The sequence below is a fragment of the Lycium barbarum genome, chromosome 3 (assembly GCF_019175385.1).
Source record: "Lycium barbarum isolate Lr01 chromosome 3, ASM1917538v2, whole genome shotgun sequence".
Classification (NCBI taxonomy): Eukaryota; Viridiplantae; Streptophyta; class Magnoliopsida; order Solanales; family Solanaceae; genus Lycium; species Lycium barbarum.
In genome coordinates this window covers 17411927-17480875 of record NC_083339.1, presented here as the reverse complement: position 1 = coordinate 17480875, position 68949 = coordinate 17411927, and the positions used below count along the sequence as shown (strand labels likewise).

Sequence of the window (68949 nt, the reverse complement as noted above, 5' to 3'; positions counted from 1 at the left end):
CTTATGGCATATTGATTACTCACACAATGGAAGTAAATAATACCAGTTTTGATGAATATCCTCCTCTGCATCTCAAGTAGTGTTATACTTCTAGAGCCTTTGTCAGAATAGGATACATTCATATTGATGACTCTTGGGTTCTAAAAAATGAGTCTGATGGTTCTTTGGCCCTTAACCCATCCAAGTTTAAGCCCTCTACCCCCTCCAATTCTCCTGCAATCGATCACTGCCAAACTTTTTGCTAAGTTGACTACATTGGATGAGAAACTGGACTCAGTTAAGATGTCCTGATTGCCACTCAATTTCAGAAGGAGAAGGTTCGAGAGGTCATCAAAGAGGCTGGTGCTGATAATGCTCGCATCCGCATTAAACTGAACCAGGTCATTAAGGAGCCGAAATTCAAAATAGCACCTAGGAATTCTCCAATACTGTCTCTATCAAATTTGAAAGAATTTTCTGCCTCGGTGACTGCGAAGTTTGATACTATGAAAGATACCATAAAAAAGACTCTAACTTACTTTCTTAGATAAAATTAGTGTTTTGTTGGATGTCTAGTTAAACATTGTTTTGTGCCTGGACCTAAGTCCAGTTGACAACTTTTGTTGTTCTATTATTTGGTTATTGGATATTTATCCAGAAAACATATTTATCTCGTTTTACTAGTGCTATTTTCTAGCCGTTGTCTTTCTCTTTTGCTGATGTCAAAAGGGGAGCACAAGGTAACTTTGTCAACTACTCATGGGGAGTTTTCAACTTCAAGTCGACTTGATTAAATTTTAATGAAACTTCAAGATTCAAATTGATGACAGTCAACTAATGTCACACCCCTACCAGGAATATGACGGGCTCCGACCCGTAGGCCGGGAACCACCTGACTTATCCGTTACTTTGAATATTATAACCCATAACTCAAGAACACCTGCACGCACAAAAGGCCTAAAATTGGAATATCTGCTCATTCAGCACCTATGTACGTATGTGGACCGAGAAGGTCGCCACAACATAACGTGTATCATAAAGACGGCAAGGCTAACATTAAAGTACCAAGAGCTCACAATAAGGTCGACAAGGCCACCAATATATTATACCACAACATGAACCGGTGGAGATACAAAACGTCTACGAGCCTCTACATGGAATACAAATGATCATAAGGACAATACCAAATAGACTGCAGCTCCGAAGAAAGTGGAGTGCTCCTGAGAATCCGCTGATAGTAGACCTACGAGTCTGATCCGTCTCCCTACCTACCTGCGGGCATGAGCGCAACGTCCACAAGAAGGGACGTCAGTACGAATAATGTACTGAGTATGTAAGGCATGAATAACAACATAATATAGACATGAAAAGTAATATGGAATAAAAGGGATAACCTGTACATCTGGATGCCTCATAAGGCGGTAGCCATACATGCTTAGCCTTAAAAAAATATCTTTATACATATACATAGTACCATGCCCGGCCATTAAGGCTCGGTGTCATATATCTCATGCCCGGCCATTAAGGCTCGGTGTTATCATCTTTAGCCCGTGTCCGGGGCAATATCATAACATGCCCACTGCAGTGGTGTGCACATCTACGTGTCATGCCCGACCGACTATAGCGCGGCGCGGTGTGAGAAAATACATATATATATATATATATATATATATATATATATATATATATATATATATATATATATATATATATATAAAGCATGCATAAGAGCCCAATCAAAAGCCACAACTATATCAGAGTGACGTAAGGTCGGTAGCCTCCGATTATATTATGGATCAATCATCATCGTTTATCCCACCTTGAAGGAACAAGGGTCATAAGGTGAGATTACCAACAATGAAGGAAATTAAGAAATTGCAAAGTAAGCTCAATCACCTCATAATAAAATAAAACCCATGTACTTGAAAATCTCTATGAATAAAATCATCTCATAATATCATGAAATCCGTATGCCTTGGAGCTTGGATAAATAAATCCCTCATAAACATCATCATGGTTATCATAAAAAAAATTATTCATCTTTACCATCATAGAAACTTTAAGAGTCATGAATCTCTAACATTCTTGGAAATGAGAATTTTCATGGAATTCATGCATGGTTTGGTAGGAAAAGAATCATGCCTTTAGAAGCTTAATAACATCATAAGGATCACGAAATTCGTGGACTTCTAGCATTTGTAAAACCAATGATATTATGGGTATGGCACAAAGGTTTATAACGAAAGGATCATGCCTTTAGAAAAAAAAGGGGCTAGCCCTAACATACCTGGAATATAATTTCTAGACTTCCAACTTACTTCTTGTCTTGCAATTTACTTAAGATTATTCGTAGCCTCGTAATCTACATATACGACCATTCATACTATTGTTAGGATCATCGTCATATGCTCATCTTGAGCCCTTAATTACAATCCATTTAGAATCTGCCGAAATTCGGGCAGCATCTCCCATGTTTATATGCCTAGCCCGAAATCACAACTCAATAATCAACAACAACAACAACAATACCAACATCACAACAACAAAGACATCCTCAATATTCCACAAGATATATATATATATATATATATATATATATATATTTTCATCCAAAATTCTCTCCAAACCTCAATCCATAAGGCAACAATATCAACACAACAAACTATAACTTATTCTTGTAAATATTCCTTAATCAAAGTTGATAAAGAGGGAGATTCAATGATTCATACCTTATATTTACTAAAGTAGCAAGATCTTCAATATCTACTTGTTCCCAAGCTAATTCCAACACAAAACAAAATTATAATCGTGACTACGCGTTGTCCGGACCTCGATTAGTATTCCGTAGCTTGAATTTTACTCAAAATTCTCACTTCTATGTGGCATAAGAGCCCTCTTCTTTGCTGAATTTTCTGGAATTTTGTGGAGAGTTTTGATGAAGTAAAATGGGGTTTTAACCCCTTTTTATAGTGGCTAAGTCGGCAGTACTGTAGCAATACTGTAGCGGTACTGTAGCAGCCCTGTTTCTGCTTTGTCAGCTCAGTTTGTAACGTCCATAATTCTCTACTCCGATGTCCTATCGACGAGAGGTTTTTTGCATTAGAAACTAGACTTGACGAACTTCATTTTTGGATTTTGAAACACCTTAAAACTCCTAATATACTAGGAGATATGCCCCTCCAAATTTGACTAAAAATCTGCCCAACATTTGTCAAATTTTCGTCAAACTTATTTTCTTCAATTTGCTTGATTTCGAAATCTTCCGAAACTCTCCATACATGATATTTATCATTTATGATACTTGATAATGGCCATGTCCTTGTGTTTCAAAATAGTCTTTCCCGATTACGACTTACGAGATCGTAATTCATCCTTTACTTCATTGTTACATACTTCGCATGGCTTGTACCTTCCGAAACATCGTGGGACGTCTGCGATACTCCATTTCTGCGGTGATGTACGTGGCATGCTCATGCTCTGAAAGTGCGGGGTGTAACAACTAAAACTCAGGGAAGTTGACTACACTTGTGACTCTTAAATTGTCATCATAAAAAGGAAAAGATTCTTACAGTTAAGATTTTAACGATGATCAATTTAATTGTTCAGGAAAACCTTTATGAAAAGCTACAAAGGAGAAAGAAAGTAGAATCAAAACATTAAAGACGGAAGCCACATATGGAAAGCCGACTCTTTATTTATGAAATAAGTCAAGCTCAAATCAAAGAAGATTTGCCAGCAAAGGACTTACATAAATCAAGAAGGGTTTTAGCAACAAAGATGGAAAGAAATAAAGAAAAACGGACAATTTATAAAGTCAAGAAAGCAATTAAGGAAGAAGATCTCAATGCTTACTACGGGGCAAGATTTACATAGAATTGAAGGTTGTCAAAGAAAACAAGTTTCAAGGAGTTAATTATTGCTCAATCAAGCCCCAGAAGGAAAAGAGCAATTAAAGATCGTTTCAACACTAGAAGATCTCTACAACACCTTCAATATAAGCTGAATCTTATTCCTCAAAATAGGACCAATCAAATCCCTTTTTCTAAGTTCACTCTTGGGTTTCCATCTCTGTCAAAGAACCTAACAGATAGTTTTCAAAGATGATTTATAGGCTCACTTTGAAGGACATCAACATACTTTCGTCTCAACCATCTCAAGTTTTTTTTTCTCTACTTTTAACAAGCATTGTAATTTTAATGGTTAACTGTGAACTCAAAAAATAGAGGAGAGAAAACAATATGGTGAGACATTGTATCAAAAGTTACAAGAAAAAGAGACTGAGTGTAGACGTAGGAGTTACACTTCATCACAATAGTACCTGACCACTAACAAGAGCTTACAGAAAATATCCTTGCAACCAAAGGGGACTGGACTAATATCCACATTGGATCTCAACCAGTATAAAAATATCGCCTGTCACTTTATTTTCCGCACTTTAATTTCTGCATTTTATTAAGTGTTCCTTACTGTTCTTATCAACAGTGGAGTCGACTAAAATATCAAAAAAGTTACAATCCTCATTCCCTTCCTCCTCTTACACTTTCAAGTGCGGATTGAGTGAAAAAACAAAAAAGAACTTCTAACTAATTTTACAAATTCGAGCATCCCCTCCTCTTACACTTTCAAGTACAGAACGAGTGAAAAACTAAAAAAAAATAATTAAAAAATCAACTAATTTTGCAAATTCAAGCGTCTATCCTATAAGTTTATCCATTACATCAAAATATGTGAGGGACAGCAAGTGCAATATCTATATTACAAGGGCTAATGACTAGTCTAAGTCGTTACATTTAATTATTTTGATCAACATATTAAGAGACTTGCAAGTTTTTTCCTTTTATTTATTCTTGTTAATACCATAGCTGTAATAAATAATCAAGGAATTTCATTAATTTCCTTTAGAAAAATTGCCAAAGATAACTTTCTAGTTTTAGCTTTAGGGGCTGACGTTTTCTAATTTTAAATAATTGACTTGTTTAGGTGTGCAAAATTTGTCATGGATGATGCCAGTGTTTTTAGTGGCTCACAGCATTCATACCCAATACTCGTGACGACTTACAAAATATATCCTCCTAATAAAATAAAATAAGATGAAATAAAAAGAATAATCAACCCAATAAAAGTAGAAAATTTGGAGAAGTAGTGTTTCTTATGGTTTTAATTTTTTGCTGCTTTGGTACCCCGACAAATTTGTATTCACACCATACAAAATTGATGATAAGAGAAAGCACTCCCTACCAGAATTTTATATATTCGTAGGACTCAAATTCGACTACTCAAGATCTCTGATCAATTAAGAAAAATAAAACCTATTTATTCCACCACAATTCTAGACGATCATACTAAACTATAGAGTACAGTAGATAGCTGATAGGAAGAACCATAGATGTAGATGTACAAAATAAACTTGACTGTTATAAATATTATTTATTATTGTGGATGTCTATCTTTAGGAGAAATGTTAGGGTTAGTGACTTTGAGATCAAATCAGTTTTCCCCTATAAATATAGAGGTGCTCCTTCATTGTAAATCAATCCCTAACAAGAGAAATAAAGAATTCCCCTCTCTTCTCTCTTTTCTCTGCAATACTCTTCTTTTACTTTATTGTTTTTATAACATTGACTATATAGTTACCCTTTTTTCAGATATAAAACACATTAAATAGCCTGAATAAGTTCGTTACTAACCATATTACTTACTCTACTTTAAAAAGAACTGAAAAGGGCCAAAACTCCCCTGCAAGTATTCGAAATAGAGCACATATATCCTCTGTTTGGTTTTGGTACCAAAAGAGCCCTTGCCGTCTAATAAAGGGACCACAAATGCCCTCGCTTTTAATGGATTTCCCGAAAGCTACCTACGCAGTTTGACTGGGTAAAGAGTGCTGACATGGTTGTCCACCTAGGCAGTCCAACGTGGCTAAAACCCCTCCCCTTTAAATCATGTTGTCGCTGGTCATGATTTTTAGATTGGAGATATGTTCTTAAGGAAATCGATCCGACCGTAGAGAAAGAAGATGCATCCAGTTCAGATGGGATGGATGATTTTTTGTCTGATTTGACAAACGCAATTCCTGGGATTGATAAATCTATGAGTTTTTTTGGAGATGCTAAAGTAATTATCCTTTATAACAAATCCCATGATTGTTAACTTTCTTGAAAAGAAATGCTTTATGTACTGCCAATATATTTGAAAGTGATAAAGATTTATTATTGGCTCCTCACAATTAAATGGTTCTTCACTTGCTCATCAGGAGAACAAGCTATTAAACCAGCCTTCATTGGTTGTTTATACACCCATGGATCAAGGTCTGTTTTTGTTATGTGGTCGATAAACACAGATCCTATATAAATCTTTCTATCTAGATGAAATTAACAAAAAATGTCTATTTTCGTATTTAGTCGTCCTAGTTACTAATTAAGAAAGTATATAGACCTAGTTGACGTGATGTGTGTATCCAAGAGACCCTTTTCCGTATAAAGGAGCTCATATCTTTACCGTACTAAAAACGCCATTAGAAAGCTTTTTCCTAAAATTAGGGTTCTAATTTGGAGAATAGAGTATGGGAGGGGGTTTAGCAATGTTGGACTGCCTTGGTGGACAGACATGTCAGAGCTTTCGTGGCAATCCGTTAACAGCGAGGGCACTTGTGGTCCCTTTATTAGCCGGCAAGCGCTCTTTTGGTACCAAAACCAAATGGAGCGTATATGTGCTCTATTTCAAATAGTTTCAGGGTAGTTTTGGCCCTTATCTGTAAAAAGAATGATAAAATAAAAACGACAATTAAGGCATCTAAGTTTTAATTTAAATTTGAATGTTAATTTTGTAACTGAATTGTGATAAAATTTACTTGTTTACAAAAAAAGTTATAAATTACTATTTTTTAAATTTAAAATCATATAAAATTTGTTATTTAAGAAAATGTTTTATTCTCTCAAAATACTAATTGTATTATTTTCTTGGGAAAGAAGGGAGTACTTCCTTTTAACTCTTCTGTTTTGGACCATTGACTGGAGCCTAAAACACGAGAAATCGAATCCAACGTCAAAATCTACACTTTTCAGTCTGATTTGTTGCCTTTGAATGGCTAAATAGGCCTTCCGGATAATGTGTATGTTTTAATAGCTGGCATTTTGAAATAGAAGTGAAATTCATGTGTAGAGAATTTGTTTTGATGTTGTGTCTGTGAACATAAGTGGACAGATTTTATGTATTAATAATGGTCAAACTGTAATATTACCGAATCACACCTCTAATGCCACAACTTAGATATAGGCATTTTGAGAATATGCCTTAACGACCAATAGGAACTGCAAGCATAGCTTGCTAAACCTAATACATGAAATCGGGGTCTTTGTTCTATACAAATCTTTCTATTGAAAAAGTCTTAATTTCGTGATTATTGTTGCATGCAAATCCTTTTTGGAAACGTCTTATTTATTCAAAAGTTTTTTATTTATTTTGGTTTGATGATCGAGAAATTGGGTTTAGACGATCTTTTGGGCTCAGGGTTGATGGTCGTCTCTATATCCTTTTTTTTTTGGTCGAGCAAACAACTTTTATGCATTTCAAACCGTGCTTACATCTACATCCATTCAAAGAAAAAAAAACATAATTCAGTAACTACTCTCGACCTGCCTATCTACTTGCTATTTACATTAACTTCCCTATTGATATAATCTCTCAATGCACCCTTTATCTCTACAGTGTTTTTTCCTATGTATGATGTCAAAAATTTTGTACTTGCTTTCCTGTTTGATGTGTTCTATGACTTTATGTGGCATGGGCACAACATTGTTCCGCAAGGCTTCATTTCTTGCTCGCCAAATGTGGTAGATAAGAGCAGCTATTACTCCCCGTATGAATCCCCTACTTACTTTCCCTGGTGTCTTTCTGGCCATTCTTCTCCGTATACCTTGCAAGTCCATGCACTGTAATCTTATTTGTACCCATCCAAGCAGTTCCTGGAGGCATTTCCTGGAAAATTCACATTCAAACAGCATATGCTCTACTGTCTCAGCCCCATTATCACATATCACACAAGAGTCATCTTGGCATATCCCATTTTAGCCAGTCTAGTTCTAGTTAGCAGTCTGCCCTTCATTGCCAGCCAACATATGAAGCTATTCTTTGGCGTGTTGCACTTATTCCATACTCCTCTCCACCACTGCCATTCTTCTTCATTCCCCCTCCTCCATTTGTAGCCACTTTGGATAGTATATTTCCCATTTGGTTGAAGCCATCCACTTTGCACATACCCTGGATAGAACAGGTCCTTCATGACACATATCTTTTTCCAGTACCAACTACTATCCTGGTCTCGTCTCTCTATCATTCTCTTCTTAAATATCAGAGTTAATTTAGCTCAAACTTGTGACCTAAGACATGAGTCCTTTCAACATCAGAGTTAATATTGGTCAAACTGTAGTATTACCGAATCAAATCTCTAATGTCACAACTTAGATATAGGTATTTTGAGAATCTGCAAACATGGCTGGCTAAACCAAATACACGAAACAAGGGTCTTTGTCGCATACACATCTTTCTATTGAAAAAGTCTCATTTATTCTAAGGGCTTGTTATTTATAACGAGGACCCCTCGGTTGGTATGTGAGCCTTCCTCAAGCATTCCTTTATGATCCAACCTTTGTTCTTCACTTTCCTTCCTCTTTTTCTAGCTTTCTAAGGTTTTTCTTATATATAAGCGTTGGTAGGAAGATTTCTACATCTAAAATAGTTAGAACTAAACAAGAATGAAAAATATCAACATTAACAATTTGAATTGTGAATCAACTCCCAACTTATTTCTACAAGCATCCTTCATAATCTTTAGTGAAAAGAAAAAAAGAATCAAAAAGCTGAAGATCAACAAAAAAGAACTAACCGTGAGATACAATGAAAATGAGATGAGCTTAAATGAAAAAAGTGCAGCTTCATATATAGATGATCCCAACTTGTATGAGATTGATGTGTTGTTATTGTTGTTGACTAATCTTGATAATAGGCTATCTGTAATAGCCTTTAGTCACGATTGCTATATGTTGCCAAGCTGAATTAGTATAGTCTTCAATATTTGCTTCTTCATTATCTTTCCCTACAATCCCCTCCCCAATTTCATTTCTTTTTCAATCTCTAAAATCTCATTCCATTATGGCCATTTCTCTTAAATCTCTTCATCAACAACTTAACAATTCTCTCATCACTTCCCACTGCATCTACAACACTATCCGCCACACTTTCCAGTAACAAAATCTTGCTTCCCCATTTCCTCATTAATCTTTCAGACTCATAAACTTCTAAATACACCTGCCAGAATGATGCTCTCAAATGGGTCATGTGTGTGTGTGTGTCATTTGTTTATCTTAAGCACGTGTCCAATTAAAAATATCTCTATTATCCAAAAATATCTCTTTATCCCTGTTTCCTCATCCTCCAATTCTTGATAAAATTTTCAAGAGAAAAAATGAATAAATTCTCTAGACTTATCTTTTTGGCCACTTCTTTTTTTTTTTTTTAAAAAAATTCATATTACACTAGCTTTATAGTTTTTACAAGAGATTTTAATAAGGAATTCTATGTAACCAGGGCCGGCTCAATCCACAATCTACCAAGGTAAGTGCTTTAGGGGTCCATTTTCAGTGTTTCTAAAACTAAAGTTAGGTGTTAATATTTATTTTTAAAAAATTGAATTAAGCTAGAAACTAGTTCATAGTAGTAGACTCTTATGCTCAGTATACTATTTCAAGAAACAACCCTCCCAAGTTCAAACCGTGTCCAATAATTTTGAGTTTAACTATCAAGTCTGTTGAAATAGGATCATCCTTCATCATTTTGAGATTAGACTAATATCCTTTTACTTTAGATATATATCTCACACACATATTTAATAACAATATATATGTGATTTAAAAATATTTTTACTAATTAACACGGTATGCATGTGCGGTACACGAGATGAACGTATGACACACGCAAATGCTAGCTTTATTGAATATACTTGAAATCTTTTATTAAGATTTGACCTTAAACCACCAATTTCATTGAGCCACCTGTACGTAACATATCCTAACAATGTAAACACTTCTGCTGATGGTTGTACAAGAAGCTTGATACTGGACGAGGAATCTGGTAATTAATTAAAATGCAAAATTTATATATCGTTGTATTAGTACTTCTAAGTTGTCTTAGACTCGTCAGTCTGTGATGCATTTGCTCCGAAAATAATGCTAGATAAATATTTTCTTTATGTTTTTCGTATTAATTTGTTCAGGTTCAACGATTGATTCAAAGGATATGTACTTATTTGGTTAATTTGACATGGAAATTAAGTTGATATCGTGAAATTCAGCAGGCACCATTATGACATTTTATGTATATGTAAAACTAAAATTCTTGTACTTTTTGTTTTATTTTTTTTACTTTATTTATATTTAATGTCTCAATGAATTGGATCATTAATGTAGTTAGCTTTCCATCAACCAAATCATGACGAGATCGACTTTGAATTTCTAGAGAATATGGCCGCGAAACCTACTACTCTTCAAACGAATGTTTATGTTGATAAATCTCACGACAGAGAAGAGAGAATCAACTAGTGATCTAACCAAGCAATCAAGGAAGATACAATCAGATCAATCAAGTCTGTTTCAACAAGGAAACGAGTATCAAGACCAACCATCTCAACGTCATGAAGATTAGCCATGTGGAACTTAAGGAAGGTCAATATACTGAAATAAAAGCTCTAACCTTATTCTTGGAAAATAGGATCCTTTATTCCTTTTTTGCAAGGATCAATACTCTTGGGTTGCCATCTCTGATGAAGAGCCTTCAACGTCATCAACAAGTATATAAAGGCTCTATTGGAGACGAAGTAAAATATACCTTCGTCTCATCTTCTCAAGTTCTCTGCTTTACTTTTCATAAAAATTGTATTTCTAAGTGATCTATAGTGTAAACAAAAAATAAAGGAGAGATATAGTATAGTTGGTTAGGCATTGTATCAAAAGAATAAGAGTGTTTGAGTGTAGACGTAGGAGCTCCATTCAAACAACTGTTGTACCAAACTTTCACTTAAAGAGTTGCAGAGATCACCCTTGCAACCCAAGGGGACTGGACGTAGGATTCACATTGGATCCGAACCAGTATAAATATCGTGTGTCAATTACTTTCTGCAATTTAGTTTCTGCACTTATTCTGTCTAACAGTCAACTACTGATCCTAGGCAGTCGACTAACAAATCGAAAAATTACAACCCCCTCCCACCCCCACCCTCCTTGCACTTTCAATTGATATCAGAGCAAGGCCTCACTGTCAATTGCTTAACAATACGTGAGGAAAGATCAAATAGCTGGATATCATATTCTTGGAGCAATCTTGCAAGATGGTCATTCCACTACTAGGCCACCTTATTTTAGTGGTGATCATTACACTCACTGGAAGGAAAGGTTCAAGATCTTTGTCATGTTAACTAATTTTCAAGCATGGCTGGTGATAAAAAAAAGGGACCAAAACCTATCCCCACTGATAAGGATGCTAAAACCAAAGTAGATGTGGAATCCTTTGATATTATGAAGGAACAACAAGAAGTTATTGCAACTAATGCTAGAGCCATTGCTCTACTCTACTGTGCAGTGAGTGGAGAAGAATATGACAAAATATCAACTTGTGAAACAACTAAGGAAATGTGGGACAAGCTGGAAGTAACTTATGAAGGAACTTCCACGGTGAGATAAAACAAGATTGATTCGCTACAACATGATTATGAAACTTTCATGATGAAGGATGATGAAAATATTGAGTCAATGTTTACCAGATTCAGCAAAATCATTTGTGAACTCTAATCTCTTGGAGTTCTATATTCAAATTCTCAGCAAGTCAGAAAAATTATTAGGAGTTTACCAAAAACTTGGAAAACCAAGGCTATTGTATTAGAGGATAGAAATCTGGAAGATGACTTATGATGAACTCAGAGGAAACTTAATGACCTTTGAGAAGACTCATATCAACAGGCATCAAAGAGAAGAGAAGAAAAGGTTGTAGCATTCAAAACTCAAGTTGCAGAAAAAGATGATGATTTTAAAGAAGAGGAAGTTGCAATGATACCTAGATCCATGGTTGAAGCAATGATGAGATCAAGAAATAACAGGAGAGGAAACTCAACTTTTAGAAAAGGAAGACTTCCACTGATCAACCAAGGAATGATGGGAAGTGCTTTGAATGTGGAAAATATGGACACATTGCATCTTAATGTCCCGAGACAAAAAGAAGACCATATAGAAATTATCAGAAGCAACGGGCATTCAGCAGCTGGAGTGAAGATGAAATCTCAGAAAATGAAGATGAAGGAGTAGAAAATGTTTGTTTCATGGCTTTCAGTGAAACAAATGAGGTAAGACCCTATCCCTGTTCTAAATTTGATGAAACTCAAGAACTTTTGGGACAAACCTTGAAAGATTTATATAGAACTTTTGATGAATATAGAAAATTACAAAAAGAAAAGAAAGACTGGGAAGTTCAAATGGAAGTTTGTAAAGTTGAACGAGATCTTCTTCAAGAAGAAGTTCTTGATTTGCAATCACAACTTAATAGTGTGCACAAATCTACCAGTCACAGTTTAGTCAGGTCAAACCAGTCGACTCATAGTCACAAGCCAACTGTGAAAAAGCCTATCAGTGATAAAATTAATTCTAGCAATACAAGTGGTAAGTTTAACTACCATGTTAAGATAGATTAGTCGACTAGCTATGTCAAGTCAACTGACAGGAAGTCTAGAAGAAACTACTCTTCCATGTATAGGTCGACTAACCATTTTGTCACTGAAGGACACTTTTCTCAAAAATGCTTTTGCTGTGGTCAAATTGGTCATAAACAATTTCAATGTAGATTTCATTATACAACCGCTCCTGGTTGGGTGTGGAGACCCAAAAATGATTATCAAAAGGCTAACCCTCAAGGACCTTCCTTGGGTACCTAAAAGAAAGTAATAACATTGTTTTACAGGAACACCACAAGGAGAAACCAAAGCGAAAATGGTATTTAGATAGTGCGTGTTCTAGTCACATGACAGACGACAAAAGCTTATTCAAATCAGTCGCAGATTTTGATGGAGGATTAGTAACCTTTGGAGACAACTCCACAGGAACTGGTATAAGAACTATTTCTTTCAATAATTCCTATGGTATTACTAATGTTTATTTGGTGAAGGGACTCAAATATAACCTCCTGAGCATCAGTCAACTATGTGACTCTGATCTTGAGGTAAGATTTAGAAAGACAGGTTGTGTTATAGAAGACTCTACTGGTAAGGAAATTCTTCCTGGAAGCAGAAAAAGAAATATGTATGTGCTAGACTCTGTTGGGCATATCTGCTTAGCTTCAATGGGAGAGGACCCTTGGATATGGCACAAGAAGATTGGTCATGCAAGTATGCGTCTAATTGAGAAACTCGCCATACATGATCTAGTCTTATGACTACCAAAATTGAATTACTCAAAGGACCATATTTGTAATGCATGTTGTTACGCCCTATTTTGAATGGGTCCAAGATAGTTTGCAACTTCCCAGTTGTTCTAACTGGTTTTAAAAGGGTTAGAGTTGCCACCTTATTTTTAAGGAAAAACAGGAAACCTATAGGTATTTGTGTGTCTACTCCATTTTTAGTCCACGAAACATATGAGATTCTAGATAAGGGTTTTATTTACCCCGAGGGGAAAGTATTAAGCATCCCGCAGAGCTTGTCCGATGACAGTCCTTAAACTTAGTTTAACTGAACACTAGAGGGGGATTATCTATCTGTTTATCATTATTATTACCTGTTTTAAAAATGTTGTGATTTCATTAAAAGCTACACTAGCTAATTATATGCTAAGTATATACGGCGTATAAAAATGTATTTATACCAAGTATCAAGTATTTATAAAGAATGTATATCGATAGGAATGTACAAAGGAGTGTAAAGAAAATATACCTCGTTTGATAGTAGTGTATTTGTTAGTAAAATGAGTATATATCTATTGACACAAAAGGTATATCAGTTGGTGTAAATAATGTATACAACAATATAGAAGATGTATAAAAAATATAAGAGTATGCAAAATAGGTCTATAAAGAATGTGTGTCTATGTATATTAAAACAATGTAGGTATATTAAACATATAAAGAACATATTTCAAGTATAAAAGAGTGTATATCAAACATAAAATGCCTAAAGAATTGTATAACTAGGTATATTAGTGCATAAAGAATGTAAAAATAATCTACGAATATTCATTGGTGTAAAGAGTTTATATAACAAAATTATTAAGAAAAGTGAAGTTGATTTGACTTGTTTCTACCGTTTAGTTAAAAAAAGTGTTCATTTAATGAATATCCTATCAAAAGAATACGGAACAAAAGGATAGTTTTGGTAAAAAATAAATATAAGGAATTATGTATAAAAAGAAATGAGTGAAAAAGATATAATGCCTTTAAAGAATGAAATATTTGTAAATGGACGGCCTAGTATTTACCTAGCATCAAAAAGGTGAATTTAACTTAACTAAAATATGTATTAGTGTATACGAAACAATATAAAATGTGTGTTGTATTAAAGTTTATAAAGAATATAAAATAAATGATGGACTATTATTTTTGCCTAAATGCCAAAAGTGTGAATTTAATTAACAAAGTATTTATATCGAGTCAATTTAATCAATTTATGAAAGTGTAGACCGCCTAAGTCTTGCCTAAAGCAAATAACGAAATTTAAATTAAACATATAAGCGACAAGTAATTAAATATCCCCGCCCAACATTAAAGTGAAGTTTTCACTACTCCGAGTTTATGTTTTGTACAATTTTAAATAACGCGCGAAAGTAAACACAAACAAGGATTCGATGAAGTCTTCGGGTTCCTTCCGAGTGTCGTCTTCGGGATGTGTCTCCGGGTACCTATCTAAACACTTAGTAAAAGTGTTAGTAAGAGAATAAATAACTATCGATTGAATTAAAGAAATAATGAATAAACTTAAAATAAAAATCCGTCTTTTGTACATGCGAGGCCTTGGAAATCGACGAAAATTTCTTCATCGACCAAAAGTGTAGTATTTGCAATAAATTGCAAGAAGAAAAAAAAATGTATTGGTTAAAATAATTTGAAAAAGTCAAAAAGTAAGTGACATGACATAAAGTCTTTAAAAGAGTTATTTGATAAAAAAAGAGGATGAAACTTGATTTGACCCTAGTATTAGTGTAGTGTATGTAATATAAAAATGTATATGTGAATGATGTAGGTAAAAAGAACATAAGAATAAAAATATAAATATAAGTAAATGTAAATATGATGTAGAGAAAAAAAATTAAATAGGCATGTAGTGTGATGGTACAAAAAAATGTAAAAGAAGATGCTTGAAAATTTATACATATATAAAAATAAATAAAATTATAGAGACAATATAACAAAAATATAAAGATATTGAATGAAAAATGTAAAGATAATGTAGAGACAATAAAGTGTATTCCCTTTAATGAAGAGTTTCTCCTTTTTTCACTTAGTGGTTAAGTAATGTAAGTATGTACATGTATGTGTATACAATGTATGGTATAAACATATGTAAAAGAATATGGAGATGTAAAATGATGCAAAGGAAAAAGTTGTGGGTTAAAGTGGAAGAAAGGTGTAAGGAAAATGTAAAGAAAAATGTAGATAAAATATATGATGAAAATGTAGAGACAATATAAACAAAATGTATGAATAAATGTAAAGACAATACATGAATAAATGTCGAGACAAATGCATGAGTAATGTAAAGACAAATGCATGAGTAAATGTAAAGACAATGTATGAATAAAGACAAATGTATGAATGAATGTAAACACAAATGCATGAATAAATATAAAGACAATGTATGTTATGTATATAAAAAATATAAAGACAATGTATAAAAAAAGAAGAGAGAAAAAAAATATAAAGAGAGAAAGAAGATGCTAGCCTTGCTAGTCTTCCTATGAAGAGAAAATATGAAGAGTGTAGACAGAAGAAAAAATATATGTGAGGTAGTGTGAAGTGGTGAAAAAATATGAAGACATATCTCATCTATTTATAATACAAAATGATCCCTTGTTTTGTCCAAAAATAAACGATTGCACCACATTGTCCCCTTAATGCTGCCACATTTGGTCTTTAGGTTATTGTCCAATGGACATTTCACCCATTTAACCAATGTTTAAAAATTTATTAATCAATGGATGAAGAGCCCAACTCATCACTTCAAATGTCAACATTTTAAAAAGTGACAAGACCTTGACTTAATTGAATTCTTGCTCTGCGTTTAAGAATTAATTGCTCCGATTTTCTCTACACTGACGGATTGTACTAAAATATAGTTAACTAATACATGTATAAGTAATCATGTATGTATAAAATATAAATATTAATGTACAAGATATCAAAATATACATGCTATAAAATTAAGAAACGATTATTAACTGCACAAAAAATGCTAGTATTACGCTGTACATGTGCAAAAATAATGTTTCTTGAAAATGACAATAAATTGATAAAATTCCTAAAATAAGGATAATTATCGGTAAATTGTCGAAAAATGCAAAAATGTGTAAAAATGTTGTTCCGTGCTCTTTAACGAATTAGGACCCCCAAAACGTTAATTTTAAGCACGGCGAGCTAAAATTAGATGTCAACACATGTCAAAAAGGTAAACAAACTAGAAATTCTTTCAATTCCAAGGATATTGTATCTACATCTAAACCTTTGCAGCTTTTACACATGGACCTTGTTGGTCCTACTAGAACTGCTAGTATTGAAGGTAAAAGGTACATTTTTGTTATCATTGCTGATTTCTCTCATTTTACAAGGGTTTTATTTATTGCTCATAAGGATTATACTCTAAAGAATTTCAAGTTTTTTTGTGAAAAAGTACAGCGTGAGAAAGGGTACTACATCACCTCTATAAGAAGTGATCATAGAGGACAATTCGAAAATAAAGCCTTTGAAGACTTTTGCAATGAGCAAGGATTTACTCATAAATTCTCCTCAACAAAATGGAGTTGCTGAACGAAAGAATAGAACCGTACAAGATATGGCAAGAACCATGATTGTAGAACACGACTTGCCCAGAAGCAGTAAGTACAACATGTCATGTTTTAAACAGGTGTTTAATTAGGCCCATTTTGAAAAAGACCCCCTATGAATTGTGGAAAGGAAAGAAACCTAACATTAGCTACTTCCATCCATTTGGATGTAAATGCCTTGTCCACAACAATGGTAAAGACAACCTTGGTAAGTTTGATCCTCGAAGCGATGAAGGTATTTTTCTTGGATACTCTAACAATTGTAGATCATATAGAGTTTTTAACAAGCGTACTTTATCAATTGAAGAGTCAATTCATATTATATTTGATTATACTAATCGCTTGGTTGAGAAAAGTAAACTTGCAGATGAAGAAGAAAATCATTCATCAATCACCAAAGTCCCAGCTCCTCAGATTCGACAACTCCTTCAACAGCTGATACCTCAAAGAATGAGTCGACTAATTTAACTGTGGGGCCAGTGCCAAACGAATGGAGAAGTGAACCTGATTATCCTAAGAAATTCGTAATTGGTGATTTCAATGAAGGAACGAAAACAAGGGCCTCCAGTAATAATAGTGCTAACCTGGCTCTTATTTCACAACTTGAGCCAAAGAAGGTTAATGAAGCTCTCAAAGATGATCATTGGATTAAGGCTATGAAAGAAGAACTGGATCAATTTGAGAAAAATAAAGTGTGGAATCTTGTTCCCAGACCTGAGAATGCCTCAGTCATTAGGACCAAATGGCTGTTTAGAAACAAACTAAATAAATCAGGAGAAGTGGTAAGAAATAAAACTCGACTAGTTGCTCAAGGATATTCTCAATAAGAAGGAATCGACTATGATGAAACCTTCGCGCCTGTTGCGTTAGAATCTGTTCGAATTTTACTTGCATATGCTGCTTTTAGGGGATTTAAATTATTTCAAATGGATGTTAAAATCGCTTTTCCAAATGGATTCATTGATGAAGAAGTTTTTGTAAAACAACCACCTGGTTTTGAGAACTCTAAATACCCCGATCATGTGTTTAAATTATCTAAGGCCTTATATGGTCTTAAACAAGCTCCTAGATCCTGGTACAATCGTTTAAGTTCTTTTTTAATTGAACATGAGTTTATCAGATGGAAAATTGATGCAACTCTCTTCATTAAAAGAAGTTCCTCTGGTAACCTAATTATTCAGATTTATTTAGATGATATTATATTTGGAAGTTCTAATCCATCTTTGTGCAAGAAATTCTCTGATCTTATGAAAAGCGAGTTTGAAATGATATGATGGGAGAACTAACATTTTTCTTGGGATTACAAATTCATCAATTCGACAAAGGAATTTTCATATGTCAAAGCAAGTACACAAAAGAACTCACCCACAAGTTTGGAATGAGTGATGCTAAAGTTATGGGAACACCAATGAGTCCTACTTTCTCAATTGACAAGGATGATGAAGGTAAGTCTATTGATGAGACCAAATATAGAGGAATTATTGGCTCTCTACTGTATCTTACAACAAGTCGACTGATATTATGTTTAGTGTGTTGATAAGTTGGTATTTTACCAACTTATCTCTTCTTTAATCTTATATTTTTGCTATGTTTGCTTGAGAAAATAGTGCATTTAATATCGTTTACATCTATTTTACAGGTTTTATGTGATTTAGAAGTGATCGGAAGAAACCAAGTGAAAATTAACTCAAAAAGAGGCCAAATGGGACAGTTTTGCAAAACTGTCCAAACTGGACAGTTTTGCAAAAACGGGCCAGATCTGCAAAAACGGGCAGAATTGCAAATCTGAAAAATGGGAAATAAAATAGAGGCTTAGGGCAGAAAACATTTATCTTTGGCTCAACACAAGTCCTTGGAGGCTAGGGTTTCACACCAACACATTGGAGGAGAAGATTGGAAGCACTTTAATGAGATATTCTTAATCCTTTCTTCAATTTCTTGTTTGGTATTGAATATTTATGTGTGTAGTATTTCATTTCAATACTTGAACCTTGTTTATGGAAGTATATATTGTTTAAGTTTGGATTGAATCTCTTGTTTTACTTATGTGTTGAATGATTTTATCCCTAATGAAGTGAGTTATTGTTTCTTTAATTAATCTCATGTTGAATGATTCTTAAGGGAGTAGCTAACCCTAAGACTTGCCCATTTATTTCGGTTTAAACTTGGAAGAGGCAAACTCGGGATTGGGAAAGATTAATTAACAAGAATTTGGGGCGTTAACCCTCATCTAATGGAAATCGACCTAGGAATAGGCGACACCACTTGTAGCCATATTCGGGTGTTCTTAATGCTCCTAATTGCTTTAGGGATATTCAATTAGGTAGTCTAGTTAGTCTTCGGAAGAAGCTAATTTAGAATCATTATCCGAGGCTAAGTAATATAAACTCACCATTATTTGTAAATCATGAAATACATTGGATCGTTACTTGAGCGTAGTTTCCCTTGTATCCATGCTTGTGGCCATTGATCATTTTACTTGCTTTCTAGGTTAGTTTACATTTTTGCATTAGTTATAATTTTCTCTCAAACAAAACCAAAATATTATTCATCGTTTGGCTTTAGCGTAGTTGGTGAAAATTCCTACTTTTCCTACTCACCTACATATTGTTCTCTGTGGGATTCGACCCCGACTCATAGTTGGGTAAATATATTTGCATACGACCGTGCCCATTCTAATTAGTAGGGTGGATTTGGACGTTATCATGTGTGCAGGTGTGCACGTTTTCAAGCTGCTCCTAAGGTATCTCATCTTAGTGTTGTTAAACGAATTATTAGATATTTGCTTGGCACTATCTCACATGGCTTATGATATCCCAAAACTAACTCTTTCAAATCAGAAGGTTTTTTCTGATGCTGATTTTGCAGGTGATAAGGATGATCGAAAAAGTACCAGTGGTACATGTCAACTTCTTGGCAAATCCTTAATTTCTTGGAATAGCAAGAAACAAGGATGTGTATCTCTCTCCACCACTGAAGCTGAATACATTGCTATTGGACAATGTTGTGCTCAGTTACTATGGATAGTTCATCAATTAAGTGATTATGATTTATTATTTAAACCTGTTACAATTTTTTGTGATAATTCTAGTGCTATTTGCTTATCTAAAAATACCATGCATCATTCTAGGGAAAGTCATGTAGACATTAAGCATAATTTTATTAGAGATCATATTCTTAGGGGAACCATTGAAATACAATTTGTGTGCACTGAAAATCAACTTGCTCATATTTTTACTAAATCCTTACTAGAGGAAAGATTTTGCATGCTTAGGGAATTTTTAGGAAATATCCTGTATCCTTTGTAGTCTTTCCATATCTTTTATGTGAACTATGTTTTATAAAGAATGTTGTGTATTAATTGAGTCAAATTGATCTGTTTTGTTCACTTGCCATAATTACTTTCCTACTTACATTTATTACCTTTCACATCCATCGTGTCATTTTTTTTCACGTCCTTTCATACTGACACATCTGCCACTTCGCATATCGATGCACCTCTCGTCTCCTTTTACACTCTACTTAAAGACCCTTCCCAATAAACCCCAAGTTATCTATTCATTTTCCCAACAAACCCTCTTCTTATCCGCCATGGCCAAAACCCAGAAAACCTCGCCCATCTTCACTCGCAAAAGCACTCGTACTAAGAACAAAGGCAAACTTTCTTCCGTTGTTAGGATCGATTCTGATGGTTCCATCGACTCCTCCCCTAACAACTCTGACAACTCATCCTCTTTTAAACTCTCTAGTAAACGTGGTGTTGATGGTGAGTGTGTAGAATCTTTCAAAAGGTTCAAATTTGACTATGAAAATGCTTTCATTGACCGACACAACTTTTGGACCATCCTAAATCAGGATTTCTTTCATTCTCTTAAAGGTAAATCATACGCCCATGGTAGAATTGTTGACTTTGAAGTTCTCGGCTCTCTCCATTGTCCCATTCAGCGATTTTTTGAGTTTCAAGGTTGGATAAATGTTTTTTCTTACTCGTCCCCTTGAGTCTATGAGCATCACATTCGCATGTTTAATGCCAATCTTAGAGCTACTGAGGATGACGAAGTTGAAACCCTTGTGTTTGGAACCCGTATTCTCTTTGACTGTAATAGATTTGACAAAATATTCAACATTAAAAGCTGTGGTTTTTCTACTCTTCCCAAAAATTCTTGGCCTTCTAATTTTGAGGTTTCTTATGAACAAGCCAAAAAGGTTCTCTCTCTTGAATGTTCTAGTCTCCTTCCTACCCAACTAGGCCCCAAAAATCTCTCTTTTGAAACTCGTGTGCTAGCCCACATTGTTGCCACTATCATAATACCCCGTGTAAGATCTCTCTCTACTCTGACTCAGCGTGACACTTTGTGTACCTATTGTTTGGTCAAAAAATGCAAGTTGCACCTATCCTCTCTAGTTATCAATCGCATACTTGAAATTGCTTCTGACCCTACCAATCTACCCTATGGCATGTTGATCACTAGGATTATGGAAGCTCACACTGTCAATCTTGATGACCATCCACCCCTTCTTGATAAGCAATGTTATGACTCTCGCGCTTTTTTCAGTATGGGCTATGTTTGTGTAGATGATGTGTGGGTTCTTAAGAAAGATGTGGATAAACACCCTGAAATTCTTTGCCCTGTATCTGATAAATTCAAAACCTCTACATCCTCTAATCCCCCCTTAGCTGACGCCCCTAACGATATCCTTGCCACACTAATTGCTATTGATGCCAAGCTTGAGTTTTTCAAAGACCTCCTTGTGTCCAACCAATTCCAAATAGAAAAAGTTCGCGACATCTTCAAGGAAGCTGGTGCGGATGTAGCTAGATTGCGTGCAAAGATTGATCAGAGGCTAAAAGAAGCAGGTAAGTTTGCTACCATGCTGCAGGCGAGTGTGAATATTCTTCCTACGAAGATGACTGACACATTGGACACTATGAAGGATGCCATGGTGAACACACTAGCCTATTTCCTTCATCCCTTTGCCCAACAACAGTAGCAGGGACAACAGGAGGAGGAGCAGCAAGGGCATGATACTGTCAGGAGTCTTAATTGCATATAATGTGTTGGGATGTTTTCTTAAAAACTGCTGGATATTTTTTACTTGAACACTTTGTTTTGTGGACCTAAGTCCACCTTGGATGTTTGTTTTGCTTAACTATGACCCAAATGCTATGTTATGTTTGTGTTATTATTTGTTTTCTTGTGTTTCTTTTTGATTGATGTCAAAAGGGGGAGAAGACATTCCAGATAGTCAACTAGTCAGGGGGAGTATTCTACTCTCTCAAAGTTGACTACTCAAAGGGAGCACCTCAGTCAACTCCCAAGCATCACAGTCAACTACTCAGGGGGAGCACTACATAAAGGGAAGTTGACTACATTTTTTTAGTATTGTTTGTCATTATCAAAAAGGAGGAGATTGTTAGTGTTAAGATTTTAATGATGACATGTTTATTATGCAGGCACAATACTCAAATGATGCTCGTGAACCCATTGGATGGCCCACAAAGCTGTCAAGCCTAGTCAGTTGAATAAAAGGAGAGTTACTGCAAGGAAAATAGGCTACTGCCTATTTATGGAAGCAGCTCAATCACAAAAATAAAGTACCATAGAAGATTCTCTCATGTATCAAAGGAAAGCAAATAAAGTAAGGAAGGAAGCCACCACCAAGCAATCAAGGAAGATACAATCAGATCAATCAAGTATGTTTCAACAAGGAAACGAGTATCAAGACCAACCATCTCAACTTCATAAAGATTGACCATTTGGAACTTAAGAAGGTCAATATACTGAAATAAAAGCTCTAACCTTATTATTTGAAAATAGGATCCCTTATTCCTTTTTTCCAAGGATCAATACTCTTGGGTTTCCATCTCTGATGAAGAGCCTTCAACGTCATCAAGTATATAAAGGCTCTATTGGAGACGAAGTAAAATAGACCTTCGTATAGTGTAAACAAAAATAAAGGAGAGATATAGTATAGTTGGTTAGGAATTGTATAAAAAGAATAAGAGTGTTTGAGTGTAGACGTATGAGCTCCACTCAAACAACCATTGTGCCAAACTTTCACTTAAAGAGCTGCAGAGATCACCCTTGCAACCCAAGGGGACTAGACGTAGGATTCACATTGGATCCGAACTAGTATAAATATCGTGTGTCAATTACTTTCTGCAATTTAGTTTCTGCACTTATTCTGTGTAACAGTCGACTACTGATCCTAGGCAGTTAACTAACAAATCGAAAAATTACAACTCACCCCCCCCCCCCCCCCCCCCCCCCTCTCGCACTTTCAACTATAGCTTATTTCGTTGTAATATCACATAATAACTTCTAATAATAGTGAAAATTAACCTTGCAATACGTAAAATAGAACATGTCGCAAAAGTGTTGCAATAGCTCTATGGCATTTAGAACTGTTGCAATAGATCTAGGGCAGCGGTTCGGTTTCGTTGCAATAACCTCTAATAAGCGTTGCAATAAACTGGCAGATAGCCGTTGCAATATAAGGGTCTATGTCAATGGGTCTACAACCGTTGCACTAGACCTATTGTAACGCCCGACATGCAACGGTCCCTTTGGTTTTCCTATACATGGCAACGGTTTTGTTAGCTTTGCCATAGGTCTGTTTTCTAGTAGTTGATCTGATCCGACCCAAGCCAATTCCACACTTATTCTATTTTATGGAAACTTCATCAAATTGTGTTTCCTATTTTTTTGTTGTAGTTTTGCGTCCTTATTAGCATTAACACCATCGTAATAGGACCATAACATTAACTTTATTTTTTTTATTAACATCACAAACAAACACAATATAAATTAGTTTCAGTCTTAAACTAGTTGAAATTGATTATATGAATGATCTGTGTACATTTCACTCTGTTCGAATTCATTTCATTCTAATATTAAATGATAAATATATTATAAGGTGACAAAACTATGATTTTTTAGCAGGTCATGGTTGATTGAATACCTATTAGACAAACCGAAATCATGTAAATAAAGGAGCTAAATATCCTCGTGGTAGCCAATGGATCTCGTTTTCAGCAGATATAGAATGGAGAAACTTGGGCAACAGATGGTGGAAAACAAAAATTGATTGGTCATAAGCACCCTTTGTGGCCACATTGGGAAATTACACAATTGATGCTTGTGGCTGGAAAGGAAATGCAAGATTTTGCAGCGCAGAAAGTGAAAATAATTGGTGGAATTAGGGGCAATTCAGTATTTTGATATGGACTCAAAGAAGGTAGTTTTTATGGGTCGGAAAATATCACTTGACATGTGATCATTATTGCATGGATAATCAACAGATTCAAAATAATATCCCCATAGAGTGCTCTCTTTCAAAGTATTAGTCAATGACGCTGGGAGGTCAGATGGATGTGCCTAGGGGTGTCAAATTTGACTCAAAAGGTGATGGCCCGTCCAAAATTTTATGTTTGGGCTCAAGATAATTTCATACTGGGCTGATTTTAGCCCAATTCAACATAGCCCATTTTAAAGTGATCTCCAACTTAACCCAATGTTAGCCCAATTCTAGCCCATTTTTAAAATTTACTTAAATTTGGATTTATTGCTTGAGGTTTACTTTTTTTTTATGTATACACTTTGCTTGTACCATGTATCTTATAAGTTTGCGGTATGTTTAATATGAAGGAAAATATTTTTCACGAAAAATGTGTTTTTCTTGAAAATATTTACCATGGAAAATGTTTTCCTCAAAAATATTTTTCATAAAAAATCCGCGAAAATAATTTTCAAGAAAAATATTTTTCGCAAAAACCATTCAAAAAACTGGATCAAGTTGGGCGGATCATGACCCAACCCATTTTTAGCCCATTTCAGCCCAAGTAACTTTTGGGTCAATGTTAGCCCAACTCATTTATTACCTCAGTCCATTTTAATTGGATCAATTTCAGCCCATCGCCCGTTTGTCACCCTAGATGTGCCAAACTAAATTGGAAGCAGATTATATTTTATAGGCTAATTTTGTTGTCTTCGGCAACAATGGATGATAGGAAAAGATTCTTTTCTTTGTCACTTTAGGTACCCATATGTTTGTTATTTGCATACAATATATTTAAATAAATAAAAAATTATGAAGGTGCTTGGATCAAAATATCTTTATCCGATGAAGCAAAGTGACAATTTTTTCTTTTGATAAGGTATTTATCTTTTCTGGGATCGGTGGATAGCACACCTTCTTCTCTTAATTTCGTGTATTGTACACTTTCTTTTTTCTTATTCTTCGTATAGTATGTGATTTCAAGAATGTTTTTGCTGGCTTCTCATGAAGGCAGCAATTTTAATGAGTTGACATAGATGAATTTCAATGGATGGGAAAGATCAGTTCTAGGTACGTCATGGATGACACTAACTTCAAGGTAGATTTTTGTTATTATTCTGATGCAAATAGCAAAACGACATGCTACTCAAATAAAAGCTCCAGTAAACTCTTAGATCTCTCAAATAATTTTATTGGAATTTGGAATGAACAAAGAAACAAGCTCTTGAAGAGAGGGACCATATAATTAAGGAGTCAACAGGTGAAAGATTTCAAGCGTAGAGTATCTGCCCAGTGGAATAGGTATTATAGAGATTCAACAAGCAACTTATAACATATCTTTCCGGCAGAATACATCGACAATTCCTTTGATTAATTAATAATAGTCTATTCCAATTGAACACTTGAACTCATGATAAAACATTCCTATTTAACACTTCTGACTCATATTTTGGAAAAGCTTATGCGAATGTTCAAACGCTTATAAGTTAATCATATAAAAAATATACCCACTCCTTTATTTATACACATCGACATCAATTGGAACCTGCCTTAGGTTTTATGGCTTATTAAAGCTAATGTCTATAATTAAAGGAGATAAAATATTTTAAGTAATTAACTCATTACGTGATGAGCACTTGAGACACACACAAAAGCTTTTAGAAAATTTTGAGTCGGAAGTCTCTATTAGAAACATTATCACGTGTTTAGGGCTTCAATCGAAAGAAGTTGTAGTTTGAGTGTCTAAATGAAATTGACTGACAAATTTGAAGGGTTGTCGATGTATTGACCCTCTCTTTTCAAAAGTACATACACATACCCTTTATAGATTGTATGCACCTTTTCCCAAAGAATAAGTGTATTCTTTAAAAAATGGAAAATGCCCTTTCACAAAATATTGTGTCTTGTCGAAAAGACCTACATAAATTTTGAGTCACTTTGTAGAAATTATACAATCTTAACTTGTTCCATTCATTCACCAAGAGAGAATATATATAGGATACAATCTTGAACCCTAGTGAAACAAGGAAACTAACTAATAAATGGTAATTATCTCCCTACAAATATGCTACCAAATAATATCAAATAATATAAAGATATTATACCGCAATACCCCCCCCCCCCCCCCCCCCTCAAGTTGGAGCATGGGAATCAAAAATGCCCAACTTGGAAAGCAAGAAGTCAAACTGAGTTTTGCCGAGAGCTTTGGTAAAAATGTCTGCCAATTGTGAAGATGTTGAAACGTGTGACGGAGAAATCAAACCTTCATTAATTGCATCACGAACAAAGTGACAATCTACCTCAATGTGCTTTGTTCGTTCATGGAAAATCGGATTTTTTGCGATGTGCAAAGCGGACTGACTATCACAAAACAATTTGATCGCCTTGGGATGTTGTATACCTAAACTCAACAACAGACCTCTCGGCCACTTCAACTCACAAGTGACCGCAGCCATGGACCTATATTCAGCCTCTGCAGAAGATCTAGAAACTGTGTGCTGCTTCTTTGTCTTCCAAGAGATGGGAGATTGACCTAGAAATACTAGCCAACCTGTCAACGACGACGAGTAAGCGGACAAGCCGCCCAATCAGAATCACACCATCCCTGCAAAGTCAACTCACTGTCGGCACGTAACAAAATACCCTGTCCTGGTGTGCCTTTCAAATAACGGACCACTCGTAAGGCCGCTTCCCAATGTTCAATCCGGGGTTCTTGCATGAATTGAGACAAAATATGAACAGAATATGCCAAGTCCGGTCGAGTGACCCCCAAATAAATCAAATGCCCGACTAATCTACAGTAGACCTCCGGATCCGACAACAAATCTCCATTTGCTAGGCCAAGTTTATGATTTTGCTCAATAGGGAACCCACTTTGCTTTGCACCTAACAATCCTGCTTCAGAGATAATATCAAGAGTATACTTGCATTGACACAAAAACAACCCTAATGAACTACGAGCTACTTCAATACCCAAAAAATATTTGAGAGACCCAAGGTCTTTCATTTTGAAACAATCACTCAAATAGGCTTTGAAAGTTGCAAGTGCAGCGGAATCATTCCCAGAAATAATAAGATCATCAACATAAACCAAGATATTAATCTGAATATTCCCTCTAGTAAATGTAAAAAGAGAATAATCAGAATAAGATTGAAGGAAACCGTACCCTTTCAAAGCAGTCACCAATTTTGCAAACCAACATCTAGGGGCCTATTTCAACCCATACAGCGATTTGCGCAAACGACATACCAACGTAGGATCTGGACTTTCAAACCCGGGAGGGAGCTTCATATACACCTCCTCATCAAGGTCACCATGTAAAAAGGCATTATGAACATCCATTTGGTGAAGTTCCCAATATTTGGATGCTGCAATGGCTAGGAAGGATCGAACAGTAGTCATCTTGGCGACCGGAGCAAAAGTTTCATTGTAGTCAATCCCCGCTTGTTGATGATTTCCCAACACAACCAAGCGCGATTTGAGCCGTTCCACATCTCCATTTGACAAAAACTTGGTCTTATACACTCACTGATTACCAAGTGTTTTCTTACCCGGAGGAAGATGTTCCAAAGTCCATGTACTATTGTCTTCCAATGCACGTATCTCTTCTTTCATTGAATGTCTCCAACCTTCGTGTTTCATGGCTTCTTTGAAGGTCTTAGGATCCTTACCCGAAATAATAGCTACAAGAAACTTACGATAATTTACAGAAAAATTGTCACAATTAATATAGTGTGCCAAAGGATAGGGAGTACCTGAGGATTGATTGTTAACAGGAGTTGTAGGGGACGGACTATTAGCAAAAACTGAGTGTGTCACATAATCACGAAGCACAACAGAGAGAAATTTCTCCCTAAAACCACTCCCCAAGCCACCTTCCACATTCGTGACTGGGGTATGGTGTTGCTGCCCCCCCCCCCCCCTCGCTGCTAGCGGGCGCTGGGTTCCCAGCGGGCTGTACAGTGGCTGTTGGCAGCCGCGCTGCCAGCTGGCGCTGGGTTCCCAGCGGGCTGGACAGTGGCCGCTGGCTGCAGCTCGACCTGGCTGCCAGCAGGCGCTGGTTGGGCAGTGGTTTGCGGCTGCTGCTCGGCAGCCTCCGAACTATTAACTTCGTCCCCTAATTCATCCCCGTACACCATAAAATCACGATCAATTTCAGCACCCTCATCAAAAAAACTAGACGAAATATTAACATCTTCCGGACAAGCAAAAGGAAACACATCCTCCACAAACTTTACATCACGAGAGACAAAAAATTCATTCGTATCAAGATCAAACAACCGCCACCCCTTCTTACCAAATGGATATCCCACAAACAAACACTTTCTGCTCCGACTAGCAAATTTGTCACCCTGAGTTTTTTGATTATGAGCAAAACACAAACACCCAAAAGTACGAATAGCATCAAAAGAAGGAGGTTTATTGAATAAAATTTCAAAAGGTGTTTTATTTTCCAATTTGGGTGTGGGGATACGATTTATGAGATGAGATGCAGCAAGAACACATTCACCCCAGGAAAAAATAGGCAAATTGGCCTGAAATCTGAGAGCCCTCACAACATTCAACACATGTTTATGCTTCCTCTCTACCCTCCCATTCTGTTGCGGAGTACCCACACAAGAGGTTTGAAACAAAATACCAGTGGCGGAAAAATAATCGATCAAACAATTAAATTCTGTACCATTATCACTTTGTACAACTTTAATTGTTTGAGTAAATTGTCGATCAACCATAGCAACAAAAGCCATAAACATCGGAAACACTTCTGTTTTATCAACCAACAAGTAAATCCAAACAGCTCGGGAAAAATCAACAACAATTGTTAAAAAATAACGAGCTCCACACGACGAAACATGGCGATATGGGCCCCACAAATCACAATGTATTTTCTCAAATATTCCAGATGCATTATTATCACTTAAAGGAAATTTGTCTCTAGGATGCTTAGCACGTAAACACACTTCACAATCCTTTGCTAAACTACTCTTATCACTACTGACATGAGGAAGCAACTTAACTACTCTCTCGGAAGGATGCCCCAATCGTCGATGCCACAATTCCAATGCGGACGTTGCCACGACAGTAGACACATGTTGCACCACGTCCGGTTTGCTAAAATAGTATAGTTCGTCCGGTTTGCTAAAATAGTATAGTCCGTCCCTCCTAACTCCCGTTCCAATCAGCTCCTTCAGTGGGTCATGAATAGCACACATATAAGAATTAAAAGAGACAATAGTTTGTAAATTATGAGTAAGTTGGGGGACGGAGAGTAAGTTGCAACGTAAATAAGGCACATAAAGGACATGATGTAAGGTGATTTTATCTGACAGTCGAACAGAACCTTCCAAAGAAGCAAGCACCTTTTCACCATTAGGCAAACCAATAGGACAATCAACAGTATGAACATCAAACAACCAAGATTTCTCACCGGTAACATGATGAGTAGCACCAGTGTCAATAATCCAAGAAAAAACATCAAACTTACCATTCAAGCGATTTTTGGGAATTGTAGCATTACCAAAAAATCCCGTAATAGCCTTCCATTGATCGGAAGTAAAGTGCTGACCGACGGCAGCGTTATCTGATGCGCTCTTGAAACGAGTAGGCGTGATATAGTCCCCGGGTCGGTCTTGAGGACCGAGAAAATAGGGAGAATTAAACTCAATTTTGGGTGGTGGTGGAGGAGGTACGGCGTCACCGGCCATGGAAATTTACGATGAAGAGAAAAACGTGTGGCCTGATACCATGTAGAAACTATACAATCTTGACTTGTTCCATTCATTCACCAAGAGAGAATATATATAGGATACAATCTTGAACCCTAGTGAAACAAGGAAACTAAGATCCTAGTGAAACAAGGAAACTAACTAATATATGGTAATTATCTCCCTACAAATATGCTACCAAATAATATCAAATAATATAAAGATATTATACCGCAATACACTTCTAGATAAATACCAACAAAAGTTGTAGCCCTGCATCAGCAAGGCTGTCGATTGAATGTGTATGGAATTGATCACCCGATGACGTAGGATCTTGTAAAATCAAGCCTATGGACACAATGCTTACACTCTCTAAATTCATATTATGTGACATTCCATCTGGATGGGATCGTATAATTAAAGTTGTGAGCACAAATGAAAGACCGGATCGAATAAAGTATAGATGTGAACAGAATTAGAGTTGACCCGTCCAATTTCCAAACTGCATTTTCAACAGACATAAAATGACAACGATTATTCTTGTACTAGCTGGCTGATATACATGTGTGGATCAAGTTGGGTAATTGAGCAAAATAGAAACATCGAACCCCTAAGAAAATCAATACTGTGAACCTTCTTAAAATGAAATATTGAAATCTTGTTCTGTTTTTGAAGTTCTTTTTATTTATCATCAGCTTCTTTCTAAAATATATGTGTTCATGTATATTTTCTCCCCAATCTTCATATTTAAACTAATACTATAAGCTTTGCTCGGAGGGTGACCGCCTTGAAGTAAAATTTTCATGTAGTGACGGATAGAATTCTTTGCAGAAAACTTAAATGCACTACTGGCATTGTAAGTGACAGAGTCCTTGTTGTCACAATCCACTGAAATTCAATCCTTTATCGCTCTAATTTGTAAAAAAATATAAGCTCCGCTTGGAGGAAAATCCTATTTTCTATCCAATTGTCGACACGGGGAACCAAAGGCATTTTTCCACAGTACAAGAACTGAGCTAGTGTATTTTTCTCCGTTTTTTGTTCTAATTCTGATAAAGATCGAATCTCATTTTTTCCACATGGTCTCTATCACATCCTCAAGGAATTCCATTCTCTTTAATTTCAGCCGTAAAATTAATCTTCCATGTTACACCATCTCCTCAACTTTACATCCCTCTCAAAATATTGCATTTCTTGAAACTTCTAAATCTTTACCCTATAAATACCTTATCCGATTCATAATACTTTCAACAAGAAACCCCATATATCATCACATTCAGTTTTCTCCCTTATAAACAGTTAAAAAAAATGTCCCTCGTGCCTGGATTTGGTGGTCGAAGGAACCATGCACAGCAAGTTTATGATCCTTATTCTCACCATGCACAGCAAGTGAAGGATCCTTATTCTCACCATTCACACCCGGTACATGATCCTTATTCTCACCATTCACACCCGGTACATGATCCTTATTCTCACAATACACACCAAGTGTATGATACTTATTCCCACCAAGCACACAAAGTGCACGACCCTTTTGCTCATGAAGTTTGGGATCCTTTCCATGAATTTTATCTCGAATCTCCTCGATCTCTCATAGCCCCAGCGCCATCTTTCCACCATGCTCCTGCAACGATGGCGCAAATCGAGTATAAAGAAACACCAGAGGCACATGTCTTTAGGGCTAACTTGCATGGCTACAAGAAAGAAGACGTGAAAGTACAGGTAATGGATACCTTTAGGTTCTTACAATTGAAACTATTATATTTTTGAAATATTGGATTTAAAAATTAGTTAAAATTTTAGTGATTTTTAATATATGTACGTGTTATGTTTCAATTTATATGGTATAGTTTGACTGCACACGAATTTTAAGAAACAAACATATACTTTTAAGAACTTGTCACTAAGGGTGTGTTTGGTACGAAAGAAAATATTTTTGACAAAAAAAGTTTTTTCTGAAAAATTAGTGGTGATCTTAACTTTTTCTTAAAGTGTATTAAGTGGGAACTGATCCCTATTCCTCCAACTAGACAACTCATCATTCAACCAAGTGTACTATTTAGCCTTTTTAGAACATGAGTGTTAGCATATAATATTAGATCAATTCTAAAAAATAATACGTAAAATACCTGGTTTGACGGGAGACCATGGGTTCAAGTGCACTATAAAATAGGCTATATATATATAGCCCCTATTAGTAAGTAAGCAGAAAATATTATATTGTATCAAAAACATTTATATATAATCTAGGCAACCACTATGGATCTTGGGTGGGGGTAAGGTTGGTGGGGTGGGGCTTTAGGGGTGCGGGTACGTAGGGGTGTGGGCTTGGTGAGGGTGAGGGTGAGGTAGGGTGTGTTAGAGGGTGGGAAAGAGATAATTCGTATAGAATGTCACTTGTGAAAACTTGTTTTTCCTACTTTTACTAAGAAAGTAATTTTCCTCATTTTAAGATACTATTTTTCCAAAATTTTGACCTACCAAATTAAGAAATGTGTCATTCTATTTCTAACACACTAATAAGAAAATAGTATCATTCTTTTTGGAACACAAATAAAAAAATAGTGTCATTCTTTTTGGAATAAGAAAGTGTAAATTTATGCTCCGCGTCAAAAACACTAAGTTCAGTTCAACCCATTAATTAGTTATATGCTACATTCGTCTCTCCTGTAGGTGGAGGATGACAAAATGCTGAAGATTACTGGGGAAAAGAGAATGAAGAAAGAAGATAATTGGCACCATTATGAACGAAGCAGTGGGAAATTCTTCACTTCTTTTTCACTACCTCTGAATTCTAGGGCTGATTATGTGAAGTCATCCATGGAGAATGGAGTCCTCACTATCACTGTTCCTAAGAAGGAAACTACCAAGAACCACCACCATATTAGAACTGTTTCAATTGATTAATTAATTAAATGTTTGAATTTGATGGTATGTCTTGTTTGGTACTCCACATATACTTGTGGAACGAGAAGTAAAATAAAGAGAGTAAAAAGTTTTAGTACTGCTTAATATGGAGAGAAAAGAAAGTGAGTTTGACATATGCTTGTGTAATATTAGTAGTAACTACTTTTTTAAATAAATGGTACAACTTCTATTTCTTTCATTGCTTCTTTTCTTTTGTTTTCTATATTTTTGAGCAAAAAGTATTGTTTTGGTCGTCATTAGTGTAGAAGACGTACTTAAGGAATTAAAATTTAAGTATGCTCTTTCTCATAATTTAATTTTTTGATGATGAGGTGATCGTGATCAGATAATTCAACATGATACCAACACATACAGAGCCTAAGAAAAAAATGTCAGTATTACACCAATTATATCAGATTATAGCCTCAAGATAGTTGGGCCTGATCAGTCCGAGATTAATTGGATGCTATAGGAATCGTAAACGCAAAGCTTGAAAGAAGCTCTATCATATCTAAAGAAAGGAATGATTGGTCATGTATTAGAAGTAGAAATCACTCTTCATAATTGCAAATAAGAATTTGATAATATATAGTCTTTGTGATGATTATGAATGCCAACTAATTATTTATGTGACTATGGTACATAAATTCTTACATTACTTTTATCTTACTACTCCACTCACTTTCAATTTGCCCCATCTATTTATAATTGAACAAACAAATTTCTCAATTATCAAAGCACGGTAGTGATCCCAATATAAAGAAAAACATTATCAGATGTCCAATTACTCTGTTAGTCCAAGTTCTCTACTTTCTTTTCTACTAATTGATCCAAATTCTTCAAAAGAAACATTTCAAAGCCCAAGCTACTGGAAATCATATGTGATGAGACTATTTCCAGGAAGTCCTGATTTTGAAGCTCAAATGGACTATTGCTTTTCTCTCTGCCTGATTTTTTTGCTTGCCTTTATGTCCGAGTTCTGTTCTTTGTACTCTCTTACCATGAAGAAATTAGAAGACAGAAGCTACCAAAGTGTTTTACTAGATGCTGGATTTCATGGTTTGAGGATGTTTATATCTTACTTGGTTATCATCTCTGTCATCACCACTGATTTCAGGTTTTTCTTGGTGGCTGTTTCTGGTCATGCTATGGGAAATTTTGTTTGTAAGATATACCAATATCATAATGATCATCCAATGAATAGCGAGTCATGTACTATCTGAGAAGTTGCTACTGTTATATATGTGATTAGTGCTTTCTTGAAAGCCTGGCAGTTTTCCAGCATACTAATTTATTATGTTCAGTGCAACTATTGGTATGAGTTTAAGAGATCATTTCCTCATTCAAAACCATACACATATTCTGTAACAAGTCTGATATACTAATAACTTGGAAGATCAATTAGTAATCTGCTAATTTCGATTAAAGTGCATGTAATGGGCCATACGCAGAATGAAAACTATTCAGTAGGGAACTTTTCTCTTTTAATGGTCTTACACCACATAATTTCAGATTAATCCGACTAGCGGGTTTCAATTATCAGATTACTATAAAAACAAATATGTGGACGAAAATTGCGGACCATACACATTCACGTACCATTGTTGACACTATATGTACTAGGCGATAAAGTAGAGACAGAATTATGCCCAGAAAACAAAAATTCTTGAAATTAAACAATTACGATATGATTAAAAGTCGGTTCTATATTATGAATAGAATGTGCATCTCCTTGTGCCAGCTTTTATTTTAGGGCAATAAAAACACAATGAAGTTAAATACTTAGTTCAATTGTTACAGCAGTTCCTATTTTATCAAATGTCATTTTTTTCCTCCTATCCCACCCCCCCCCCCCAACACACACACCCGCCCCTAAAAAAATCCCCCAACCCAAGGTTTTCTAGTATTTGTGCCTTATCACACCTTTCAAAGAAACTGAAAAGTAAAAAATGCAACTCCTTCATTCGAGTTTATGTAACACATTTTTCTATTTGTTCCATTCCAAAAAAAATAAAAAATAAAATATATATATATATGATACACTTCTCAATATTGAAATAATTAACCCTAATGAGAAGTTATTATATATAACACACAAATATTATGACTTGTTTAAAGTCACAAGGTCAAAAGTTTTTTAGTCACGTGAAGGCTATGACACACAAGTTTCAAAAGTTATCACTTTTTCTTAAATTGGTGTCAATTCAAGCTATGTCACATAAATTGTGAGGGGAATGGAAGACTTTTGTTTACGACAATGGTGCTGACACTTACTGTACATATACGCTCTCAACTCGTTTGAATGTTGGTGCAATATATAGGATCTTTTTACTGTATATCAGGCCACTTAAAAAAATTATTATAGGCAACTACTTATATTAAGTGACATTATAATTATCTCAAATGATAAGAAAAATAATTTGTTGCAATAAGTTAAATTATGCTGAATGTGTAAAAACCATTGACACTTTACATTGTATAAAAGTTAAATCCAACGGCACATCCTTAGTTTGGCAGTATTAATTGAAAGACAGACGAATTTGGAATGTTAATATGATGGTTTCGACCTTTAAGATTGTTAGCACTAAATTGTTGGGTCCATCCCATAATTTGAGGAAGGAAACATCTCCCTCATTTTAAGGAAGAAAACATTTCCCTTGTTTTGAGGAAGAAAACATATTCCTTATTTTAAGGAAGAAAACATCTTCCTTATATTTGGCAAATTGTCAAATGCTTGCTTGAGTCACAAATGACATCAATAGGTTCATTTCATCCCTATAAATAGGGAAGTCTTCTATCATTTGTAGCATCACCAAGAGCAAGAGAGAAAAACAGTAAGGAAAACACTTGAGTGAGATATAGGTATACAATTTAGGATTGGTTTTTTGTAATAGTTGAGTGTGAGAGTTGCTCCTCCTATTGTAATTCTGTTCCGGTTATGAATAGAAGACTTTTCCAATCCTAACAAGTGGTATCAAGAGCTTGGTTAATCTTCCAGGCCAATCTTTTAAAGTTTCGTAAAATTTTCAGTCAAAAATTTTTTGTCCCAAAATTGTGCTCTTAGTATACCATTAGAAAGATCTCGTTCCGAGGATTCCGAATATATATTTTTCGGAATTGTTCGACCACCGGAAGGCCTTCAAAATTCCAGTCAAAGTTTCTCTGTCCACCATCGTCGTCGCCGCTCCGCCACCTTCCGACCACCAGCTCGCCGGAGAAGACGACCGGAGAAACCCGATACGACCAACCCGTTTTGTCCAGACCAACCCGTTTCACCAGAACCAGATCTGATCAAAGTCCAATTGCCACATCATCCTTTTGTTGACTCTTTCAACCAGCCAGTGATTAAACCGGCCCGGTTCGATTTGAATTAGTGCAGCCCGGTTCACTCTGTTTTTGTCCGTTTTTCAGATTGGTCAGACCGGTTCCCTAAGTTTTCGACCATTCTGGATTCAACCGTGAGTCCCGTTTTTCCTGATTCTGCTTCCACAGTCCAGTACAAGCAGATTAGGTGCACTTTATCATGGAGAAATCATCATCGGATACCATGATTCCGCTAACATCCTCAAATTATAACATGTGAAAACCTCGTATGGAGGACTTGTTAAATTTGAAGGATTTAGCCGAGCCACTCGAAAATAAAGGTGTCAAACCCGACAAGAAGACAGATGAAGAATGGGCAAGGATGAATAGGAAAACGGTCGCACAAATTCGACAGTGGATTGACCATAGTGTATTCCATCATGTCGCGCAGGAAACGAGTGCTTACAAACTTTGGGAAAAGCTTGGGAGCATGTACCAAGCAAAAACGGATCGAAATAAAACATTGTTGATGAGGCGATTGGTAAATCACAAGCTACGTAGCGGTACCTCTGTCACAGAACACACAAGTCAGTTCCAAGATCTCGTGAACCAGCTAAGTGCAGCCGAATGGGTTCTCAAAGATGAGGAGCAAGCAATCTTGCTCCTAAGTTCTCTACCTAATAGTTGGGAGACTCTTGTCGTCACTCTCAGTAATTCCGCCCCCAATGGTAAGGTGACCATGCAGATGGTCACAGACGCCTTAATAAACGAGGAATCGCGAAGAAAAGAAGCCGGGGTAGATCAATCATATGCCCTTGTTTATGAAAATAGTGGACGCAACGGGGGTAGAAGCGGAGGTAGAGGAAGAGGCCGAGGCAAAGGTAGAGGTCGAGGTCAAAGTAGAGGAAGATCTCAAGTTCGAGGGAGATCACGAGAGCGGGGAAAGTCCGTCGATACCAACACTTGGTTCGAGGGCTATTGTAACTATTGTGGCAACTATGGCCACAAGAAGGTGGAGTGTCGAAAGCTTAAACGGGAGCAGCCTCAAACTAACCAGAGTTCGAGCAAGGAAGATGGTGAGACCATGGTCACCGTGTCACCAGACATTGCACTTGTTACATGCGGAAAGGAAGCATGCCTACACGTGGGCACAAATGATATTGAGTGGGTGATTGATACTGCTGCATCATTCCATGCCACTCCACACCGGGATTTGTTCAGTACTTATAAATCTGGAGACCACGGCGTTGTGAAGATGGGAAACACCAGTTTCTCGAGCATTGTTGGCATTGGTGATGTGCACATAAAAACCAGCAATGGAAGCTCACTTGTGTTAAAAGAGGTTCGTCATGTTCCGGATCTGAGATTGAATCTGATCTCAGGAGTAGCTCTGGATCGACAGGGGTATGGAAATCTGTTCAAGGATGGTACGTGGAAGCTGTCCAAAGGCTCTATGGTTATTGCTAGAGGACATATTTGTGGTACTCTTTACAAAACCAATGTAAAGTTGTATCGACCGAGTCTCAATGCAGTTGAAGAAGAGACATCGCCAAACTTGTGGCATAGACGATTGGGCCACATGAGTCTGAAGGGATTGACGACTCTTGCAAAGAAAGAATCCATCTCAATAGATAAAGACGTAACTTTGGATCCCTGTTATCACTGTTTATTCAGGAAACAACATAGAATTTCTTTCAGTTCCACCAGAAAGAATCGTTCCGAGTTGCTGAGCCTTGTCCACTCTGACGTGTGTGGACCCATTGAAGAAGAATCTCTTAGTGGTAGCAAATACTTCGTGACATTCATCGACGACGCATCACGAAAGGTTTGGGCTTATTGTCTTAAATCGAAGGATCAAGTATTCGATCGTTTCAAGACATTCCATGCTATGGTAGAAAGAGAGACTGGAAAGAAGCTGAAATGCCTCCGATCCGACAATGGAGGCGAGTACCCTTCCCGGGAGTTTTTGGCATATTGTGCTGAACATGGGATCAAACATGAGAAAACGGTGCCACGAACACCACAACATAACGGTGTAGCTGAAAGAATGAACCGCACTATTGTTGAGAAAGTCCGATGCATGCCCAGTATGGCTAAAATGCCAAAGCCATTCTGGGGCGAAGCTGTTCTGACATCTTGCTATCTTATAAACAGGTCACCTTCAGTCCCATTGAACTTTAAAGTTCCAGAAAAGATATGTTCTGGGAAATATATTTCATATTCTCACTTGAAAGTGTTCGGGTGCAAGGCATTTGTGCATGTATCTAAGGAGTTGAGGCAGAAGCTTGATCTCAAATCAACTCCGTGTATCTTTATCGGCTATGGAGATCAAGAGTTCGAATACAGGCTGTGGGATCCCGAAATGAAGAAAGTGATTCGAAGTAGAGATGTCGTGTTCCATGAAAACTAGTTTCATGAGTGTGCTTCAACAGTCAACAAGAAACGAAGTTATCATGCTCCAGATGATGTCCCTGAATCACCACACATTCCTCTCAACAACGAGGAACTTCATGATAATGTCCATGATGAACAAAAAAACATTGATCCGGCAGATGTTGACGATGATCAAAATGAAGAAATTCTTGAGCAGGGGGAGCCTTCACCCCAAGACGCAGCTGGAAATAATCAAGTTCGACGTTCTGAACGAGGGTTAATCCCTCAAAGGTCATACTCGCCAACAGAATGGATCCTTCTTACCAGCGAGGGGGAGCCAGAGAGATTTCAAGAAGCTCAATCTCATCGTGAAAAATCTAATTGGCGACAGGCCATGGAGGAAGAAATGAATTCTTTACAAAAGAATCAAACATATGAGTTGGTGAAACTTCCTCCGGGAAAGAAGGCCTTGAAGAACAAATGGGTTTTCAAGCTCAAGAAAGATGCTAGCGAAAATATCGTGAAGTACAAGGCAAGGCTCGTAGTCAAAGGTTTCCAACAGAAGGAAGGAATCGAATTTGATGAGATTTTTTCGCCGGTTGTGAAGATGATGTCTATCCGAGTGGTTCTCGGATTGGTGGCAAGTATGGATCTTGAACTTGAGCAGATGGACGTGAAAACAACTTTTCTGCATAGTGATTTGGAGGAAGAAATATATATGGAGCAGCCCGATGGTTTCCGAATCCCAAAGAAAGAGCATCTCGTTTGCAAGTTAAGGAAGAGTCTCTACGGTCTCAAACAAGCCCCAAGGCAATGGTACAAAAAGTTCAACTCATTCATGCTGAAACATCAATACAAAAGAACAACTGCAGATCATTATGTGTACTTGAAGAAGTTCCCCGATGGAAAATTTATCATCCTTCTGCTCTATGTGGATGATATGCCGATAGTAGGCCAGGATGCAACTATGATCAACAACTTGAAGAAAGATTTGTCTAAGTTCTTTGATATGAAAGACTTAGGCCCTGCACAACATATCTTGGGCATGAAAATCATTCGTGATCGAAAGGCAAAGAAGTTGTTCTTGTCACAAGAGGAATACGTTGAACGCGTGATCAAAAGGTTCAACATGAAAAATACCAAGCCTGTTGGTACTCCACTAGAAAATCACTTCAAGTTGAGCAAGGAAAGTTGTCCTTCTTCCGAAGAAGAAAAGAAGAAGATGAAAGCAGTGCTCTACTCTTCAGCAGTTGGAAGTTTGATGTATGCAATGGTGTGCACAAGGCCAGACATTACTCATGATGTCGGTGTTGTGAGCAGATACTTATCAAATCCAGGAAGAATACATTGGGAAGCTGTCAAGTGGATACTACGGTACCTGAAGGGTACATCCAGACTATGTTTGTGCTATGGGGGAGCTAAGCCGATTTTGGAAGGTTACACTGATGCTGACATGGCAGGAGATTATGATAGCAGGAAATCAACTTCGAGTTATATATTCACATTTGCAGGGGGAGCTGTGTCATGGCAATCCAAGTTACAAAAATGTGTAGCCCTATCAACCACAGAAGCCGAATACATTGCCGTAGTTGAAGCTGGGAAGGAGCTTATGTGGCTGAAACGTTTCCTTCAAGAACTGGGTTTCCGACAAGAAGAATACACAGTTCATTGTGATAGTCAAAGCGCTATAGATCTCAGCAAAAACTCGAGGTACCACTCACGCACAAAACATATTGACGTTAGATATCACTGGCTCAGAGAAGCAGTCGAGCAACATGAACTGAAGCTCTCCAAGATCAACACAAACGACAATCCTGCAGACATGCTGACCAAGGTGGTACCGAGAGACAAGTTCGAATTGTGCAAAGAACTTGTCGGCATACACTCAAACTAAAAGCCAGTGTATCCCCCTTCAGGTGTATGGGACTGGAGGGGGAGATTTGTTGGGTCCATCCCATAATTTGAGGAAGGAAACATCTCCCTCATTTTAAGGAAGAAAACAAGGAAGAAAACATTTCCCTTGTTTTGAGGAAGAAAACATATTCCTTGTTTTAAGGAAGAAAACATCTTCCTTATATTTGGCAAATTGTCAAGTGCTTGCTTGAGTCACAAATGACATCAATAGGTTCATTTCATCCCTATAAATAGGGAAGTCTTCTATCATTTGTAGCATCACCAAGAGCAAGAGAGAAAAACAGTAAGGAAAAAACACTTGAGTGAGATATAGGTATTCAGTTTAGGATTGGTTTTTTGTAATAGTTGAGTGTGAGAGTTGCTCCTCCTATTGTAATTCTGTTCCGGTTATGAATAAAAGACTTTTCCAATCCTAACATAAATTTGTCATATCATTAAAACTTTGAATTCAAAAATAATGTTTATCAAACTTCTATTGAGTTTTTACCACATATTATGTTGCGTGTCGAAAAAAAAAATGTTGCTTGTCGAAAGTATTTTGCTCGATTGAATCCATTATTAAAGGTCTAGTTAGATTTCCCCCTGCTTGAAGATATATAGAAAACTCTCCTAAGCCTCAACTCTGTTGCATTCAAACAATATGTTGTCTTTGCCCTTTGGCCTCAGGCAGGTGCACCTTTGGTACTTCAATTATAGCATGCATGGTATTAATGACTTCTTTTCTTTGATAGGACCAAAAAGAGTTACTAGTAGGAATTACTTTAAGTGGTCGCTGTTGTCTTTCTGTAACTCATTCAAACTATGCAAGATTCTTTTCCAAAATTAACATTTCAACAATGAAAGATAACGGACGTTGTTGTCTTTAGGCTGGCACCAGCAATAATATATTCTCCCTTGCCCATTCCAAATAAACAGACAACAAATTAAAGCAGTAAAATAGTAGTAGTCATTTTCATCCTTGTTTTTTCCCTCACTTTATATTGAGCTAACAATGACTCTGATCACAAATAAATTTGAACACACTCTCAACTCCAAATAATACAATTCATTGATCTTTGTGTCCCTCTCCCTCCATCATTCCAATTAATTCCTCAAAATGTCACACACACACGACCATGGAAACATGGACATGCCTCATGATATGCCAATGGTGATGAACATGGTGATGAAGATGAATTTCTATTGGGGTAAAGATGTGACAATCTTATTCAAAGGATGGCCAGACAATAACCTAGGCATGTACATATTGTCGTTGTTCTTTGTTTTCTTTACGGCTTTTGGTGTCGAGATTATGTCGATGGGTCCGATAATGATGAACAAGAGGCCCATTGCTGGTGGACTGATTCAAGATGGGATCTATTATAGTGTTCGAATGGTTCTTGTTTATTTTGTTATGCTTGCTGTAATGTCCTTCAACATTGGTATTTTCATTGTTGCTATTTTAGGCCATGGTTTGGGTTATATTTTCATAAAATTCCATGAACTTGCCTCGGCTGATTCTCCTACAGAGACCACGGGATCAAATGCTACTGATCCTAAAGTTAAATTTTAATCTTTGCATTTTTATTTTACCAAGCCGAAATATATTATCAGGCATGATACCTACTACCTAGCTAGGTGGTAATTTCTAATGTTTGCTTAACATTGACTTTTTCTTTTTCATGTGTGTAATTTTGTTCGATCGTATAAAATATTCGTATTTTTTGGCTTTCGGTTTGTGATCTTCATTTGTTAGTGCTGCAAATTTTTTTCGTTTACTTGCAGTAAAGAATGTCTTTCTGCTATAACATTCCAATGGAAATGAAAGTCAACACAGTTATGGGGAAAGCTTATTATATTTGGTGCTTCTATATGATTATATGATGCGGGCTAAATTTTATGTATGGTTACTTAAACTATCACTAAAGTCACTTAATTATATTTTCTAACACAAAAGTCACAAAATTATCACTTTTTTCGCCAAAATCACTTAACTATGCTTTCTAACACAAAAGTCACATAACAATCACTTTTTTCATCGAGTCACTTAACTATATATATTTCCTAACACAAAAGTCACAAAACTTTTAGCTTACTAACACAAAGATCGCACCTACAGAAAATTCAACTTCCGATGGGTAATATTTTAATATATTTTTTTATTTTTAATCTAAGAGATACAAACTCAATTAAAAAGACTCAACCCGATCCAAAACTCATGCAAATATTAAAATGTTAAAGAAACAAAACCAGTGATTCACCAAATATATGATCCTTCTCTCTACGGTTCTCAAGCCAAAACTGTGTGAATTTTTATCGGCCCTTGTTTTCAATATATATTGAAAAGTGTTAAATGTTGTAGGATAGTAGGAAATTGAATTATACGGAGCAATAGTTATTATTATTTGCATAGAAAAAAGTAACCTTGTGATCATTTTTTTTTCAAATTTATTCACCCTTTGGTATTTTAATATTTGCATATGAGTTTTGAATCGGTTCGATTCTTTTTAATTGAGTTTGTATCTATTAGATTAAAAATAAAAAAGAATATAAAAATTTTACCCATCAGAAGTGAATTTTTCAGTAGGTGCGACTTTTGTGTTAGAAAACATAGTTAAATGACTTTGGTGAAAAAAAAATGATAGTTATGTGACTTTTATGTTAGAAAATATTATTAAGTGACTTTAGTGAAAAAAGTGATAGTTATGTGACTTTTGTATTAGAAAACATAATTAAATTATGTGTCTTTTGTATTAGAAAACATAGTTAAATTACAGCTAGTAATGCAATCATATGTTAGGAAGAATACTTGTTAGGATAGGAGACACATGCATTCAATATTGAGCGTCCACCCTAAAAACGAAAAACAAATGCATTCTACTAATCTACTTATTGAACGTGGTTAAGTCTAATTAAAAAGATCACATCTGGAAGGTCAGATTGTACGGAACTTATTTGACAACAAAAGAAGAAATATCTATTGCTTCCATTTAGGGAATATTAAAACATCTCTATTTTCTCAATAAAGTTTTTACTCAAAAATATTCAGTGGCTATTTTTCATTGAATGTAAGTGAGAAAATCTAAATAGTAGTGTTTTCACACAAAAAAATTAAGAAGTTTTCCAGCATTTTAATGGGAACCTGTTTTCCATCATGCATTTTTTCAGTGAGTTGATTTAGTGGGAATGAGGTGGAAAAATCATGCTTTATAACACAAATTTTCCACTGAATATCGGTAGAAAAAACCTCTGTTTTCAATAGTGAGGGGTGTACAAAGAAGACCGATGAATTGCATTAAACCGAAAGATCTAGTCAAATCGGAAAAGAACCCCATTATTAGATTGGTTTAATTTGATTTGGTATTGAAGAAAAAACACGACTATAATTGATTTGGTATTATTAACTAATAAAAGTCAAATCGAGACCAAATCAATCCGGCATTATCGAAGTATATTATCAAATTAATTAATTTGTCGACACTGCGCGCGATCATATTAAGCCCTTTCGAGTTTACCTAGTAATGTTTTTTTCTAATAAGGAAAAAACAACACAAGTTAAGAAAGAAAAGTCAAATAAATTGTATAAGAATGTCATTGACCACACCAAATTATGATGATTTCAGATTAACGTTACTGACTATACTTCAGTATAATAACATCTCCGATACTATTTCGTCAGGGAATCAAAGGTTAACTTTCTTTTCCGTTTATATGTACCATAGTATAATTTATGTGCACTTCGTCATGAAACAATTCACTTCTTTTTCATTTATATGTATCACTAGGATTTTTGTCTGTGTTTCACAATCATGAAAAATATAGTAATAACTCATACTTATACAAGTGATTTACTCAAATCGTACAAGTTAAAAGTATTAAAACCCAATAAAATCTTGGTAAATCTCATCGGCGGGATAAGTGGTCCTTGGTCTCCTTATATAGCTTGGGCAATCCTCTTCCATTTAAGCTAGCTTTTGGGGTTGAGTTAGGCCGAAGATCCATTCTTCATCACTTGAGGTGCTGCTTTAATTTATATGGCAATTCATGCCGCTGTTGGCTTCATTGTCGTGGTTTTACTGCTTTACCCTCTTAAATAGTTTAAAAAATGAATCTTTTGTAGTTACGCAATAAAATGAATAGACTAAGATGTATACAATAAAAAATACTGAATATTAGGGGTGCAATATGCAAACACTAGTAGTTCCAGTACTACGACTAAATCTCTGAAATTTAAGAATTGATAAGGTTTGGTATACAACATAAACTCATAAAGCATCGGGATGGGAACTAAGGAGTTGAAACAAAAAAATTAAAATCGAGAAACTAGATAGTTACCTAGATTTTATTGATCATCCAACAGGTTCATTAACCTCTTATCCTAGAAGGATAAATCGTCCTACAAACAAATTAAATGAGGAAAAAAGAAAAAAAAAATGCATAATGTATCAAATTAAATCTTTAGACTTAATTTTAAATTTTAGGAAGCTTTACTTCAAGAGAAATTAGTTCTCCTTGGTCCTCAACTCCAAAATCATGCATATCATCTAATATAATTTTTGCATTAAATTTGGTGATTAGATGTTTGTCCCGACCCCTACCCTTTTAGTGGGGTCGAATCGGGCTGAAACGGCCCGCTTAACAACCCTAATCAACGTCTTCATTTTAAATATAAATATTCTAAAGACATATTTATTAAACCATACAAAATTGTAAATAAATGAATCGATTGCTAGGCATAAAAAAATGTAGAGTCCGGAGCCTAAAGGGTATAAAAATACACGGTTTTTACCAAAAGGGGATGTCCAAAAATTTATATACCAAAAGGGGTATATCGTGGGTTGATCCACGTTATACCCCAAAGTTTTTCACGAAAAATTAAAAAAAAAAAAAATTGAACGCATAACGTGGATCAGTTCACGTTTTACTAAATATATTTGTAAAACGTGGACTGGTCCACGTTTTACTAAATATGTTTGTAAAACGTGGACCAGTCCACGTTTTACCAATAACGTTTTTTTTTTTTTTTTTTTTTTTTTTCGAGCACTAAAAATTTAGTAAACTTTTTTTTTTGTAACACTTAGTGTGTTTTTTCATACTTTGATCAATAATTAATCGTGCGTGAAGACTCCGAAACGTCAATATTTTATATAGAACATGATATTTTTTTCTGCGTACAATAATGTAGGCTCAATACATCAAGGATATGTAGACGTTCGGATAGTCATTTTAGGGGTTGAAAAGGTGCCCGAAGTAAGTTTTGTTTGAAAAAACTTAGTGCTTTTTCATACTTTGACCAATGATTAGTCGTGTGTGAAGACTCCGAAACGTCAATATTTCATATAGAACTTGATATTTTTTCTGCGTACAATAATGTAGGCTCAATACATCAAGGATACGTAGACGTTCGGATAATCATTTTAGCGGTTGAAAAGGTACCCGAAGTAAGTTTTGTTTGAAAAAACTTAGTGTTTGACTGTAAGGTTATTTTAGTCAACTTTATATGTCGAGAAAATTAGTCAGCTTTATTTTCAAAAATTGAAACCGCAGAAGTGAAATTGACATTCACAGCTACATTATCCTGGGATTTTTACGTTGAAATATATTGCGTATCATCATCTTATAAGTAAATAAAACTGAAAATTTCAGGACAATTTGGGAGAAAATTGAAATTGAATGGAATAAAAGGTGTTTTTTCAAAAATCGGCTCGGCCAAACCGCCTATGGCAGTTTGTCTGCGTAAATCTCGAAAAAATACGCAAGTTCAAAAAACAAAACGCATAAAAAGGACGTCCGAGCGCAAAGTTATGACCATCTAAAGTTTGACCACTTTACAACTAGTTTTTCTCCCTATATTTTTTAGAATTATATTTATATTCAAAATAATGTTTTGTCGTGATTAAAAAATAACACGCTTAAATCAAAACCTTAAAAAACAAAACACTTAAACCTTAAACAAAACTTACTTCGGGTACCTTTTCAACCGCTAAAATGATTTTCCGAACGTCTACGTATCCTTGATGTATTGAGCCTACATTATTGTACGCAGAAAAAATATCAAGTTCTATATAAAATATTGACGTTTCGGAGTCTTCACACACGACAAATCATTGGTCAAAGTATGAAAAAACACTAAGTTTTTTCAAACAAAACTTACTTCGGGCACCTTTTCAACCCCTAAAATGACGATCCGAACGTCTACATATCCTTGATGTATTGAGCCTACATTATTATACGCAGAAAAAAATATCATGTTCTATATAAAATATTGACGTTTCGGAGTCTTCACGCACGATTAATTATTGATCAAAGTATGAAAAAACACACTAAGTGTTACAAAAAAAAAAAAGTTTACTAAATTTTTAGTGCTCGAAAAAAAAAAAAAAAAAAAAAACGTTATTGGTAAAACGTGGACCAGTCCACGTTTTACAAATATATTTAGTAAAACGTGGACTGATCCACGTTATGCGTTCAATTTTTTTTTTTTTTAATTTTTCGTGAAAAACTTTGGGGTATAACGTGGATCAGCCCACGATATACCCCTTTTGGTATATAAATTTTTGGACATCCCCTTTTGGTAAAAACCGTGTATTTTTATACCCTTTAGGCTCCGGACTCAAAAAATGTATATCATTTTTTGTTTTTAAGCAATTTCCAGGCTAGATAAAAGGCATAAAGCATGAACGCTAAAACAACACGGTATCTCATTACAACAGATGAGACAACATACTTTGATCATTTTCGGTTCTTTTGAGAAAAAAACAACTCATATAATTTCATTCAAAAGTCAAAATTCCAACTCACATGAACAAGAATAATATTGGATATTTTAACATAAATTGATAAACACAACGATATACATACCTACGTTACTGGGTTACCAAATCATCATATAATTAAATATGATAACGAAAGTGTAAAGGGACAAATGTAATAAGTTCTCGAATAAAAATGATTGAATTTACCACAAACAAAGCATTTAAATCCTATAAACATGTTATCTAAGCTAATAATTAAAATTTAAATCTCACCCAATCAGTACACATAAGTAAATATGTCAAACAACGATTAATAAGACAAACAATGAATCTTATTCTATTCACAGTTCGTGATTCAGTTTTTAAACAACCTAAAAACATTCATTCTAAATATACTACAAGAAAATATGGAATTAGCGACGGACAAAATTTCGTAGCTAAACAGCAAAATCCCATGCTAATATCATTTAGCTACGGAATAGCGACGGATTATAAGAAAATCTAATTAGCGAGGAATTATTTAGCTACGGATTAGCTAGGGATTACCGACAAATGCCGTAGCTAATTCCATGTAGTATATATGTTAGCACTTGTATCCAATCAAAAAATGAAGTACGGTTTATTCACTAGAAGAGCTAGTTTTATCTATCAATAAAGGAAAAATATCGTATTTTTTAAATTTAAAAGTTGAGGAAATTATCAAAAAACTTAACATTTGGTCCCTGCATATTCATATGGAGGATCGTACTACATGAAGATCTCATAATAAATCATCCCTACTATAACTGGTTGATGACGTAAAGTATACAAGATGTACCACGGATTTTCGATAACAGAATAATTTTAAAATTAGAGTTTGAGCGGCCCCCAAATCTAATGAAAATATTAGACGCTTAAAATTACTCACATAATCTATATATAATATAAAGTTAGGCATAGACAAGATGATGTGGCACCTCTTTATGGCCTCCATTGACATTTATCTTTTTTCTCCTTTTTTTGATTTTTTTCTTCATAATCTTCTAACTAAATGACTTAAAAAAAGCCTCACAAATTAAATGTTGAATTAAAGGGCAAGTATCAGTAATCAAGCCACAAACCCATGTATCAGTCCACGTAACATCACTTAATGCTAATTAATTAAAACACAATTAGTATTCCTAAGCATCCCCCCACGTTCATCCCAACTATGAAAGGGATATTTACCGTTTTCATGGATTAATCATCATTTGTATTTACAAATTCAAGGTATTTCTTCCTTTCTCCCCGTAGTATTATATAATCTTACAAATTTTTAAATGATTATGCTCATCTACCATGGTTGTGTTTTTTGGATAACTAGGTATACACTTGAAGATTGATGGTGTAGATGAAGTACCAAAAGCTCACCGAAATGCTTTACAACCCAAGAAATTTGATATTTTGGGGATTTAGATAAGGGGTAAGCTCCAATTAACATTGTTTCATTTGTAATTATATTCTAATTATTTAGTTAAAAAGATTTATTTTTAGTGTACTCATACATTCACATCCCTGAAGTACCAGCCTATGGTCAAATCATAGCATTTGGAACGCTTGCTGGAGGCTCTGGCATTACTCCAATGTTCTAGGTCTGTCTGTTTTGTTTAATGTGTTATTTAACTCCACAATACCTTTTGGTTAGTACGACTATTCTACTGGTTTTTCGAAATCCTTTTTGTTACATTTCATCTTATTTCACTGAGTTTTTTGGGTGCGAAGTAGGTAAATATTTGATTTTGTTCTTTTTCAGGTCGCTAGAGCTATTCTCGTAAATTCATAGTGCCAAGACAATGGAGCACTTTATATATGCTAATGTTAATTATAAAGAAATTCTTTTAAAGGTAATTTAACACATCCCACGATTAATCTGTTGGTTGAGTTCGCAGCAAAAAAAATATTGGGCAGTCTTGAATAGAGAGCTCATCATTATTCTCAATGCTCTTGCTTCTACTTTGGAAGATTTTCATAACTTCATGTATGTGCTGGTAGTGTTGTGTTGTTGTATCCCGAGAAACTACTAACTTTAGTTCAACGCCGACTATTTTCAAAAAAATTGGTAAACTAATCCATTTGTAGATGTTTAAAACATTTGTGCTAAATGTGTTGTGTTAGATATTTCGTATTTTATTAGAATTTTTTTATCATCAAATGCTTATTCTACTTCAATTCGGAAAAGATTAAGAAATAAGAATATTTCCTATTTTATTAGGAAAAAGAATTTTATCGTTATTTAAATGAAAATTACTGATGGGGTTCTTATATATATGATATATATTATTAGTTAAAAAAATAATACATGGGGTAATTTTATTTTGATTGATAAAATGAGATTAAGAAGAAAAAAATTACCTTCCACTTTTTATTAGGTAAAGGGATTTAAAAGAAAAGAAACAAGAAAAAGTTTCTTTAAAAATAATATTTTTATAAAAATAATGTGTTTAAAAAGAAAAGAAAAACAATGTTTATTTGGAAAAGGGCATATTGGACTAAACTATGAAAGGAGGGCATTTTTGTTCAATTTCACATAGCTAAAGGGCATTTTTGTTCAATTTCGCATAGCTTAAGGGCATTTTTGACTCTTTTCTGTAGAGAGAATATAAAATTGATCGAAGAGAAAAGATTGATTCGTTAACAAGAATTATTTCTTTAGAGACCGCGCGAAGCGCGGTTAAATTCACTAGTAAGAGATAAGTTGACACAAATATAGCTATCACTTTCAAAAAGATCAGATTATATAACTTCTCTAGAACTTTAGCATCATCACCTTGAGCAACACTTGCGTAACCTCATGGCCAAGGTTCTTAATCCGTATAATATAAAAATTATACCTCAATCTCAAGAAAATCCAGTTGTACAACTTTTGTACAATGAGAAAAAAATAAGAGATGATATATTTACAATCCACAATTAACAATAAAAATGATACAGACAAATTCAAAACTGTAGATTTGTAGGTGCATAATATCATTATACTTAGAACTACTTTGTTGTAATTGGTGTGAACTCACTTTGAATCTATTTTCTAAAAGATTGTTCTATATATAGATTGTTCTATCAATTATATAAAAGCCTTATTGGGTTTTTGCATGGATTTCCTTTCATAGATAGAGTTAAAGTGAATAACCAATGCTAATAAGTGGCACCACTTTAGCCAAAGATTAGGCTTAACAACTATAGCAACAAAAAAAACAATCGCAATTTATACCAAATCTACCAAACAAACTTAAAAAAATAGGAAATCTGAATATTCAACTCCTAATTTTACGTTTGTCCCGTTCCAAAATTTAGATTTCTCCAAAACAAATCGCACACATTCATGAAGTATTCAATATCACAAGTTCAGACAATTTCATGATAATAACGTATATATCATTGTATACCTACGTATATCATTGCTACATTTGTAATAGACAACACCTACGACATGCGTATATCATGTTGTATATGAGTGTATATCACATAGATTTTCATGAATAAGTGAAGATATACATGAGATGCATGAATATACAAGGGTAAATACACTTATATACGTGTGGTACAAATTACACACGGATATACATGAAGATATACAAAAACATAAAACCATCATAATCACAAAAATCCAAACCAAACCAAATCTTCTTCAAATGAGCTCCAATTTCAAATTTAGCTTTCCAAAGAAGTTTTCAAGCTCTTGCAACAACACTCATTCGATTTAACAATACCTTTTGTGATTTAAAAATTCAAACGTCAACAAAGGATTTTCAAACTTTTGAAGTTCTTGCTCGTTGATGATGTATGCATTTTGTATGAGTGGGGATGATGAAAACCGTGTGTCTTGTAGCCTTGTAAGTTGAAAAATGTTTGTTTAATTAATGCATGTTTGGAGCCTGAAATGTTGATAGTGTACTAGGACTCTAGTTTGAGGGAGACAGAGAGAGAGGAACTTCGTCGATGAAGCAAATTGAGGAGGAGGATACGATTCTTTCTCCTTTTTTTAAGGGTTTTTTCCACTTGGTTATGTTTTGTCAGGTTTTAAGCTATATACACCACTGTGGGCTTGATCTTTCCAATAATAAAATAATGGCCAATTATTCACTAGGTAGGTACCTCTATGCCAAATTCTCAATAAGGGATATACATGACTGGTGTATATTTTTTGTATATGTGACTAGTGATTGTAATAATTTTTGGCCAACGATCAAATATGTAACTTTGCCCTAACATAACCCAAAAGGCCCATTGTTGTTCTTCATTGCATTTAGGATCTTAGAGAGTCCACAGATCATAGTGCCTTCGATTGGATCCTATCACTCAAACAAAGAGAAATTGAAAATTTGCAGTACCTTGTTCTTTTTTCTTCTAGACTCTTTGCATTTTGCACCCGTAGTTGCTTTGGTTTGCAAGCTTATAAAGAAGCTTCTTTTTTGTTAACCAAAAAAAGAAAGTTACTGAATAAATACCTGTTTCGGGTGTAGGATTTTTTTGTAATTTACTCCCTATCCTTTTTTTTTAACGATTTCCTTACATAAAAAGAATATTCTTCGACTAATTATTTTGTGAGGGAAAATTAGGATAAGTGAAATTTAAGAATGAATGAAAAAATACAGTGTTACACTTCCCCGCTTAGTGCTCTCCTTCACTTTGTTAAATCTCTTGTTCAAGAGCACATCATATCTCGATCGACAGTGGCTTTAGATTTCTTGTTTCCTTTTTGGTCTTCCTTTTTATTTTTTATGTTTTTTATTTTTTATTTTTCCTTTCATCCATGGTGGCAACATTCCTTATCTACTTGAAATTGGTTGCCTTCTGTCGGTACTAAATGTCTGTCTAATCTTTGTATAAAAAATAATCATTCAAAATTTCCTAAGTTCAAAAAAAGGCATAGTAGAATGCACTAGAGTACACCCAACCAATGAAAGCATGTCATGTGTTCGAATATACAATAACATCAATTAACCATGATTAATTAATGTATATATTCACTCCACTAAATTACTTTACAGTAAGTTATATTGATTTAGTGTAAACATTCGGTGCGAGTAAGAATTTACAAATGCACTAGCTATCAGTGGATAAAGGCATGACAAATAGGAAGCAAGAAAGATGACGTCAATCTTTAAACATTCAATACATACTCCAGAATCTAGAAATACTTGATAAGGAAATTCCCAGCCAATCAAGTTACCAACTAGCCATTGCATAAAAAGGTGGATTCATGTTTTGAAATTTATGAATTGGTATAGCGATATTAAATTAATATACAATAATTTGATTCATAGTTAAACATTCATAAATATTAAATAGAATTTTAATACATATGTAGGTATGAGCAAAAGCTACTGAATTCCTGGATTCGCCAATAATTTTGTTACACCAAGAGAAATAAAACAACACGCAAAAATAAGCATTTCTTTATCCAGTAAATATAAGCAGAATATAGTGCGGAAGAGGGGGTGGCGAGATAGTAAGAGCTGCCTAGCTCTCTTCATATTCCGTTTTCACTCTTAACTTTCGTATTCATTCTCAAGTTTTCTTTAACGTTTATCTTGTTTTTCTCTTTAAATTTCACTTTTCCTAGTTAGAAGAATGGTCTTTTTATGATTTTGCAAGAAAATAAAGAGATTAAGATGTAATTCATAAAAAATAAAATAAGATAAGGAGCAATATAATCATAAAAGAGTGCATACGTTAAGTGTGCAAAATGGCAAAATTCTATCAAGTTTATCTTGTTTTTCTCTTTAAATTTCATTTTTCCTAGTTTGCTTCCCTGAAATAGTTAGAAGAATGGTCCTTTTATGATTTTGCAAGAAAATAAAGAGATTAAGAGGTCGTTAGGAATTCTAACTTAAGGCTTTTGGCTTATTTTTATTTTTTTGGTTTAAAAGCACTTTTTTATGTTACTCAAATACTACAAAAGTGGTTAAAAGTTATTTTGGCTTAAAAACACCTAAAATAAGTCATCTAAACAAGCTCTAAGATGTAATTCATTATAAGAAATAAGACAAAGTGCAAATAACAAAATGGTGCATACGTATGCCTTAACTAATTGGGCATGGAGTAAATATCTACAGGTTAAACTTTTTTTAATAGTAATTTTGGTCCTCAATTAATGAACTATGTATTTCTGATCCATTTACTCATGAAAAATTGTAAATTTACTATTTTTTGTATCAAGTAAATTTACTATAATTATTAACTTTTCCACCACTTAATTACTCAAATGTTATGTTAAATTTATTATTGCTTCACTTTTGACAGTAATAAAGTTCTATAGGTAAATAGTCAAATACAACATACTCTCTACATGAAAAGATCGAAAATGTATATTCTAATTAATTAAAGATTAAATATGATGAGTTATATATCATAAAGATCAAATTTAGGATTTTTCAATAAATTAGGGACCAAAAGGACTATTGTCCCTTTTGTTCTAATCACCAAGGAATGCAATGCGATGCATGAGATCCCGTTAAGCTTCATCCTTAAGCAGAACATATCGATCCTTAGAAATAGAAAAATTCTTGTGCTTGAGCCTGAGATTTGAAAATATTCCTAGTAAAAAGCGTTTTACGCAACACAAAATCCAATTTCGAATATCATATGACCAAACAAACAAAAACATTAGCTAGTAATTAGGCGAACAACCATAAAGAACAAGTTTGCTAGTTGGTGAGCAACTATTGAAATTGAACATATAAAACAAAACACATTCCATTACGATTGAGAAACCTCATGATATAAGTTCCAAAAACGCAAGCAAAGCCACTCTTTTGGGGACAAATGGACAGTCCTTGTTAACAACTGCATCATAAGATAGTTTTTCTTTTTTCTTCTTTTGATTTATACAACTGACAAAGTTAAATAGATGAGAATTTTGCATTTATATGATCACAACGTGTACAAAGAGGAAAATACTTCATGAGCAAGTTAACAATGTCTAGTATTTTTTGCCCCCCCCCCCCCCCCCCCCCCCCACACCACCACCACCACCACCACCACCCAGAGTAATTGCACGGTTAACAATGTCTAGTATTTTTTGCCCCCCCCCCCCCCCACCACCACCACCCAGAGTAATTGCACGGTTTTCCCTTGAAATTGACTGATTTTTAATTTTTACCTTTCAAAATCAAATTTATGTCAAGTAGGGCATAAATTTTTAAGGGCACTGGATACTTGTGAATATTATGATGCGTTCGATTTTAAATGGCAAAATTTAAAGACTAGCCCATTTGAAGGGAAAAAATTAAAGACCAGCACAAAATAGGCACAAAATTGCAAATGAACCCCCACCCCTCTTCCATTTGCTTATTCAATGATACATCCTACTTATATTTCTAAATTGTAAACAGCACATTGATTAGGCGCTTGGCCCTAGATTCCAAATATTTTTCATTTTTTTAAAAAAATTATAAAGTTGGAGTTGAAGATTGAGTTGTGTTTGGTTATATTTTTTACAAAGTAGAGAAGAGATGACTTCATTTGAAATTTATGAAGATGGAGTTGAAAAATAGGTTTGGATCGCTTTTCCAAATTTGGAATCCAACTCCAAGTTGGACTTAGAAATTTTAGAATCAAACAATGATTTTGAAATAAAATGAAAATTTATTCATGGTCAAATGACTCCTAAGTAAATATGAAATACGAGTATTTGATTTCTAAGACGGTCACTCAATTGATGGTTATCTCAAAACCTCTATTTCTTTTTAATAAAAATGTCACTTAACTATTATTATTTCACGTCAAAGTAACCAACCAATTGATGTGATACTTCCGTTGAGGTGGAATTTTTTTTAACCCTAACTTTTAAAAAGTAAAAATCTTTCAATTTAACAATTAACTTGACTGGTTGTTTCACTCGTCCGATCCACTAAATCAAATGGGTTGAATATATAGTGCGTCGACAACTTTTATTTTACATATATCGATTCCTCTCGCCCTCTCTCAAATTATCCCTTTTTACTGTTATTGAAAATTACAAACTCAATATATAACTCTCGCCCTCTCTCAAATTATCCCTTTTTACTGTTGTTATTGAAAATTGCAAACTCAATATATAACTCAAATGCTTGTTGAATTCAGTGGCATTCCAAATTCATAAAATTTAAATCTTAAATTTACTTATGTACTAAATTGGTCGAAACACATCTTTATTTCTTTTCTAAATAGTTCTGAGAAAATTTTAAACTGGCAGTCCATTGATTACAATTTCATTCTTTTTTAGTATTTGTCTGAAATAGGAACGCCGACCAATTAACCTTTGCGACAGAATGAACACAAAATTAGAAAGCCAACCCCACTCTGAAAATAATACAATATCTTATTATTATGATTCATAATATTAGCTAGGTTCTCTGAAGTGCTTTTCGTTTTCATATTAAATTTTCTAACTAGATATTTTTCACCATATTATTATTAAGGCAAAGTACAAAGTAGCAACATTTTTGCAAATGGGAAAATATCAATGCTATTGCATGATTAAGCACTAAAAAAGTTTTTAACCCGCTTACAAGAGGGCAATGTCTGAGATTGAAATTGACATCTCTAAACTTTTGCCCAGATTAAGAGTATATGAATGATATTATTTAGTATTAAATATTGCAACATGTTCCATTAGTGCGGGTCTGCATCTTTTTTCTTGACGTCATTATCTTAGAATCCATAAATTCATGAAGTTTAAATAACAAAATCGCCTCTGAAATCTGAATCTTACCTGTAAAAGTATTTTATCACCAAATGGTAAGACATAACAAGTTCTAAACTCATTTTGATATCATGTTTTGGATTATGAACCATAATTTTTTGTTTGTATCAATAGTGCTTAGCCGCAAAAATCATAAAGTCCTTTGTATCCAAAAATCAACAAATTGGATTAGTGCTTGATGTCACATTGCATAGCTCCAATTATCTAGGCAAATTAATATCCCCGCATCTCTGCACACGACATCTTTTCACTAAACGATCATTTAAGAGCCTTAACTATATTTTTTTCTTTTAAACTTATACCTTAAAGAACAAGTCTAATAGCTGGTGAGCAACTCTTTTAAACTTACCCTAAAAACGCAAGCAAAGCCATTCTTTTTGTGACAAATGTGTAGTCATATTGCATCATAAGATAGTCTTTCTTTTTTCTTCTTTTGATTTATATACAGCTGATAAAGTTATAATAAAGGAGAATTTTGCATTCATCTGATCACAAAGCGTACAAAGAGAAAACTACTTAATGAGCAAGTTAACCATTTGTCTAGTATATTTTTGTTGTTTTCGTCAGCTTATTTCTTTTATCTTTTTCTCCCCTTCCATTTGCTTATCAATGCTACATCCTACTTGTATGTATCTTAGCACACTAAGTAAATTTGAAATTTATAGTTGGATCCGTATTCCATACTGTTGCTAAGAAAAAGCACCTAACACGACTAGAAACGGCTATATTAGTCTAGACACTATCGTTATTTAAAAAAGAAATAGTGCTGAGGAAATGTTTAAACTTACAGTCCACTAGTCTCTCTTTTCATTTTTAATTGTTAAATATATTAAAAATAAATTTTCGTCTTTACTTGTTCAATTTGGTAAACCAAGTGATAATTATCTTTCATACGTATTTTACTTTTATTATTTATTATTGGGTTGAATACTTCAAGGAATTGTTGCACACCACAACTTTTAAAGTATGTTTGATTGAGTTCAATTATTTAGATGATTTATAATAATTAGAAGTGATATAGTAAAACTGTCATTTTATTTATTGCTCCTTAAGAGGTGTGACAAGTCGAATATGATAAAATAAAAAATAACGGATGAAGTAATTACAATTTGACTCTGGTAGTATTTGTCTGAATTAGGATAGCCGACCAAAGGAACCTTTGTGAGAGGAACAAAATTAGAAAGCGAACCCCACTCTGCAAATAATGTATACTAGGACCTTATTATGATTCATAATAATATTAATTAGCTTCTCTGAAGTGTTTCGTTTTCATAATACAAGTTTCTAGCTAGATATTTTCCACCATATTATTAGAGTAAATTTCAAATAAGGTGGGAAAGCGGCAGAAAAGAAACCAAACAATGTGTACATAAGTATCAACACATATTTGCAAGGGAGAATATCAAAGCTGTGGCATGATTAATAAGTCCAAACACTAAAAGTTTAATTGTAACCCACTTACAAGACGGCAGTTGACTGAGATTGAAATTGACATCTAAACTCTTGCCCAAATTAGGAGTAACTTAATGTCACTATTACATAGTACATAGTATTAAATATCGCAACATGTTCCATTAGTGCGAGTCTGCATCCTTTTTCTTGACGTCATTATCCCAGAATCCACAAATTCATGAAGTTCAAATGCTAAAATTGCCTCTAAATCTAGCCTGTAAAAATATTTAATGACCAAATGGTAAGACATAACTAGACCTTTACTTATTTGATATGATATTTTTAATTATGAAATTACGAAACATAATTTTTTGTATCAATAGTGATTCTTCGTAAGTCGGAGGTAAACCAGCTCCCCTTGAACAGTGTAGGAAAGGCCCAAAGCTAATCCTGACATTGAAGCTTCACAAGGTCTTTGTTTATATCCTAAAATCAACAAATTGGATTCCGGCGTAAGATCGCTTAGCCCCAATTATCTTCAACACAAGAGCATTTAGTAAGTAAACTATTACGCGCTTTATCAAAGTTGAATGCTTCGAGGCAAATTGGGATAGATTTCTCAGATGATCACTCAACCAATAATTATTATCTCATAGTCACATTTCTTTCTAATTTTTCAATTTCCTTCAACAAAGAAAATGACTTTATGAGAGAATAACTATTATGGTAGTTGAGTGCACACCGATAATTTTTATCACTACGGTCATTTAGGAGTCTTAATTATGATATACATAAAAAGAAAATACTTGCTCTATCCCAATTTATGTGGCATAGTTGGAGTTTCGTGATTCAGACTTCTAAACTTTGACCATGAGTTCGGATATAAAATGTAACGACCCGTTCGGTTATTAATTGTATTTTGACCATTTTACCCCTGTCGACCCAATTCCCAAGGTTATCATTCTAGCAAAACTTGGGAAATTAGAGCTCTTAAGTGAAAAAGTTTGACCAATAATAGATTTTTAGGTAAACAGGCCTTTTTCAGAATTCCGTCGATTTCGTAAGGTCCGGAGGGTCGATTATGACTTGGTGGGGTGGATGGTTTAGTTGTGTTTTAGGTACTTGGTTGAAAACTCGATTTTATCTGTGCGGGGGATGACTTGGTGAATTAGACTTCCGTTGGGAATTTCGAGTCTACGAGTGAGTTCGTAGTGTGTTTTTAAGTATGTGCATATCTGGTTTGTGTCCGGGAGGCCTCGGATTGATGTCAGGTTTTTGATATGGACTTGTGAAAAAACAGAAAATCTAGTTGTTGGTGTTCTCACCGTGGAGAGCCCAGTACCGCCAAAGCGGGACCGTCATGGCGGAATCTTGCCCGCTATGGCAAAGACCTGTGTTTAAGTGGAGTTCCTCCATGGCGGATGGCTCGACCGCCAGGGCGGGACCGCCGTAGCGATCCTTATGACTGTCGTGGCAAATCAACGGGACTAGTTCATTATTTTTAATGCCTTAATTTCAAATCATTAGTCTAAAGCACTTAGAACCTAATTCTAAGAGCTAGGAGAGGCGATTCTTGAAGGAAATTGGATAAATCATCTGTTGGGTAAGTTCTAACCTATAATCTTGATTTATTCCCTTCCTCTTTAAGATTCCATGGTAGGTTATAGTCTTAGAATGGTAAATTGGTTATTGTTGCTTCAATCACTATTTATGTCATCTAGAATTGTAGATTAACACAATCCAGGATTGAATCACTCTTAAATTCAAAAATCTATTCATGAAACTTATTGTTCCACCCATATTGAGGGTTTACTCTAGTTAGACTTTGATTAGTGAAATGCATATATAGTAGAATTGACGGGAGAAAGCATGATTACGTCTTCGGACACAATGTTAGGATAGATACGCTCTTAGGTTGCTATTGACTTGCCGATTATGTGGGCTTGTCGCCGTTACTTTATGTATTGAACCATGAGGTGTATTTGCTGTTTTTGGAAGGAAAGGGGTTGATATAGACTCTTATGTTGCTTGAGATGGTTTGTATGATTCATTCTATAATTGAGCTAATTTATCTAAGTCTTTGATATGGCATGGTGACTTGTATTTTCACTGGCATTTGATTTGATTGAGTTATCAGGCTTACCTGTGAGTTGGTGTTTCATATTGGGGTTCTAGATTAGAACCATTTATTGAGACTCATCTTTTGTATGTGTGTGTGTGTATTTCGGAGCGAGTGGTACATGGACACTATGGGTCCCCTGCGGGTTATGACTATTGTACGAACAAGGCCTTTAGCCTATGTTTACGGTGGAGTTGATTATCACTTGTTGCATTGCATATGATATCATCTTATTCCTATGATTTGATTAGTTTAGGTGTTGTTGTGCCTATCTGTCTATCTTGTTGATTTTACGATTGTATGCATGAACTAATCTTAGTCGGCCTATGATATCTACCAGTACACAGTGTTTGTACTGATACTACCTTGCTGCACTCTTTTTTAGTGCAGATTGTGTTCTAGGACCGTCTTCTAGACCTCACATCTAGCCCGAGGCTACTTTTGATCAGATCTGAGGGTGAGCTCCTATCCAGCCATGCCGCCTTGGAGATCTCTCTTATTTATGTCTACTTTTACTTCTTAGACATATCTTTATATTTCAGAAATTTATATATTCCTAGCTAGTGTATTTAGTTAGAATCCTTGTACGATGACTTTCAGTTTTTGGGGTTATATTGTTTAGTATTCTACACTTACTTACTATTTATGACATAGACTTATTATTATTAACTCTGTTGTTATTTAAGCGGTTTTGGATAATTGAATGATTAATCGGATAAGGGGATGGTTCGCCAACTAGGGAGCTATCGTGGGTGCCATCAGGACGTTTTTGGATTGTGACATAAAAGGTTTAAGTTTTTTGAAATAAATTTAAAATATTTGAAACTACGTAAAAGTACTATAAATCTCAATTATTAACAACTTAAATTATTTAAAAGACACATAAAGAAATTTGGTGAAAGAAAAATTTGGTTGACTCTCGATATTCCAATTGTGGCACATAAATTGGGATGGTGAGAGTATATTATTTATGTATATAACTTAAATTCCATCTAAACACATAAAAGAAATGGGACCAATGTATGGAGAAATAGAGTTATAGTCAGGCTATTATCATGAAAGTCTCCAAGTGAAGAAATGTGTGATGTTGTCGTGGACAATAGCCCGCCAATTACTCAATTCGATCCTTAACATTATGAACGTATCAAAGCTTAGAGGGGCAATCCAATTGCAGATTTCATTAAAGATCTTCCAAATAAAACGCGTGAAGGTACCCCGCCCCAAACAAAAGATAATAAATGTATTATATGATGGGTCACTTTGTCTACTGGTTTGTGCGTCAAGGCCTCAAGGGGGCACACATGACAAAATCTTCCTAGATTAAATTCAATTAATAACGCGTTTCTTTTCGGTTTTCTTTTTTTCCTTCCCTTTTTTCTCCTTTGACAGCTCACATACACCCCAACCTCAAATTTCTTTCCCTCCAAGCTAAATATTTACTAGTGTATAAAAGGAATGGAATGTTTCACTTTTGTACACCGTAAAGGGATGTATGTGATATGGTAAATGTTTATTAATATAGGGCATTTACACCAAAAAATAGAGATTTTGTTATAGCGACGTAATTTAATGAAGTATGTATTTATTTTAATTAATCATGAGTAAGTGTTAAAAGTATGTGTACAAACACATATAACACATTTATTGACTTGACATAAATAAGGAATGCAAGTAAATTTTTACCAATATATGTAAGAAAAGAGTTGTACACACACCATATACCCATACATGTAAGGAAAGAGTTGTACACTAGCACAGATCTAATGTTCCTTTTAAGGCCTTGAGAATAAATTTCATACGTAAACATTCATTGATTTAGTATAAATATCTATGTTAAGAGAAAATTAATAGTCATCGAGGGTGTAGTATAATATAGTGATTCCTCCGCCTTTACCAAAAAATTCATATTGACACTATGAGAACAAAGCCGTTTCTGATATAAAACACTAAATAAAACTTTTTAGTTGAATCAGCATTAGTTGAGCCCGTAAATTCTAACTTCTAAGCAAATAACTAAATTAAAATAAGAAGGTTTTCTAAATCAAACTGAAGCTTTAAAAAATTTACTCCTATAGTTTTGGCGTCCTCTTAATGGAATTGCAATTAGGCTCGACCACCGTCACTAAAAAACAACTCGGCCACCCTCGCTAAAATACAAAACCAAACGTAGTTGTAGAATATGCAATTAAATAATGTTAAAGAGACGATGTGAAATAAAATAAGAAAGCAAACATCGGGGAAAGGGAAAATTGAAGACGAAGGTACAAACTTCTTTTCTGGAAAAAGAAGTCTGAATTGATCAGACAACATTCAACGAAGCATTGCACATTTCTCCATAAATAAACCACTATTTCGTGCTTGTCACTACCCCAATACTAAAATATTTAGTGTATATTAAAATAAATGGCTATGCTTTAATATTTGATCCATCGAAAGCGACACCAAGTAAAGAAAGGGCACTTAATGGACAACCACTATGGTCAAAGAGACAGAGTGCCAAAGCATGTGCTACAACATGAAATTGGATCTCTTTTTAGGCATGTTAGGCCCCTTTTCATACTTTTGACTAGGCAAGTATACAAAGTAAACCGGTAATCGCACCAAATTAATAAATTGAGAAAAAAAATTGACTAGTAATTTAGTTTGACTTGATTTGGTGTCAGAAAAAAAAATCAATCATAATTAGTTTGGTTTGATTTTAACTAAAAAAAGTCAAATCGAACCGAACCAAACCAACCCAACATTACATGTATTCAATTTTTAAAATATTTTATACATAAAAATATTTATTTGTAAAGTAATTTATAAATATTTCTTAAATTTTTTCGTAATTTTTTATCTATTATCATATTATTCAAGCTTAAACTTAGAATTTTGCATATCAATAGATTTTATATCCTAATGTTAATAACTCAAATAAAATTCAAATCAAAACCAACTCAACACTAACCCTATCAAAAGAAATTTAATTTATCACTAAAAATGATAATAATATTGAATATCTATTCTTTAGCTTTACATAATTAATTTATAGAGTAAAAATATATAACTATTTTTAGATTATGATCATTTTTTTATGACTTATTAATTAGCAATATTTTTTTAACCGATTATATTAAATTTTTATTAAATATTTTAATATAATTTTATCACTCTTCTCACATTTTGTGTTATTTTCTTAAAAAACACTTTAATTATATAATTGTATCTTACTAGAACTAAAAAAAATATTGAAAGTAAAAACAATATGTTTTGTATTCCGAAAAAAAACCCAAAAATTTTAAGAAAACCGAACCCGAAAAAAATCCGAAAAAACCCAAAGCTAAAAAAACACAAATTTTATTTTATTAATTTAGTGTATAAATTTTAAAACCCGACGCACTTAATTTAGATTGATATTTAAAAAATTCAAACTAACCCGATCCGTATACCCCTGCTTTTGACCATCACCACCACAACAAATTGATGAAACAAAATTTCAAAAAAAATTGAACTCCATTGAACAAAACTAGAGGCAATTTAATTTTTTGCAATAAATATAAATAATGGTATAATTATTGATTAAATATACCTGACCATATGCCAAAGGACAGGTATACATTACACTGACAATAAAATATGAGCATGGAAAGGGTTGCAACTCTTCCAACCAAAACATGAGCCAACCCTTTTTTCTCCATCTCCCGACCTTTAATAAACTTAAAAAAACTATCTTATTTTTTCTTACTAGTATTAACCTAATCTAAAAATCAACCAAAGAAAAATCTCATATCCGCCAACCTTCCACTATTTTATTTTTCCCTTAATAAACCCTAATACTAGACCAAAAAAGCCCCCATTTGTTTAACTGCTAAAACGACTTTCATCATCATCTCCCATCTGAAACAACTATTACCTAACCCTATACTTCTTCAAATCTTCAGTACCCAAAAAAACAAACAAACAAATCCTTTTGCTGCTTCAATAAGACTTCAAAAACCACTAAGAACTATAATTTCTCAGTCAGTAAGTCCACTCCTGAGGAAGTTGGAGTTCTTGTGGCATTGCCGCCACTGGCGGTGATCTCTGATTTCTTCTCTGTTGAACAGCCACAGCCATGTTGTTCCGGTATTTCAATCCACCATCTGAACAAAAAAAAAATCATACAAATTAGACAAAATGCCAAAAAAGGGAATAAACTAAAACGAAATAGGCTAATATACATACTGTATACATAAAATATACATAATCAGTGTATAGGTAATGTATATTTCTGCTAGTGCATATCCTTAATTTCATTCGACGGGCCAAAATTGAAGAAAACTCAAAAAAAAAAAATTACCAGTAGCTGGAGTGAAACCGACATCCCCATTATGACAACTGGTTCGAACCTGAGATTGTGGCCTAGCACTAGCAGCATCCATGGCTTCCAAATTCAAATTGAGAGCTTGGACCACCCTGTCTGGCAATATAACTGGACAACCTAAAATTGACACCAAACAAATTATCAGAATAACAGAACTGAACCCCAATATAGCACATGCAGCAGTAAATAGCTACAGAGAATGTGAATACAAAATAAAAAGATAAAAAATAAGATCGGAGTCAAAACAGATCAAATGAAACTAATTACTGTGTCTTTATTCATAGTTCATACTTTTTTTATCAAGTAAAATAATAGTAATGTTGAGAGTGGATTTGATCCCACAGCCTTCGGGACCAGCACCTTAACCTGGCGCCTTAGACCGACTCGACCATCTCAACATCTAAATACATCGTCTAAACTACCAACCATTTTAAATCTTCTCTTTCAAGTAAAAATGCTAATGCATAATTGGTTAATATGGATCAAACTGTAACAGGGGAGGAACAAAGATTACCTGGTTTCTTTCGGTTTTCGGGTTGTGTTCCAACTCGTCTAGGCAAAAAGACACCAGTTCCAGCACATTCTCTTTTAGGACCAGTATTTCCGAGGAAAACAGCACGCGTGCCTGAACCAGGATTAGGTTGTTGCTGAGATTGTTGCAAAGTTGGCCAAGCAGAATTTGGCAAGTTCAAAGTCCCCCCATTTCTAGCCATTTGCTGGTGATTTTGGTTCAATGGAAACTGCCTAAATCCACCTTTTCCATTACCCAACACACCTTGCTTCATCATCATTTGTTGTTGTTGCTTCAAACGCTGAAACTGCATTTCCACATAAAAAATTAGCAAAATCCCAAGAATAATCCATTTAGCCACGGATTAGCATAAATTAAACAAAAGGCGCCATATAATTACATTTTTGGACCGCCCAAAAAAATAATAGCCAGCAAATGTACACACTTCGTATATCAAGTACGAATATAAAAATATACATATTATATACGTAAATATTCAAATTATATACATAGCGTATACGTCTAGTAATTTTGGCCAGACCCCGTAATTAATTTCGGCTGACTGGCCAAAATCGAAAAAAAAAACCCAAAAATTAAAAAAAAGGGAGTGAACAGAGTAGAAAAACACACTTACTTGAGCAACCTGCAATTGCTGGTAAGAGAGCTGTTGTTGCTGATTAGTGCTAAACGAACCAAGATTCGGGTTGTGCTTTTTTGGGCCAACAGGTACTGGACTTGTTGTCTTCCTTGGTGGAGCAGCCCATATTCCAGGCCCACCTTTGTTGTTGTAATCCTCCATCATTCTAATCCTTGCAACTTCACCAGCGGCAGCATATAGCAGATCCATATTCACCTCGGGTCGGGTCATACCCGTTGGAGATGAAACCTGTGATGGGCCGTTTGGGCTTCCACGACTCGACCCGTTCTTGCAACCACATAAAGTTGATTGTGGCGAACCTGACAAACTCAAACCCTAAAGCAAAAAAAAAACAGACTAATTTAAGAAATAGAAATCTAGACCAAGAAGAAAAGGGAAAATAACACTATATGGGTAGTGGGAAGAATAACATTTACACACTATAGCCATATTTGTGTATAAACAAACAAAACCAGAAGAAAAAGACAAAAGTTTCGAGCAAATCAGAAAAGCAGAAATACTGATTGATACACTTTTATACAAGGTTGATACATGATGTATAATGCCATGAACTGAAAATATGGCTATGTAGCGTAATATTTTATGTTGTGCAGTATATTTTTGAAAAATCCCCCCCCTCCCAAAAAAAGACAAATTTTAAGCAAATCAAAACTTAAAAAAAAAACACAAACTAAGAAAATAGAAGTACCTTGGTGTTTTGCATAGTGTAGTTAGCCATTTTTCGGGTTAACCCAGTGATATAATCATTATCTTCATCACTTTCAGTTTCAGTTGACCCGACTACAGACCCAACAGGCGAACTCAGATCCGAGTGAGGACCAAACGGGTTAAACCCATAAGTAAAATCACCTCCAAACAACTTATTCCCATCTTTGGGGGTCTTAAAATCCATTAAAAGGTCATCATCAGTAAGGAACTGTGGGGGAAGCCAAAACTCACAATCATCCAAATCTTTCTCCATACCTTTAATAAAATCACCACAATACTAAGCAAACTACTCAATATTTATAAACCAAAAAGAAAACTAGAAGAGCTAAAGAAAAGGTTGCTGGTTCTTGAAGGAATAATAATTATAGCCAAAGGGTCACCTAAAGTAGAAGAATTTTGAAATAGCAAATAGTTGAAGAAAAAAGGTTGAAAACAGTGATACAGCGAGAATATGAAAGGTTTAAGATGCCTTCACTGGTATTTGGTTGAAGGAGAGAGAGAAATGGAGGCTTTAGAGTCTTTTATAATGAAAAAAATCGAACCCTAGGAATTGGGGAGTCAGTTTTTATGTCCACTCGCTTTTGGGCTCGTGAGGGCACGCGCCTATGCTTTTTTCATTTCAGAAAATTTTATACATCGCATAATTTAGAGCGTAATTATGAAATGTTGCTACAATGGCACATACACTAACTATAGTTTAGAGCTGCATTGACGCATAAGCGCAGGTATTAGTTGTATCGGTAAATATTGTATGAGCGCATACAGTTGCTGAAATTGCAGATATCAGTTGTATCAGCACATATTGTGTTAACTGAATCGCGTGAAAAAATTGTATCAACACACGTTGTAGTAATTGAAATTGAGCAAAAGAGTTGTATTAGCACATATTGTATCAACGCACTATATTAATTAAAATAGCGCAAAAGAATTGTATCAGCACATACTGCACCATTCCAATTACACTCTTATATTTCATTTTAACTACAAAATCTAAAATGTAAACCTTTAAAAATTAAATACAGTTTAAATATTTATGACGCCTTTGATATTTTTTCCGCTTTTTGGATGCAGAGTTGTAGCCAGGTAAGAGGAGTGGGCCGTAAGTGGGCTCGGTCGTCGAGTGGAGGGGTTTGGTGGGTCCATAATCTGACAGTAGTTGCACGGCATGCATGTGAGCCGGTGATGGGCCCACTAGTACTATTTAGTACTCAATTTAAATTTAAGTGGAATTAGTAAAGATTAATTAGGGATTAATTAGTTGAGCTAAAAATGGTATAATGAGAACGTGTTGGCGCCTTTGTGATTCGTTAATGTGGGTGGTGGATGATGACAATTGTAACTCATCCACTCCCATGTGGCACTTCATGCTTTGCATGTAAGCAACTCATGGATATTGGGTCCATTTAACTTGCTTTTCCTTTTTTCTTCCTTTTGCTTTGAATTTTGAAATTTTAAATTTAGCTAATCATAAAATATTAATACAAATCAAATTAAGTTGGCGCTTGATTTTAAAATGCGTTCATAAACTATCCTGTTTTCTGAAATGCATGAATAAGCTTAAGCAACATAATATGATCCGCGAGAATTCACCTAATCGACCTCAATTTATTTCGAATTACAATATAGTAGTCATTCATTGCGATTATCATGTCATTAATTGTAACAATTAAAATTATAAGAATTCATGTAATCAATCCTAATTTTTTTAGGATTAAGGTATTGTTGTCATTGATTGAGATTATGGTATTATTTAAGCGTAATATTTAAAATTGTGAGAATTCACGTAAGCGGTCTCAATTTGTTGAGGATTAATATATTGTTGTCGATTGCGATTATTGTATTATTTAAATCCAACATTTAAAATTGTGAGAATTCATGTAATCAACTTGAATTTGTTTAGAATTAAGATATTATTATTGTTGATTGAGATTATCGCATTAAGTGTAACACTTAAGAAAATTATTACATTATTTTTCGATTCACCTTTACTTTAATGAAGGGAAAGATTTCTTCTCTTAAAAGTAAAAGGTAGCTGAACATATCTATGCTAAACATAAGTAAGTAATCTAGGAAAAGTGGTAGCTTAATCGGCTAATTACATAATGTTCAAAAACATTTTGCATCACAATTCACAAGGTACAGGACATCAATTATTTTTCCCTTTTCCTCCTCTTCGTTGTAAATCGTTATTTTAAATGAGTCACCCTTTCCCTATTTTTTCCATATAAATGGTTCTCTTTATCACTTATTAAATGTTTTCCTTATTTTACTTATTATTTATTGAATACACAATGTTTGTGACTAAATTCTCCTTATTTAAGTAACTAAAAAGTATTTTATAAAATGAAAAATGTATCTGACTCATTAATCTCGACATGCTATATTATTCACGTATTTTGCAAGTTATTTATTATGTGAATCCTGACAATGTACCAAGTATGTGGGAGTCCTCGTAGAAAACTTTGTTTATGTTCTTTGTTTTGATCAATTGTTCATGTTTTTGTTTATTATGATTATAACTATTACTTAGCATAGTAATTTAAACATTCTGCACCACTAGAAAATGTTGCTTGATGCCATAAATACACTGAATCATTATGGCAACTCAAGTAATCAATCTAAAATACATGTATTAAAGTACGTATGTCATACTAAAATGGAACTTATTATGCAATTACCTACTATACTCCACAAAGTTGATATAGGTGCTAGCGTAATTATGAGTTTTTTTAAAATTAAAAAAAAAAAAAAAAAACTAATGTTCTATATAATACAAAATGGTTGAAAGCATTTTCTTTGCATTTGTTCATCTACTATTATTTTGAGTTTTGACCACTTAGAAATATTACGGAGGTACGTTGGTTAAAATTAGAACACGAAGATAGTTAACTTAGTATGGCTAGTATAAAAGTAAAACATATCAATGTTATTCAATTAAAAAATGGTATAAAGTCTAAATCTGAACTCTGAATTATCGTTTTTTGCTTAATTATGTCGTTTATTACAAAGTGATAGCGGAAAAAACTTCACCGTCATCATTCTGTGTCGCATATATTTCTCAATTAAGCAAATGAGATTTTCGTTGATTTTACTATTGTACACATAAGTTGTTACATAGATTACATACGTGATTCGTGCACGCCCATGGTGTTCATAATTCTTCAAAAATACTTATTCAAAAGTTTAATGAAAAAATATTTAACTCTCACCTAAATTTTTATAATAATTTATTGAGAAAATAAATCAAAGAAA

The 68949-nt window shown here is 34.6% G+C and overlaps 3 protein-coding genes and 1 pseudogene across 3 annotated transcripts; 3 read left to right on the top strand and 1 right to left on the bottom strand.

The window, feature by feature from the left end:
* The first annotated feature begins 9442 nt into the window (after positions 1 to 9442).
* LOC132633781 (probable xyloglucan endotransglucosylase/hydrolase protein 10) lies at positions 9443 to 24393 on the top strand (annotated as a pseudogene).
* A 6874-nt stretch (positions 24394 to 31267) lies between these two features.
* Positions 31268 to 33135, top strand: LOC132630591 (18.1 kDa class I heat shock protein-like). The gene is made up of 2 exons (XM_060346161.1): positions 31268 to 31751; positions 32703 to 33135. Exons 1-2 carry the CDS (start codon positions 31338 to 31340, stop codon positions 32934 to 32936), a joined length of 648 nt encoding a protein of 215 aa, XP_060202144.1. The 5' UTR covers positions 31268 to 31337; the 3' UTR covers positions 32937 to 33135.
* An 8514-nt stretch (positions 33136 to 41649) lies between these two features.
* On the top strand, positions 41650 to 42078 carry LOC132630420 (copper transporter 1-like). The gene has a single exon (XM_060345996.1). It carries the CDS (start codon positions 41650 to 41652, stop codon positions 42076 to 42078), a length of 429 nt encoding a protein of 142 aa, XP_060201979.1.
* A 20936-nt stretch (positions 42079 to 63014) lies between these two features.
* LOC132630589 (uncharacterized) lies at positions 63015 to 66202 on the bottom strand. Its single transcript, XM_060346159.1, has 5 exons — positions 65678 to 66202; positions 64966 to 65304; positions 64335 to 64638; positions 63797 to 63937; positions 63015 to 63599 (listed from the first exon to the last, which is right to left on the bottom strand). The coding sequence occupies exons 1-5, from the start codon at positions 65948 to 65950 to the stop codon at positions 63478 to 63480; spliced, it is 1179 nt and encodes a 392-aa protein (XP_060202142.1). The 5' UTR covers positions 65951 to 66202; the 3' UTR covers positions 63015 to 63477.
* Positions 66203 to 68949: the final 2747 nt, after the last annotated feature.

Excerpts from the sequence above, each read along its gene's own strand:
- LOC132630420 (XM_060345996.1), top strand. The coding sequence starts at position 41,650 with ATGGACATGCCTCATGATATGCCAATGGTGATGAACATGGTGATGAAG.
- LOC132630591 (XM_060346161.1), top strand. The coding sequence starts at position 31,338 with ATGTCCCTCGTGCCTGGATTTGGTGGTCGAAGGAACCATGCACAGCAA. Across the intron at positions 31,752-32,702 it reads AAGAAGACGTGAAAGTACAG|GTGGAGGATGACAAAATGCT; the intron begins GTAATGGATACC and ends TCTCTCCTGTAG.
- LOC132630589 (XM_060346159.1), bottom strand. The coding sequence starts at position 65,950 with ATGGAGAAAGATTTGGATGATTGTGAGTTTTGGCTTCCCCCACAGTTC. Across the intron at positions 65,305-65,677 it reads ACACTATGCAAAACACCAAG|GGTTTGAGTTTGTCAGGTTC; the intron begins GTACTTCTATTT and ends TTTTTGCTTTAG. Across the intron at positions 64,639-64,965 it reads AGCAATTGCAGGTTGCTCAA|TTTCAGCGTTTGAAGCAACA; the intron begins GTAAGTGTGTTT and ends GTGGAAATGCAG.